The following is a 67590-nucleotide window of genomic DNA, read 5'->3' on the forward strand; positions in this document are numbered from 1 at the left end:
TGCAGCTTGTCTGTGTATTCAAATGCTGACTTATGTCCTGGCAGAGACGCGAGTACAGGCCGGACTTTGATATTTTATGAAACATCACTGTTCTCAGTGTCTTGTAAATATTTTTTTGAGCAGGGCATGCTGGTGTACACCTTTAATCCTAGTACTCAGGAGGCAGAGGCAGGTGGATGGCTGTGAGTTTGAGGCCAGCCTGGTCTACACAGCGAGTCCAGAACAGGCAAGGATACACAGAGAAACCCTGTCTTGGAAAAACAAAACAAACACAAACATTTTCTCCGCCTGATCGGTGTAAGAGGTGAATGGCAAGGCAGGAGAGGACAGGTGGCACTAACAGCCAGGGACGTGAGAAGCAGAGGTGAGAGATTTGCCAGCTGGACTCGGAGGAAGAAACAGAAAAGCCTCATCGCAGAACTTAGAACAAATGAATCATTCAGTTCTGCGAGCTGGTTGGGTTTAAGTCTAACCCATGACACCTACCTAAGCATTCACACGTAATCAAAGTCCCTGTGTCATTACATAGGCGGCTGGCCGGCTGAGACCGTCCGGCGGTACTTTTCTTTATTACATTTTTATTGTGTGCCCTTGAGTACACGTGGCAAAAATGGGTTGTTTCCACCAAGTGGATCCCAGGGAGCCTTAATTCACCCAATTTCGAGCTTTAGGGCAGAAGCACACTGCGCTGCTAAGCTGAGCTGCGTCTTGACTGCAGATGCGGGAGGAAGTGGAGTGCTGGAGCAGTGAGGTCAGCAGCCCTCCCCCCCCACACACACACACAGAGCACAGACCACGAGGCAGGAGCTCAGTTTGCACCATAAGTTTTATTCCCGATGCGGGACAGATTCTTTCCATGCCCCAAACGTATCAAATGTCGCCCTGGAAAGGCCCAGGTGCTCCCACCATCTCCAGGGAGGGTGAAAGAAAGGTCTGGACTGGGAGCCATCCACAACTCTCTGCTCTTCCTGGGTTCCTTCCCCCTCCAACTGAGGAACCATCGCTCTCATCCATCCAGTTAAAAAGAAAAGTTACTATTAACCAAACACACCGTAAGCATCAGCAGGGTGCCCTGGTCCCCAGCTGGACATCACCTACAGGCCACCCATGGGAGGGGCTGGGGGGGGGACACGCTATCACTGCTTCTGCTGAAGAGCCTCCTTCCTGGCCGCGTCCTGCAGCAGCTGTGTGTCCACCTCGTCAGCTGGCAGCTGCACGTAGCGGACCACGGAGCCCCTGATGAAGCAGTTCTTGACTGACAGCATGTGAGGGTACTTCTCAGGGTCGGTGACGCTGATGTCCGTGAGTTTGATGTTGAGGTACTAAGACAGAGGAGCGCCAACGTCAACCTAGGCTGGAGAGGACACAACAACGCACCCTGTCCATCCCATCGCCTTCCCTTTACCACATCTCACCTGGTCCACAGAGTGGAGGGTTCCACAGATGCTGTCAGGGGCAAAGAGGGAAGAGCCAGATTAATCTACACAGAAGTCAGCACGGAGGGAAGAGCCCAGCTGGGGAGTGTGGGGAGACTCAGGCCCAGAAGCCAGCGGGCAGCGCCAACACGGCCTCTCGGAATAGCTCACCACTCAGCCGAGCCTCCCGCACACCACAGCAACAGCCGACACTCTGCTCAGTATTTCTATTTCCTTTTTTATGACAGGTTCTCACTCGTTGGCCAGGCTGCCTCAAACTTGTGGCAATCCTCCTGCCTCCACTTCTGGAGTTCATGGTCATCTCCTCCTTCCCACCCACGGACTCTGTGCAGCCCTGGCTGTGCTGGAGCTAGCTCTGTAGACCAGGCTGGCCTCACGGAGATCCCATCTGCCACTGCCTCGAGTGCTGGGATTGCAGGGTTAAAGGTGTGCACGGCCATCACCACCCAGCCAGTCACCTTTTAAAAGTAATATAATACAGGGCTTAAGAGAGGTCCTCGGAGCTACCAAAATGGTCAACAAATAAACTAGAATGCCCACCCAGATCTGCACAACGCCCAGGAGCAGCAGCCGTTGTTTCTGATACAGAGCGTGTTACTTGTGTGCATGTCCTACAGAGGCCAGAAGAGAGCACGAGACCCTGGAGCTGGAGTCGTAGGCGGATGTATGCAGCCCAACACACACACTGTGAACCACCTGACGCTGCTGCTGTCCGCTCAACTCTAGTTCTCTGGAAGAGCAGCAAGCTCCTTAAACCACTGAGCTGCCTCTCCAGCTCCACCAAGTGCCATTTTAACATACACTGCTTTGGAGCCAGAGACCTATGCGTAGTGGGAGTTCTGGTTCCCTTAAAAACTCAGTATGAGCCGGACGCCTTTAATCCCAGCAGTCAGGAGGCAGAGGCAGGTGGATCACTGTGAGTTCGGGGTCAGCCTGGTCTACAAAGTGAGTCCAGGACAGCTAAGGCTACACAGAGAAACCCTGTCTCAAGAACACAAACAAAAACTCAGTTATGGAGGTGGGGGCCGGAGAGATAGCTCAGCAGTTAAGAGCACTGTCTGCTCTTCCAGAGGTCCTGAGTTTAATTCCCAGCAGCTACATGGTGGCTCACAGCCATCTATAATGAGATCTGATGCCCTCTTCTGGTATGCAGGTGTACATGCAGATAGAGCACTCACATACATAAAAATAAGTATTTATAAAACAAATAAAATCTTAACAAAACAAAACAAACTCAGTTATCTATGTAAACATGTTTTGTTTTAGTCCCACGTGTGGGGTGTGGGTTGGCTTCAGACTGTCCACAGCAGCAGACTATTAGCCTCGTGTGAACCTCGAAAGGGCTGTGGATAGTTAACTCTGGGGACTCTGAGAGGCTATACATGCAGAGCTCAGGGAGGGGTAGGGCTGGAAAGAAGGCAGCTGCTGCTCCCCCTGCAGTCTGATGAGAAGCTGGAGAGTTCCTGACTATGAAGATCTAACCTGGTCCCAGGAGCCCATGACCCTAGCCAGAAGGAAGTAGCCTGAGAGAGCTACGCCCCTTCTCCCCACTAACCTGCTTTCTCTCCTACTTGATACTGGGGTGTTGGAAAGAATAAGGGTGAAGGGGCAGAGATGTATAAGAACCCAGATAAAATAGATTAAAAAGGGGCTGGAGAGATGGCTCAGAGGTTAAAAGCACTGTCTGTTCTTCCAGAGGTCCTGAGTTCAATTCCCAGCAACCACGTGGTGGCTCACAGCCCTCTATAATGAGGTCTTGTGGACAGTCACACATGCAGGCACAACATTGTATACATAATAAAATAAATAAATTTTTAAAAAAAATTTAGAATAGATAAAACATGAAGGTGGCTACTGTTCCTTTTGCTACACGTGTCCTTAGTGACACTGACAGTTATGCCTCTTTCTTCCCAGCGTCAAGCCCCATGATGAGCAGGGCTATCAAGACCAGGGCTCCCGTGCCATGTCACCCACTTCCCACCTTATTTTCTATTTGCCAACTGTTTTAACAATTTTAACAATCTCAAATGCTGAGTTTTACTTCTTCACTCCACATTCTATGAATTCCCACTGCCCTGCTGAACACCGTGTGACTTGCGTTTTCGTTAGACTACACACATAAGGAAGGTCTCGGCTACGCGCACCTCACTGGCCATAACCATCCTGCTTGTCCACACCATGATCTGTCTTACAATCAAGGTGCTTTTTTTCCACCCCACAAGACAGGGTTTTTCTATGTAGCTCCAGCTGTCCTGGCTTTGTAGACAAGGCTGGCCTCGAACTCATGGCCTGCCTCTGCCTCACAAGTGTTGGGATTAAAGGCGTGTGCCACTACACCCGGCTTCTTTCCTTCTCTTTTTAAAAGATTTATTACATATACAATGCTCTGCTTTCATGTACACCTGCACACCAGAGGAGGGGACCAGATCTCATTATAGATGGCTGTGAACCACCATGTGGTTGTGGGAATTGAACTCAGGACCTCTGGAAGAGCAGTCAGTGCTCTTAACCTCTTAGCCATCTCTCCAGCCTTGTTTACATTTTCTTTAACAAAATGGACATCATGACTCGTACATGATACCTAACTGCTTTCCCTACCACGGCATCTCATCCTATGCTACCAGCTTTCAATAAGAAAGTACTCCCAAGCCGGGCGTGGTGGCACATGCCTTTAATCCCAGCACTCGGGAGGCAGAGGCAGGCGGATCGCTATGAGTTCGAGGCCAGCCTGGTCTACAAAGTGAGTCCAGGATGGCCAAGGCTACCCAGAGAAACCCTGTCTTGAAAAACCAAAAAAAAAAAAAAAAAAAAAAAAAAAAAAAAAAGTACTCCCTACTGCATTGTAACATTTTGATAGCTTAATACTAGATATTTAAATTGTTTAAACTTTTGGCTATTACAAACATCTAGGTATGTTTTTTCTAAGAGTTCAAAAAGACAAAGTTTATTTAGCATGCTTTAGAGTGCACAGTGTGAGCCTGCCTGAACATATTTAACAGATCACTTATTTTATTTTATTGGCTTTTCAAGAACAAGTCTAACAGCCCTGGCTGTCCTAGACTCACTTTGTAGACCAGGCTGGCCTGAAACTCACAGAGATTCACCTGCCTCTGCCTCGCTGAGTGCTGGGAAAACAGGCTTGTACCACCACGCCCAGCTCAGATTCTTTAAAAAAAAAAAATTAAGATTTATTATGTATACAGTGTTCTGCCTGCATGTACACCTGCACACCAGAAGAGGGCACCAGATCTCATTATAGATGGTTGTGAGCCACCATGTGGTTGCTGGGAATTGAACTCAGGACCCCTGGAAGAGCAGGCAGTGCTCCCAGCCATCTCTCCAGCCCCCTCAGACATATTCATCCATATTCTCTCTCATTTTCTCTCTCTCTCTCTCATTCTCTCTCTCTCTCTCTCGCCTGCAGCTGGTCTGGAACTCACTATAACGTCTGTGTTCTCTAACTCATCTCTAATACACAGTGATTGTATTTTCCAAGACACCACACAACCTTAAGATTGTGTGTGTATGTACATATATGTGTGTATACTTACACGTACACACATATAACATATATACGTACACAAACATTACCGTGTGGACCTATGTAGGCCAGGCTGGCCTTGATCTCACAAGGCTCTGCCTACCTCTGCTTCCTGAGTGTTGGGCTTACACGCATGTGCCACAGTGCTAGGCTTAATCTTAAACTAATCCTTACATTTAGGGCACAAGCTAGTTCTTCTGGGTTTTGCCCACCTGCTCTCAAATAACTGCCAAATAAACAAACAAACACACACGGTTCGGGGGCCCCGGCAGCCCCCGCCTTGCTGGGGTAAGCACCTACCACCTACCTCAGGTCGTTCTTCAGTTCCACGACCACATCCTTGCCCACAAGGGACTTGAAAAAGGAGTAGAAGAGCTATTGGAAAAGAGAGAGGGGGCAACCATCACACGAAAGGCGGCGTGGAGGAGGAACCCCGCGCCAGTCCTTTGAAGCACTGGTCTTTGTGGTCCCACCGACTCTGGTCGTTCTCAAAACCTCACAACTGGCAGCGAGTGATCTCACGGAGATTCTGCAGTTCACCGGGCCACGGACGGCGACTGCCCCGGCCCTCACCCGCGACGCCAGAACCCACGCTCTGCACCGACCACCTCCCATAGGGAAAACCTGTTCACTGTCCCCGCTAAATGCCGACCGCTTCCCACCCGCACCCTCAAAAGATGCTCATCTTCAGCACGGAAATGCGAGGCTAGCTTTCCGTTCTCCCGTGGTGCCCCTGGGCTTTCTCTTGGATTTGCTGCAAGTTTCCCCCAAAAAACCATTTGTTCCCAGGAGTCTCCTCAAACTGAGGTGTGGGCAGTGAGGCTGCCGGGGGGACCCCGAAGCGACCAACCGCAGCGCGCCACCCGGCCCCGCACAGTTCGAACCGCCCGCGGCGGGCGGCGGCGCGCCCTTTTGACGTCACGGTACCCACCATGGTGCTGGCGCCACGCGCTGGGGACTGGACCGCGCGGGGAAGGGCCGGGGGCCGCGGGCCGGAGCCTGGCGGGAGACCGGGCGCGAGCCGGCCCGCGCGTGGGGCGGGACAGGATCACGCAGGCGCACGGGGCAGCCGCCAAAGCCGCCGGGCCGAGAGCGTGCGGCCGAGCCGTGTACGGCCGAGCGGAGAAGACCGCCGATCCCGGAGGGGGCGGGTCTTCCGGTCTCCCACTTCCTCCCGAGCAGCCGCTTCCCATGGCGCATGCGTCGGCCGCGCTGCCCATTCGATGCAGTCCCCTTCCCTCCTGATAATTTGTTCGTTTCGACGGTCCTCTGCGCCCTGTGGTTTGCTCGTGCCCTACATCTCCTATTGAGGATTTTTGGAAAGATTGAGAAAATTATAATTTGTGTATTCTTTGATGAGTGAAATACAAAAAGTTGCTAAGAGCCGGGCATCGTCGGTGCCCTCCTGGAATCCTGCAGAGAGTTGAGACTGGAGGATTACGGTTTAGAGGCCAGCTGGAGCTACCCTAGCAAGACCCTGTGTCGGCGAGAGTAAAATACACAACACCCAGTTCTTATGGCGTGCGTGTGTGCGAGAGAGAGAGGGAGAGAGAGAGCAGCATGAAGTCAAATCCTGATTGTCGAAGGTTCCCAATAAATAAATTTATCTCTTTAGCCTTTTGTGGTAGTGGGGGTGCAGGGTTTCCTAGGGCTTGCACCCAGAACTTAACACAGTCTAAGCGAATTCAACGCACAGCAGCGTCCCCAGCTCTAGCAATCTTTTGTTTGTTTTTGAGACAGGGTTTCTCTGTGTAGCCTTGGTTGTCCTGGACTCCCTTCGTAGACCAGGCTGGCCTCAGATTCACAGAGATGTGAATTCACAGGTTTGCCCCACCAACTCGGATTTTTTTTTTTAAACTTTTGCATAACACTTGTCTGTAAAGGACTAAACAGGCTGTAGCTCTGTGGTTTTTTTTTTTTAAGCTTATTTATTTACTTACTTTTAAAGTTTTTTTTTTTCCTGTATTTGCCTGCATGTCTGTGCTACATGAGTGCCTGGTAAGAAGAGGGCTTCAAGCCAGTGTGGCAGCGCACGTCTTTAATCCCAGCATTTCAGAGGTGGAGGCAGGCGTATCTCTGTGAGTTCAAGGCCAGCCTGGTCTACAGAACGAGTTCAAGACAGGGTTACACAGAGAAAACCCTGTCTCAAAAAACCAAACCAGAAGAAAGGAGGAGGAGGCGGCTTCAAATGCCCTGGGTGTGGAGTTAAAGTTGTGAGCCACCTGGTGAGTGCTGGGGATCAAGTCTGGATCCTCTGGAAGGGGAACAAATGCTCTTAACTGCTGACCCATCTCTGCATCTCTGAAATATTTTCAAATAGCTCACCTCCAAATACTACTTTGAATGCTCTGGGAACAGCTTTACCAGTCTTGAAACATTCCAGTTGTGAAGGAGCTCACAGGGGCTGACTGATAGAAGAGACATCACAAGGGCTGGAGAGATGGCTCAGGAGTTAAAGAGCACTGACTACTCCTCCAGAGGTCCTGAGTTCAATTCCCAGCAACCACATGGTGGCTCACAACCATCTATGAGATCTGGTGCCCTCTTCTGGCCAGCAGGTGTATATGCAGATACACAAAATTAATTAATTTTATTTATTTATTTATTTATTTTTTTGGTTGTCCTGGACTCACTCTGTAGACCAGGCTGGCCTCGAACTCACAGCGATCCACCTGCCTCTGCCTCCCGAGTGCTGGGATTAAAGGCGTGCGCCACCACGCCCGGCTGAGCACATTTTTTTAAAGACAGGGTTTCTCTGTGTAACAACCCTGGTTGTCCTGGATTCACTTTGTAGACCAGGCTGGCCTCGAACTCAGAGATCTGCCTGCCAAAGACTAAAGCGTTTGCCACCACACCCGGCTCAGCAGAATCCTTAACACTTGAACCTAAAACAGCCTGGCACTGATTAGAAGCAGTCACTACAGTCACAACTGTTCATGTAGGCCCAGGGTGCTGAGAGTAGACATGTTTTTCCGGGCGGGTGTAATGATCTGGGATTCATCATGCAGGCTGAGACGGCAAAAACAGAAGTACAAGGCACACCTAGGCTGCGTACGTCCCTGGCTCAAAACCAAAAAAAAAAAAAAAAAAAAAAGGCAAAATTATTTTGTTGTAAATGCTGAACTTACACAAATCCAAGTACTTTGCCCTTAACAGGTTAAACATCCACAATGAACTCACAAACAGAAAATGCCTCTGTCCTCTGTGACCTCTCTCTCTCTCTCTCTCTCTCTCTCTCTCTCTCTCTCTCTCTCTCTCGCTTTTGGCTTTTGGAGACAGGGTTTCTCTGTGTAGCCTTGGCTGTCCTGGACTCACTTTGTAGACCAGGCTGGCCTCGAACTCACAGTGATCCGCCTGCCTCTGCCTCCCAAGTGCTGGGATTAAAGGCGTGGGCCACCACGCTCAGCTTCCTCTCTTAATTTTCAAGGAGCACCGACAGCTTAAAGACACCAGGTTAGGGGGAAGGCCAGGTCACTCGGATATAGCAGTTCTAGGCTGAACTGAACTTTGAGAAACCCTCCCTCCAAAAATCAAAAGCTGGGCATAGAGTGTGCCTGTAACCTCAGAAATCAAGTGGCAGAGACAGGAGGATTGCTGCAAGGTAAGGGGTAAGTAGTAAGTGTCAAGTCAGCTAGACTTATACAGTAAGGCCTCAACTAAATTAACAATAACGGAAGTCATTTTCTTTGGGAACTAATTTACTGAGAGGTAAGTAACCATCCACACGGGAAAGCAGTTGGGGGGTGTGTAGCTAATAAATAACAGACATTCTAACTCTTCAAATGGAACACAGAGGGGCCTGGCTTTCCTAAAGGACCATTTCAGGATCAGAGGTGAGAGGGTGGGAGCACGGAAAGACCGAATCCGAGACTTCTCCATCGGAAATCCCGAAGGACACTGACAAGTCCGACCAGTTCAAGAATCCTAATGGCGTTTGAAGGTGAGTAGCACCCACCTAGAGGCACCCTAGCCCCCTGAAGTTCCAGAAAAAGACTAATCTACTTCCTCAATGGTAGGGCCTGTGGCAGCCCTGCTGGGTGTGTACCCTGGCGCGCAGGTGGGTCCGGTGCACCCTCCCTGATACAGCTTCGTGATGATGGGGTTGCACATGTTTTCCAGTTCTTTCCGTTTATGATCAAACTCAGCTTTCTCCGCCAGCTGGTTGGCCTCCAGCCAGGAAAGGGCCTCGTTGCACTTCTCCAGTATTTTCTTTTTATCAGACTCGCTTAACTTGTCCTTCAGACCTTCGTCACTCACCGCGCTCTTCATGTTAAAAGCGTAAGATTCTAAGGCATTTTTGGCCGCGATTTTCTCCCTCTGGCCCTCGTCCTCGGCCTTGTACCTCTCGGCCTCCTGCACCATGCGCTCGATCTCCTCCTTGCTCAGGCGGCCCTTGTCGTTGGTGATGGTGATCTTGTTGGCCTTGCCGGTGCTCTTGTCCATGGCTGTGACGTTGAGAATTCCATTGGCGTCGATGTCAAAGGTCACCTCGATCTGCGGCACGCCCCTGGGTGCAGGAGGTATCCCAGTGAGGTCGAAGCGGCCCAGCAGGTTGTTGTCGCGAGTCATGGCCCTCTCGCCCTCGTACACCTGGATCAGCACGCCGGGCTGGTTGTCCGAGTAGGTGGTGAAGATCTGCGTCTGCTTGGTGGGGATGGTGGAGTTGCGCTTGATCAGAACGGTCATCACGCCGCCCGCCGTCTCCAGGCCCAGAGACAGGGGAGCTACGTCCAACAAAAGCAAGTCCTGTACTTTCTCCGACTTGTCACCCATTAAAATAGCTGCCTGGACTGCAGCTCCGTAGGCCACCGCCTCGTCGGGATTGATGCTCTTGTTGAGATCCCGTCCATTAAAGTAGTCCTGCAGCAGCTTCTGCACCTTGGGGATGCGCGTGGAGCCGCCCACCAGGACAATGTCATGGATTTTAGCCTTGTCCATCTTGGCGTCCCGAAGAGACTTCTCCACGGGCTCCAGCGTGCCTCTAAATAGGTCTGCGCACAGCTCCTCGAAGCGCGCGCGCGTGATGGACGTGTAGAAGTCGATGCCCTCGAAGAGCGAGTCGATCTCCAGGTTGGCCTGCGTGCTGGACGACAGGGTGCGCTTGGCGCGCTCGCACGCCGTGCGCAGGCGCCGCACCGCGCGCTTGTTCTGGCTGATGTCCTTCTTGTGCTTCCGCTTGAACTCCTCCACGAAGTGGCTCACCAGCCGGTTGTCGAAGTCCTCGCCGCCCAGGTGCGTGTCGCCCGCCGTGGCCTTCACCTCGAAGATGCCGTCGTCGATGGTCAGGATGGACACGTCGAACGTGCCGCCCCCCAGGTCGAAGATGAGCACGTGCCGCTCTCCGTGACTCCCTTTATCCAAGCCGTAGGCGATGGCGGCCGCCGTGGGCTCGTTGATGATGCGCAGCACGTTGAGTCCCGCGATGACACCTGCATCTTTGGTGGCCTGCCGCTGGGAGTCGTTGAAGTAGGCAGGCACGGTGATCACGGCGTTGGTGACATTGTGGCCTAGAAAGGCCTCTGCAGTCTCCTTCATCTTTGTCAGCACCATGGACGAGATCTCCTCGGGGTAGAAGGCTTTCTGTTCTCCCTTGTAGGACACCAGCACCTTGGGCTTGCCGCCCTCATTGATGACTTGAAACGGCCAAAGCTTCATGTCCGACTGCACAACAGGATCGTTGAACTTCCTGCCGATCAGACGCTTCGCGTCGAACACGGTGTTCTGCGGGTTCATGGCCACCTGGTTCTTGGCGGCGTCGCCGATGAGCCGCTCGGTGTCGGTGAAGGCCACGTAGCTGGGGGTCGTGCGGTTGCCTTGGTCGTTGGCGATGATCTCCACCTTGCCGTGCTGGAACACGCCCACGCACGAGTAGGTGGTGCCCAGGTCGATGCCAATCGCCGTTCCTTTGTTAGCAGCCATAGTTTTCCGAGGCCTGTGAAGAAATGAGGTTTAAAATCATTATTTTGGAGCCGGGCGTGGTGGCGCACGCCTTTAATCCCAGCACTCGGGAGGCAGAGGCAGGCGGATCGCTGTGAGTTCGAGGCCAGCCTGGTCTACAAAGTGAGTCCAGGACAGCCAAGGCTACACAGAGAGACTCTGTCTCGAAAAACCAAACAAACAAACAAAAAAAAAAAACAAAAAAAAAAAACCCTGTCTCAAAAAACCAAAAAAAAAAAAAAAATCATTCATTTGGGTAGTGATTAAAAAAAAATTCAAGTTGTTTATCGATATAGGTTTTTCTCTTTCAAGATTTATTTTATTATTTTTAATTTTAAGAATTTTACATTTTAGCTCAGAGCTTGTAAATGTTGCTGTTGTTTTGGGGTAAGGTGTGTGTGCATGTGTGTATGTGTGTGTGTGTGTGTGTGTATGAACATGTGGATTCAAGGGGTCAAGCCTGGGCATCATTCACCTGCCAATCACCTTGTTGAGATGGGACCCTTTTCCTCAGCCTGCAAGCCAGGCCACTTAGGTTAGGCTGGCTGGCTGTCCGGTGAGGCCAGCGATCCGTCACTCTTGTGATGCATGCCGCCATGCTCACTTTGTTCTGTCATGCTCGCTGGGCCAACATTTTACCCACTGAGCTATCTCCCACCTCTCAGTAGGTTGTTTTGGGTTGTTTTTTTTTTCCCCAGACAGGGTTTCTCTGTGTAGCCTTGTCTGTACTGGACTCACTTTGTAGACCAGGCTGGCCTCGAACTCACAGCGATTCACCTGCCTCTGCCTCCCGAGTGTTGGGATTAAAGGGGTGCGGCACCACGCCAGCTTTTTTTTTTTTTTTTGCCAAGAAGTTGTCCTGGAAGCCACCATGTATCCCAGGCTAGCCCCAAACATGCAGCTATTCTCTTCTCTCAGCCTTCCAACTGCTGACCTCACAAGCACAAGTCACTACGTCAGGCTCTCTCTTTTCTTTTTTCTTTTTTTTTTCTTTTTGGTTTTTTTTCGAGACAGGGTTTCTCTGTGTAGCCTTGGCCATCCTGGACTCACTTTGTAGACCAGGCTGGCCTTGAACTCACAGCGATCCGCCTGCCTCTGCCTCCCGAGTGCTGGGATTAAAGGCGTGCGCCACCACGCCCGGCTTCTCTTTTCTTTTTAAAAAAGATTTATTTATTGTGCACACAGTGCTCTGCCTGAATGTGTGCCTACACACAAGAGGGCATTAGCTCTCATTACAGATGGTTGGGAGCCACCATGTAGTTGCTGGGAATTGAACTCAAAACCTCTGGAAGAGCAGCCAGTGCTCTTAACCTCTGAGCCATCTCTCCCGCCCCAGGCTGGTTTTCTTTACAACTCAGCTGCATCCTACATTCCCATGCTTTCTCTTGTCTTGTAGGAAATAGGGAACAAACTGGAGAAAGTTGTTAGAATATCTCAACTTTAAAGGTGTCTGGTGCTGATAGTTTGGGGTTTGTATCTCTGAAAAAAAGAACAAATAAACATTGCCAAAATGCCTGTCCTGCTTACCTTTCACTGTCCCTTATTCTTTGACGTTATCTTTGGGGTTGGTTCTGGGCTTTGTCTCTGTGTACAGGGGTGGAGCCCAGGGTCTTGGGGATGCTAGGAAGGGCTGCATCAGCGAGCTGCACCCCAGTGGGCGTGTTCTCTCTGTACTTTTGTCTCAGAGCACAGACCCTAAGACCCTTGGGCAGCCCCCACGGCTCTCAAATGTCTGTTTCAGACCATCTACGGCTTCTTCAGTGTTTCATGTCAACAGGCTGGTCAGACAGCAGGACACAGGAGGCACACTCAGGCCACTTTCCACTGCCAACCTCGCTCCCTATTTGGCTAAGTAGACTTGGCTAAAATCTCTAAGTCAATAATGAGCCTTTGCCCATATTCATTTTGAAACAGACTCAGAACAGGAATAGTTGGGAGTGGGGCCCACGCTAACCGTGCTGCACTCACCATGCTGTGCCTTTTCACCATGAGTGGAGTGTGTCCTGGACTTTTGTGTCTGTGGAGGCATCTCACTGTCCTAGGCTATTGGAGCCTATACAGCGGGAATTACATAGCATTTGTCCATTTGCGGCCGGCCTTATTCCACTCAGCATAACTGTCCTTAATTATCATCCACAAGCTTGCATATTTTAGTACTTCCAACACTGAACAACGTCCTTTCCTCACAGGGCATCTCTTCCCTGGACGCTGGGTGACATCTGGGTGACATCAGCTTCTTGGCTACCGTGAATACTGCTCCCTCACATTGACTCTCATACACATCCAGACCTGGCTTTCATGGCGGAGTAGAGAACAGTGCTCTCAGCTTTGGGGTACACCTTGGAGTACCAAGGGAGGGAGGATCTTATAGGGCCTAAGTCAACTGTACTGTTCCTGTGACAGTGACAGTGGTGTACGGTATAGTGGTGTGTTGTACTGTGGGACCACACCTGTCTCCTAATGTTGTGCTCTGAAATCCTTAAGGAGATAATAGGGGGCCTAAGATATAGCAGTTAAGAGAGCTTCCTGTGGGGCTGGAGAGATGGCTCAGTGGTTAAGAACACTGGATGCTCTTCCAGAGGACCAGGGTTCAATTCCCAGCACCAGCATGACAGCTCCAGGGGACAAGAGACAGGGTCTCACTGTGTAGCCTTGACTGTCCTGGACTCACTTTGTAGACTAGGCAGGCCTCGAACTCAAAGTGATCTGCCTGTCTCTGCCTCCCGAGGCGTGTGCCACTACTGCCTGGCACAAACCTGGCACTAGCCTCCATCCAGATGTGGTTGGCTACCTTAGCGACCTATGGTTGAGTAATTTAGTTCACTCTGAGGATGGCTGCTGGGGAAATCTCCAAGCTCTGCCCCTCCACCCACTCTTCCTTTTTTTAAAGACTTGGTCTCCTGCCAGGCAGACAGCATTCAGGGAGGCAGAGGCAGCTGGTCTACAAAGTGAGTCCAGATGTACAGCTAAAGCTACACAGTGAAACTCTGTCTCGAAACAAACAAAGCAAACAAGACAGGGGGCTCACTATGTAGCTCAGGCAATCCCCTGCCTCCGTTCCTGAGAGTTAGGATTACAGGCTTGAGCCACCAATCGGCCCCAATCAACTTTTCGGAGAAGGCAGGACACTTTTCCATTTGAGGATAAAGTCCGTCACTGCTGTGGTTCTCCTCCGCCCCTCCCCACCTCCCGTGACAATCCTGTCTCTGCATCCCTACACCCAGTTTCTATACTCCCCTCCCCCACCCTCTCTCTCTCTCTTTCGGTTTTTTTTTTTCCCAAACAGGAATTCTCTGTGTAGCCTTGGCTGTCCCGGACGCGTTTTGTAGACCAGGCTGTCCTAGACCTCACGGGGTCCGCCGACCTCTGCCTCCCGAGTACTGGAACTTAAGGCTTGTGCCACCACGCCCGACTCTCTATCCTACTCTTGATTTTAACTCTGTCTTCTGGTACCAAAAACATATTTTAAAAGGTTTTAAGGTGTCTGCTCCCAACTGCGAGCTCTGACTAATCCCAGACACACCCCTTTCCTAGTTGTCAACGCCCACCCCCAGAATTAAAACAACTGGGGTCTGTGTGTCGACGGCCACATACTACCACAGTCCTCAGGACGCCGAGGCCGACGGATGGCAGGTGCCAAGAGACCCTGTCTGTAAATAACACCTTAAAAAACACCTTGGCCCTACAAATAAGTCCCAACGGGGACCCCCAGCCTTCTCCGCGTTACCCTCAGAGCCTTCACAGCTCACCTGGAATCTCTTCGCCTTCGCTCCAGTTTGGAAACTTGAGGTTGCTGAGCCCCTTTGAGTGGGGAGCTCCAGGAACATCCAAACTGTACAGCTGGGGTTCCCCCCACCCCCCACCCCGACCCTCCCGGCGACTTTGAGCCAGTTCTGGGACAGAGCCAGTGATTCTTAAATTAGTCCATGAGGTCAGAGGCAGCATGGCCATTGTAACGCGACCGCAGGGGATCACGTCACCAGACACGCCCCTAGGCCTCTGCGGGGGTCACCCGAGCGGCAGAGGGGGAGTTACAGCCCCATAAACGGACCTCTGCCGGTCCGCGAAGCACCCACGACATTGCCCAAATCACAGTGAACTGTCCACAACATCGAGATGGCAGTGACCTTTCCGGTCAATTCCACACGGGCAGCGATAATGCGTCGCCTTGGAAACAGTGGCAACAGCTCAGCAAGCCGCCCTCCCCCTCAGGAATCCGTCCTCTCCAGCGAACCCATGAACTGTCTGGAGAGTTCTGGACACGGGAGGCGCCTTCCACACCGATTACTCAGAGGAGGCGGGGAGGCTCCGCTAGACCCGAAACTGCTGGAAGATTCCCGGTCCCCACGGCCTCCTCCGGATCGCTGATTGGCCCAGGGGAGGGCGGGCGGGGCCGGAGAACCTTCCATAAAGGCGCAGGGCTGAGCGCAGGCACCAGACGCGGTCAGCGACCCACACACGAGTGTCCAGAGCCCATCGGAGCGAAGAGAGGCTCCCGTCCGACCGAAGAGAAGACAGGGAAAAGCGGAGAGACGCGTTCCCGACCCTCGGCCAGCACCAGCCTTCCTCCCCGAGCATCCGCGCCGCGGAGCGCAGCCCTGCAGAAGAAGCTGAGCGCCCACTGCCCGCAGCAGAGAGCGACGACATGGCCAAGAACACGGCGATCGGCATCGACCTGGGCACCACCTACTCGTGCGTGGGCGTGTTCCAGCACGGCAAGGTGGAGATCATCGCCAACGACCAGGGCAACCGCACGACCCCCAGCTACGTGGCCTTCACCGACACCGAGCGGCTCATTGGCGACGCCGCCAAGAACCAGGTGGCCATGAACCCGCAGAACACCGTGTTCGACGCGAAGCGTCTGATCGGCCGCAAGTTCGGCGACCCGGTGGTGCAGGCGGACATGAAGCACTGGCCCTTCCGGGTGGTGAACGACGGCGACAAGCCCAAGGTGCAGGTGAGCTACAAGGGCGAGAGCCGCGCGTTCTACCCCGAGGAGATCTCGTCCATGGTGCTGACGAAGATGAAGGAGATCGCCGAGGCGTACCTGGGCCACCCGGTGACCAACGCGGTGATCACCGTGCCCGCCTACTTCAACGACTCCCAGCGGCAGGCCACCAAGGACGCGGGCGTGATCGCGGGACTCAACGTGCTGCGCATCATCAACGAGCCCACGGCGGCCGCCATCGCCTACGGGCTGGACCGCTCTGGCAAGGGGGAGCGCAACGTGCTCATCTTCGACCTGGGGGGCGGCACGTTCGACGTGTCCATCCTGACCATCGACGACGGCATCTTCGAGGTGAAGGCCACGGCGGGCGACACGCACCTGGGCGGCGAGGACTTCGACAACCGGCTGGTGAGCCACTTCGTGGAGGAGTTCAAGCGGAAGCACAAGAAGGACATCAGCCAGAACAAGCGCGCGGTGCGGCGCCTGCGCACGGCGTGCGAGCGCGCCAAGCGCACCCTGTCGTCCAGCACGCAGGCCAGCCTGGAGATCGACTCGCTCTTCGAGGGCATCGACTTCTACACGTCCATCACGCGCGCGCGCTTCGAGGAGCTGTGCTCCGACCTGTTCCGCGGCACGCTGGAGCCCGTGGAGAAGGCGCTGCGCGACGCCAAGATGGACAAGGCGCAGATCCACGACCTGGTGCTGGTGGGCGGCTCCACGCGCATCCCCAAGGTGCAGAAGCTGCTGCAGGACTTTTTCAACGGGCGCGAGCTGAACAAGAGCATCAACCCGGACGAGGCGGTGGCCTACGGGGCGGCGGTGCAGGCGGCCATCCTGATGGGGGACAAGTCGGAGAACGTGCAGGACCTGCTGCTGCTGGACGTGGCGCCGCTGTCGCTGGGCCTGGAGACGGCGGGCGGCGTGATGACGGCGCTCATCAAGCGCAACTCCACCATCCCCACCAAGCAGACGCAGACCTTCACCACCTACTCGGACAACCAGCCCGGCGTGCTGATCCAGGTGTACGAGGGCGAGAGGGCCATGACGCGCGACAACAACCTGCTGGGCCGCTTCGAGCTGAGCGGCATCCCGCCGGCGCCCAGGGGCGTGCCGCAGATCGAGGTGACCTTTGACATCGACGCCAACGGCATCCTGAACGTCACGGCCACCGACAAGAGCACCGGCAAGGCCAACAAGATCACCATCACCAACGACAAGGGCCGCCTGAGCAAGGAGGAGATCGAGCGCATGGTGCAGGAGGCCGAGAGGTACAAGGCCGAGGATGAGGCGCAGCGCGACAGGGTGGCGGCCAAGAACGCGCTCGAGTCCTACGCCTTCAACATGAAGAGCTCCGTGGAGGACGAGGGCCTGCGGGGCAAGCTCAGCGAGGCGGACAGGAAGACGGTGCTGGACAAGTGCCAGGAGGTCATCTCCTGGCTGGACGCCAACACGCTGGCCGACAAGGAGGAGTTCGTGCACAAGCGGGAGGAGCTGGAGCGGGTGTGCAGCCCCATCATCAGCGGGCTGTACCGGGGAGCGGGGGCTCCCGGGGCCGGGGGCTTCGGGGCCCAGGCGCCCAAGGGAGGCTCCGGCTCGGGTCCCACCATCGAGGAGGTGGATTAGAAGTCCCTCCTTGCTCTCCCAGAGTCCCCTGGGACACAGACTGGTGGCGCTTGAGGACTGGGATGCACCGGGTTTTGTCAGGTTTAGTCCCTGGATCCTGAGTTCATTCTGCAGTTTAGACCTCGCCTTAGGGAAACTATCCTTTATCTGTTTTGTAGTAACTGGTGTTCTTTACAAATTAGTGTCTCCCCAGCCCCTCATTCAGCACTGCCACCCTTGTGTGTGATTTGTTTGGCAAAACTGTAAATTTGAAAGGGCTTTTTAGTCACTTAATAGTATGTTTATCTAATTTTGGCTTTCAATAAGGAAAAGTCAGAGCAGCTTTGTGTGTGTGTGTGTGTGTGTCTTAAAAGGAAATATGTTGCTAGCCATGGCTCACACCTTGTGTCTGTGGGCTCCAGGCAGATCTATATGATGATTTCCAGGCCAGTCAGGGCTGTGTAGAGATTCTATATTAGAAGACAAAGTGAATGCAATATGTTAGGAGAACACCTGGAGATGGTTTGGGCTTCTTTTGTCTTGGGACTCTGCCCTTGGGGACACTGCTGGGGCACACTCTGCGGTTCCTTCACAGGGCCAGGCACCCTGCTGCTCCTCCTTGTGTCTACACCCTCCTGGCCTTGTTTCCCAGCTGTTGAACAGGGAGGTGAATTTCTACTGCCGGCCTTTGTCCATTTTATTTTTTATACATCCACACTGAACTCAGGCCATTTTTTTTTACTGGTCACTTGAAAATAAACTTCAAAATCACTCACCATGCCTTACGCGCCTGTTGTATTTTGAGTCAGAGGAGTAGCTGCATGTTTCATCTCTCACAGTTTCAACTACAATTGACTGACATTTTACGTCAAGACAGGGGCTTGGAGACCAGAGCAGACCTTGCGTTGTGATCTGTTTGAGGAAAATGAAAGAAGTCAGAGCAAATAAAAGGCCTCTGTGGCTGAGGCCTGGCCCAGTGCAGGGTTTTCTGGGGTAAATTCTCATGGAAGTGGGAGAGGGTAGTGGGGTAATGGAGGCTTGGGGCTGGGGGTCCAGAAGATTCAGGCACCTGGCGGGGTGGCAAGGATGCGGAGATAAGGATGACCTCAGAAGAGATGGTGGGAGCGCACTTAGTGTACACACTACAGTAATAAAAAGGGGGCAGGGAAAAGTCATAAAGGGGGGTGGGTGATGTGAGACCTGGCACAGCAGATTAAGGGCACATCCCTAGCTCTCATCTTTTACTTAATACATTTTTACCCCTCTATGCATGCACACACCAGGGCACACAGGCAGGGGTGAGGGGACCTCGTCTTGGGCATGCACACACCGGGGCACACAGGCAGGGGTGAGGGGACCTCGTGTGGGGCATGCACACACCGGGGCACACAGGCAGCGGTGAGGGGACCTCGTATGGGGCATGCACACACCAGGGCACACAGGCAGCGGTGAGGGGACCTCGTGTGGGGCATGCACACAGGGGCACACAGGCAGGGGTGAGGGGACCTCCTGTGGGGCATGCACTCACCAGGGCACACAGGCAGGGGTGAGGGGACCTCGTGCGGGGCATGCACACACCAGGGCACACAGGCAGCGGTGAGGGGACCTCGTGTGGGGCATGCACACAGGGGCACACAGGCAGGGGTGAGGGGACCTTGTGCGGGGCATGCACACACCAGGGCACACAGGCAGGGGTGAGGGGACTTTGTGCGGGGCATGCACACACCGGGGCACACAGGCAGGGGTGAGGGGACCTCGTGCGGGGCATGCACACAGGGGCACACAGGCAGGGGTGAGGGGACCTCTTGCGGGGCATGCACACACCAGGGCACACAGGCAGGGGTGAGGGGACCTCCTGCGGGGCATGCACACAGGGGCACACAGGCAGGGGTGAGGGGACCTCCTGCGGGGCATGCACACACCAGGGCACACAGGCAGGGGTGAGGGGACCTCCTGCGGGGCATGCACTCACCAGGGCACACAGGCAGGGGTGAGGGGACCTCCTGCGGGGCATGCACTCACCAGGGCACACAGGCAGGGGTGAGGGGACCTCGTGTGGGGCATGCACACACCAGGGCACACAGGCAGGGGTGAGGGGACCTCGTGTAGGGCATGCACACACCAGGGCACACAGGCAGGGGTGAGGGGACCTCCTGCGGGGCATGCACACACCGGGGCACACAGGCAGGGGTGAGGGGACCTCCTGCGGGGCATGCACTCACCAGGGCACACAGGCAGGGGTGAGGGGACCTCCTGCGGGGCATGCACTCACCAGGGCACACAGGCAGGGGTGAGGGGACCTCGTCTTGGGCATGCACACACCAGGGCACACAGGCAGGGGTGAGGGGACCTCCTGCGGGGCATGCACTCACCAGGGCACACAGGCAGGGGTGAGGGGACCTCCTGTGGGGCATGCACTCACCAGGGCACACAGGCAGGGGTGAGGGGACCTCGTCTTGGGCATGCACACACCAGGGCACACAGGCAGGGGTGAGGGGACCTCGTGCGGGGCATGCACTCACCAGGGCACACAGGCAGGGGTGAGGGGACCTCGTCTTGGGCATGCACACACCAGGGCACACAGGCAGGGGTGAGGGGACCTCCTGCGGGGCATGCACACACCGGGGCACACAGGCAGGGGTGAGGGGACCTCCTGCGGGGCATGCACTCACCAGGGCACACAGGCAGGGGTGAGGGGACCTCGTGTGGGGCATGCACTCACCAGGGCACACAGGCAGGGGTGAGGGGACCTCCTGCGGGGCATGCACTCACCAGGGCACACAGGCAGGGGTGAGGGGACCTCGTCTTGGGCATGCACACACCAGGGCACACAGGCAGGGGTGAGGGGACCTCGTGTGGGGCATGCACACACCGGGGCACACAGGCAGGGGTGAGGGGACCTCGTATGGGGCATGCACACACCAGGGCACACAGGCAGGGGTGAGGGGACCTCGTGCGGGGCATGCACACACCGGGGCACACAGGCAGGGTTGAGGGGACCTCGTCCGGGGCATGCACACACCAGGGCACACAGGCAGGGGTGAGGGGACCTCCTGCGGGGCATGCACTCACCGGGGCACACAGGCAGGGGTGAGGGGACCTCGTGTGGGGCATGCACACAGGGGCACACAGGCAGGGGTGAGGGGACCTCGTGTGGGGCATGCACACAGGGGCACACAGGCAGGGGTGAGGGGACCTCCTGCGGGGCATGCACTCACGGGGCACACAGGCAGGGGTGAGGGGACCTCGTGTGGGGCATGCACACAGGGGCACACAGGCAGGGGTAAGGGGACCTCGTGTGGGGCATGCACACAGGGGCACACAGGCAGGGGTGAGGGGACCTCGTGTGGGGCATGCACACACCGGGGCACACAGGCAGGGGTGAGGGGACCTCGTGTGGGGCATGCACACACCAGGGCACACAGGCAGGGGTGAGGGGACCTCGTGTGGGGCATGCACACACCAGGGACACAGGCAGAGGTGAGATGACCTTGTATGAGGCATGCACACAGCAGGGCACACTGCGGGGGTCAGAGAACACTGTGAAAGGAAGTTCTCTCTTTTCACCCTCTGGGTAGGTCCTGGGGAAGAGACTCAGTTCTGCAGGCTTGGCAGCAAGCCCTGGACCTGCAGAAGCATCTCACTATCCCTTGTGGTCCGCTTCTGACGTTTTGAGGTTGAGACTGCTCTAATCAGCTAGGCCGCACCAGATTAAGGCCACTCAGATTACATTTAAGATTTTGTTTTACTTATTTATTTATTTTTGAGACAGGGTTTCTCTGTGTAGCCTTGGCTGTCCTGGACTTGATTTCTAAACCAGCCTGTCCTGAACTCACAGAGATCCACCTGCCTCTGCCTTCCTGAGTGCTGGGGATTATAGGCGTGCACTTTCTGTAGCCCAGGTTGACATAGTCACTTCTGGACCCGAATTTGGGAGTCTTCCTGCCTCAGCCTCGCAAGTGTTGCATTACAGGGATGGATTAGTATACCGTGCCTACTTTATAACTTTTTGTTTGGTTAGTTGGTTTCTTGCTTTAATGTGGTAAGGGATTTGAGGCCAGCTCTACCACTGATCACTGCAATTTTATTTTACTTTATTTCTTGAGCAGGGAACCAAGCCTAGAGCTTGCAGAGGCTGAGCAACTGTCTCACTGATATAGGTCGGAAGGCCAGGTTCCTAGGCTTCTTTGTTGGCTGTTTTGTTTTGTGAGATGGGTTCTCCTATGGCCTAGGCTGGACCACCTTGCTGCCCCCTCCTCTGAATTCTTTTAAAGTGGGAGTGGCAAGGATGGAGACGTCCCTGGAGCGCCTTGTTTACTGACCAGCCCTGGTTCTGTCCTCAGCACCAGAGAGGGAAGAATGGAGCAGTTAGGCTAATACTTTGGTTAATATTTATTTCTGGAAGGATTCTGGAACAGAAACCACACATTTGGTGTTAAAAAAAAAATGTATGTCTGTGTGTGTCTGTGTGTGTGTGTGTGTGTGTGTGTGTGTGTCTGTGTGTGTGTGTCTGTATGTGTGTGTGTCTGTGTGTGTGTGTGTGTATGTGTGTGTGTCTGTGTGTGTGTGTCTATGTGTGTCTGTGTGTGTGTGTGTCTATGTGTGTCTGTGTGTGTGTCTGTGTGTGTGTGTGTATGTGTGTGTGTCTGTGTGTGTCTGTGTGTCTATGTGTGTCTCTGTGTGTGTCTGTGTGTGTGTGTCTGTGTGTGTATGTCTGTGTGTGTGTCTGTGTGTGTGTCTGTGTGTGTGTGTCTGTATGTGTGTGTCTGTGTGTGTGTGTGTGTATGTGTGTGTGTCTGTGTGTGTGTGTGTGTGTCTGTGTGTGTGTCTGTGTGTGTGTGTGTCTGTGTGTGTGTCTGTGTGTGTGTGTGTCTGTGTGTGTGTCTGTGTGTGTGTCTGTGTGTGTGTCTGTGTGTGTGTGTGTGTGTGTCTGTGTGTGTGTCTGTGTGTGTGTCTGTGTGTGTGTGTGTGCCGACAATATAATGCCTCCGTATTAGAAGGACCTGTGCAACACTAGCGCACAGTAACAGAGTGGATGCTGTGCTGGGGCCTTTTGTGTGTGGCTTTGCTAATCCTTACTGTGCTGGGTAGTTTGAGGGAACTTGACACAGGCTGGAGTAGTCTGAAAGAGAGAGTTCCTCCATTGGATCTGGCTGGAGGGCATTTTCTTAATTAGGTGGATGAGGGCCCAGCCCATTGTGGGTGGTGCTGTCAAGGGCTGGCTGTCCTGGGTCCTACAAGAAAGCAGGCTGAGCAAGGCACGGGGAACAAGCCAGTGAGCAGCAGCCTCCATGGCCTCCGTGTCAGCTTCTGCCTCCAGGCTCCTGCCCTGTTTGAGTTCCTGCCCTGACTTCCTTTGATGTCGGCTATGGTGTTGGAGTGTAAGCCAAATAAACCCTTTTCTTCCCAACCTGCTTTTGTCATGGTGTTTCATCGCATTGGACCCTCCTAGGGCAGTCACCTTCTCTAAACAGCTCCCAACGCCCTCTGAGGAACAGCCAGTGGAGTGGGTGCAGAGGGGAGGGGGGCCAGGTGGGAGGGGCAGCTACTCAGAGCCTCAGGTACTTTCATCTCTGGGGACTGTTTTCTCACCTCTTGCCACACAATTTTTTTTGTCTCAGTATCATAAAGATCACAAATTTTCCATTGTTTCTGTCTGATGGGTTAGAGCTGGGTGTGGTACATGCCTGTATGGTCCAGGAAAGCGGAGGCAGGAGGATCCCTGTTCAAGCCTAGCTTGGGCTGGGCTGGAGAGATGGCTCAGAGGTTAAGGGCACTGGCTGCTATTCTGAAGGTCCTGAGTTCAAATCTCAGCATGGTGGCTCAGAACCATCTATGATGTGATCTGATGCCCTCTTCTGGCCTGCAGGTGTACATGCAGACAGAACATGCTTATAATCCCAGCACTTGCAAGGCTAAGGCAGGAGGATAGCTGGGAGTTTAAGGCTCACGTGGCCTGCAGCATAAAAGACCCTGTCTAAAAAAATAAGCAAAACCAGAAGCAACTTTAAGGAACAAGGGAAGGGGCCACAGAGACAGCTTAGCACCCAGAAGACCCAGGTTCAATTCCCAGCACCCAAACGGTGGCTTACTAACATCTGGCCTCTGCAGGGACCAGGTTCACCGGTTTTACAGAGACACACATGCAGAGCATTCATACACATACATTTTAACTGAAAATCCCTTATTGCTCTATTTTACCAAGAAAGACTCAGGAGCCAGATAGATGCTGTGCTGGAAAAAAAGAAAAACATACTAGCTCAGAGAGGCAGAGAAAGCACCCGCTGAATGTCCTACTCAGCTCACGTGCAGATGGAAAAGGTCCAAAAGGTTCACTAGCTTAGCTGACAGCCCAAGAGGAAAAGGCCAAAAACCCCAAGGCCAAAGGTTTGCTAGTTCACAGCCCAAAAAGCCAAAAGGCAAGGAGCTAAGGAGCTCAAGAGCTAGAGGGCTAAGAGCCACGCTAAACCCCCAAGCTAAAGAAGTGCCAAAGATGGGCTGGAGAGATGGCTCAGTGGTTAAGAGCACTGACTGCTCTTCCAGAGGTCCTGAGTTCAATTCCCAGCTACCACGTTGTGGCTCACAGCCATCTATAATGAGATCTGGTGCCCTCTTCTGGCCTGCAGGCAAACACTGTATATATGATAAATAAATTTAAAAAAAAAATAAAAAAGCCTGGCATGGTGGTGCTTGCCTTTAATCCCAGCACTCGGGAGGCAGAGGCAGGCGGATCGCTGTGAGTTCGAGGCCAGCCTGGTCTACAAAGCGAGTCCAGGACAGTCAAGGCTACACAGAGAGACCCTGTCTCGAAAAACCAAAAAAAAAAAAAAAAAAAAAAAAAAGAAAGAAAGAAAGAAAGAAAAATCAAATAAACAAATAAACAGACAGAAGCACCAAAGACCCCTTCTACTTCTCCACTCTGCCTTAATTACCTCTCAACTCAAAGTCCTTCTCTTTTATTTTTTTTAAATATTCACTTATTTATTTGAGTGTTCTATTTGCATGTATGACATAAGAGGGCATCAAATCCCACTATAGATGGTTGTGAGCCACCATGCGGTTCCTGGGAGTTGAACTCAGGACCTCTGGAAGAGCAGATGGTGCTCTTAGCCACTGAGCCATCTCTCCAGCCCACCTCCTACTCTTTAATCCCTGTCATCTGGTTTCTTGCTCCACCTCTTGACCTAGGATTAAATCCTGTGTACAGATAGCTCTCTGATTAAAGGTGTATGTACCACTGGCTGAATCACGCCTTAATCACCTGTTTACAATGAACAGAAAGTTCTTGAATTAAAGGTGTGTTAGGGTTCAACCGTAAGAAACAGGGATTTACAGTTCAATCTCAGGGGTCACACTGAAATCATATATCCTGAAACACATATAAAATAAAAACTTTAAATTAGAGCGGGAGAGATGGCTCAGAGGTTAAGAGCATTGTCTTCTCTTACAAAGGTCTTGAGTTCAATTTCCAGCAACCATATGGTGGCTCACAACATCTATAATGAGATCTGGTGCCCTCTTCTGGGGCAGGAGGATTGCCAAGAATGGGGTGCTATAGAGTAACTTCCAGACAAGCCTAGGCTACAGAGTAATACTCTGCTAGGAAAAAAAAAATCCCAGGTGTAGTGGCACATGCCTTTATTCCCAGCACTTGAGATGCAGAGGCAGATTGCTGTGAGCTCGAGGCCAGTCTGGTCTACAAAGCCAGTCTAGGACAGCCAAGGCTACACAGAGAAACCCTGGGGAGGTTGGGGGGGGGGGAGACCAGCAAGGAGCAGGGGGTGGGGGTGGTGCACACCTGTAATCCCAGCACTCAGGGGACAGAGGCAGGTGGAGTTGGAGGCCAGCCTGTTTTGCATAATGAGTTCCAGGACAGCCAGGGATACACAAAGAAACCCTGTCTCCAAATACCAAAAGAATAAAAAAACTGCAAGGGAAAAGGGGGTGGGGGAGGCGGGGCCCCACCTTTCCTGTCTGGCTTTGGCATCTGGCCTCTCAGTGCTGACTGTGGGGGAGGAACTGTTCGGCCTGGAAGGACTTGCGTGCTCTGTCATTATTCTCAGGAACGGCTCAACAAACAAACTGTTCCCCTGGGCCCCCACTCCCAGCCCTGCTCTGAACCTTCAAGCCTAGCCAGACTCTTTGTCGGATATCCAGAAGATTCCGTGCATTGCCCCTGCCCACCTCTCTCTCCTGTTTCCTGCAGACAAAGAGAAGGTGGAAGTGTGGTCCCACAGAGGCTTAGGGGCAGGGCCGTGGGAGGGTGGGGCGGGAGGGGACTTCCCTGGTGGTCACTTAATCACCTGGGCCTGAAGCTGACGGAGTTCTGACCTTCAACCCGCTGCCTTGGTGTGAGTCCACACTGTCACCGAGTGGAGAGGCAGTCTCAGGAAACAGCTGCATAACAGCAAGAAGGCAGATGTAGAAAGAGGATGTGCTCTGGACTTTCAGCTACTGCCTTCTCCCAGCCTTAATCTTTCATGGGGTTCTAAAAAAAAAAAAAAAAGAGTCTCCTGTGCAACGTGGTTAATATGCACCTTATCATGGTTGTTCGGGCCGGGGACCAGGGCCGGCAGTGTTTATGCTATTGATTAAATTGACACATGTCTGCCACTCCTCTGAGAGAAGTCCACACCCACGCTCTCAGGTGTGTCTCCCTTTACTCTCAAGCGCCTCTCTGTCCTAACCCTTGCTCTCAAAATCTATGTTTAAAATGTCTTTTAAGGGGCTGAAGATATGGCTTAGCGCTTAAGGACACTGACTGCTATTCCAAAAGACTGAGGTTCAAATCCCAGCATCCACATGGCAGCTCACAACTGTCTGTAACCCCAAGATCTGACACTCTTACATAGACATATGTGCAGGCAAAACACCGATGCACATAAAATAAAGATAAACAAAAAATGTCTTTTAATAAGCTCCAACTCAGCCAGGTGGTGACAGTGTCACTTTAATCCCAGCACTCAAGATGCAGAGGCGGGTGGACCTCTGAGTTCAAGGCCAGCCAGGTCTACAGTTCCAGGGCAGCCAGACAAACCAAAGCAAACAAACAACCTCCAACTTGGGGCTGGAGAGGTGACGGCTCCATAGTGAAGCAGTCCGGTGCTAACTGCTGTTCAGAGGACTTACATTTGGTTCCAAGGACCCATGTTTGGAGACATAAAACCACATATGACTCCGGTTCCAGGGGACCCCATGCGTGAGTAGCTGGACCTCAGTGTGTGGGGCTGCCAGGGAAAAAAGGGAAAAACTCCCGAGCACACACACTAACAGATATGGAAGCGTTAGTCAATTAACTCTTGATGCCACCGTGCTTGAAATAGATATTTGTTTTGTTTGTCAGAGTTTTGGGGGTGTCTATTTCCTGAGACAGGGCCTCTGATACTCCAGGCTGTCTTCAAGCCCCTTGTGTGGCCATGGGAAGCCTCAGATTCCTCATCCTCCTGCCTCTACCTCCCCATTGATGATGTCAGAGGCGTGTGATACCAGGTCTGGTTTCTGTGGCTGGCAGCAGGGGTTTAACCCTGGGTGATGTGCGTACCAGGCAAGCACAGCACTGGCTGAGCTACAGGCCCAGCGGATCTGCTTCTTGGGGCAGCGTTTCTTCACGTGGCACAAGTTGGTCACGGTCTCAGAGCATCCTCCTGCCTCAGCCTCCCCGTGCTGGACTTACAGCAGCCCACCATCACACCGCCTGAAGTAGATGTCATTAATTCTACTTTGGAGACGATCATATAGAAACTGGGTAATTTAGCCATTGTTAAAAAACGAGACAACCCACCCTTGACCACGGGGTAGGTTCCAGGCACAAACACAGGTCTTGACCCACCCAGAGTGTTTTTCCATTTTACTGGAAATCTCCGGAGCTCTCCTGTCACTAAAGCCTTAGCAGTTGGCTTAAGAATGCCGGCCTCAGCAGGGTGCAGTGCTTACACCTGTTACACCAGCCCTGGAGAAGCCGAGGCAGGAGAACCAGTGTGACTTCCAGCCAGCGTGGAGTGTGTGGTGGGATTGTCTCAAAAATAAACAAAAAGCCTCCGAGACTCACATCACTTCTTCATTTCCACTTCCTCTGGATGGCTTAGAATTCTATCATCTTTCCAAAACAACAGGACTGAGGAGAAAACAGGACTGTTTTGAGAAACTGTAATAAAGAGAGAAAAAAGATGCTGGCGCCTCAGGCTGAGGAAGGTCCTCCCCTCGAGTGTTCTTGGCCTGCTCTCCTGCCCCTGGCGCGCCCCACCCCTTAAAAGTCCTTCACAGCCCTTCTGCCTCAGAGCCCTGAAGTCTGTGACTTCCAAATATGGAGCTCAGTAAAAACCTAATTCCAATATGACCCAAAGTTCTCTTAGTATGTGTGTGTGTGTGCGCGTGTGTGTGTATGTGCATGTGTGTGTGTGAGCATGTGTGTGTATGTGCGTGTGTGTGTGTGTGCCTGTATGTGTTCTACACATGTATGTGTGTGCATGTGTGCCTCTGTGTGTGTGCTCGAGCCCATATGTGTGTGTGTGCATGTGTGTGCGGGTGTGCAAGCACACACTCGCGCTGAGAATGAAATCCAGAGACCGACAGCAGCTTGGGGCTACTTCAGACCCTTCAGCCTCCTCCTAGCATAAGCCTTATCACCCTGTTTCTGTCTCAGAACCTACACAGAAGTCCCCGGGCTAAAAGGACAAAATTTCAAATATCTTCTCCTGGAGAAATGGATGTGGGCTGAGGGCATGGTGGCTGCTTCTGTTAATCCTAGGACTTGAGTGGGGGAAACAAGAGGCTCATTCTGAGTTCAAGGCCAGGCTTCCTGGCTTGTCCTCCCAGACCCATCCTTTGCTACAAAATGAGACCCTGACTCAAGGTTTTTTCTATTGTTGTTGTTGTTTTAGAGTATGCTGATTAACAGGACTAACCGCAGGGCTATTAGTGGCCCCTGGTGGTGGCGGCAGGCCTCCGAGGGGTGTCTGGAAGAGACCACACAGCTAACATGGAGGGATCCCCAGCCACTGCACAGAGTGATGGAAAAATCCCTGAAGCTTAACCAGTTTGACTAAGTCAGGTGACTCATCAGAACTGCATTCATTAGGTCTGAGCAGGCTGCAGCCGGCTCACCCTCCCCACACAAACAGAGGCTCTCTGCAGCAGCATTGGCAACACGGTGGCTGAGATCCACAAACTCCAGCACAATTAAGTGCCGCTGGCCACAGCTCCCTCCAGAAACTGCCTCCTCCACTTTACACTCAGGGACCCGGGGGCAGCCTGTAGTACACTTGTGCACGTCTGGATTACAGCACTTGAGAGTCAGTCTGCAGGAGCAAGAGTTCAAGGCCAATTAGGGCTACAGAGATACCATCAAACAAACAAACAAACTAATAAACAAAAAACAAAAGAAAGAAAAACAACAACAAAATGTGTATAACACTAGTCTCTCCCTGCTGTGGATTGTTACCTCAGAACTAAAGCTCTAATGCACCCTCATTTTTTTTTCTTTTGGAAAACAAACTCTAATGTAGCCCAGGCTGGCCTCAAACGTTTCCTGCTCCTCCTGCTCCCCCTGCCTGCACCTCCAAAGCGTAGGGATTAGGCAACGGCCGCTGCCTCCTACACGGGAGGAGGAAGAGGGACAGGGAGAAAGAAAAGGAGGTTGCGTTTATAATCAAAACGTGAGCGTTATCCCGCCTCCTTGGGGAAACTTTCTAAGTCCCCCATCCTGGAGAGGTTTGTGGACCTTAACCTCCCTCCCTGGTCTGAGTCCCACAAGCCTCTCACCGCCCAGCACCGCCAGGAACTGGCTCTTCCTAGCTTCATCCTTAAGTCCCCCTAGGGTGCGTCGTCATGGCAACAGTGTCAACCGCCCGGCCCTCCCACTAACACTGCACTTTCCGGAATCCAACTTGGGGTCTTTATTTCCTACAAGGCAGGAGGAAGAAAAAGAGGTTCGCTGACGACTGGATGCATTTATAATCAAATCGGGAGCTAGATGAGGCCCCGAAAGTGATGTGTTCCACACAGAGCTAACCGGGGAGGTTATTAGCCGGGTCCCAACGCCTCTGCCTTAGGGTCTCACCCAACAGTTCACTCTAAGTGCACTCAGAGGGCGGAACGACCCACCTCTCCATCTAAGAGAGGAACTGCTGAGGGGCGGAGGGGCGGCAGGCACGGACGGAGCAGCCAATGGACTCCAAATTAACCCTAACCTTACTTTAGACATCAGGGCCAGGAACTGAGCAGAAAATAGAGCGCTGCCTGGCAAGGCGCTGTGGGAATGAAAAGCCAAGCTGGCATTCTACACGTTCTTTTACAATTTAATGTGTTGCGACAGGCTCTCCCTCTGTAACCCAGTCTGGTCTTGGACTCGCTGCCGTCCCCCTGCCTCAGCCACCACACCCCGCCAACTTCTATGGAAAGTTTTTTTGGTTAGTAATGCCAGGCTGAAGCCGGAGGCAAAGGGAGCGGCTGCAGCCTGGCACGCTCGGTTGAGCCCTGCCCTCCTCTTCCTGGCACACTTTCCTTACTTGGGTCACAGGTATTGCAACCGTGAGAAGCAAGTGTTTACACATTGATTTTTCTTTTGAGAACTCCGCAAGGCGATCTACTGCATACTTGTGCGTTAACCGTGACGTAAAAACAGCGAGGCAAATAGACTATAATGTACGATCTCACCTCTTTCCCTTTCTAAACCTAAGATGGGAAAAAACGGAGAGTCAAGCATTCCTCAGGCGGCCCCACGCGGTCACTCACCGCCAGCACCCAATCACAGTCTTTGGCCAAGCGTTATCCCGCCTCCTTCGGGAAACTTTCTAAGTCCCCATCCTGTAGAGAATTGTGGACCTTAAACTCCCTCCTTGGTCTGAATCCCAGAAGCCCAACATCTCCTGGAGCTGACCTTTCCCAGATTCACCCTAATGTCCCCCTACGGTGCGTCGCCATGGCAACAGTGTCAAACGCCCGGCCCGCGGCCCTCCCCCTCAGGAATCCGTCCTCTCCAGCGAACCCATGAACTGTCTGGAGAGTTCTGGACACGGGAGGCGCCTTCCACACCGATTACTCAGAGGAGGCGGGGAAGCTCCGCTAGACCCGAAACTGCTGGAAGATTCCCGGTCCCCACGGCCTCCTCCGCATCGCTGATTGGCCTAGGGGAGGGCGGGCGGGGCCGGAGAACCTTCCATAAAGGCGCAGGGCTGAGCGCAGGGCACCAGACGCGGTCAGCGACCCACACACGAGTGTCCAGAGCCCATCGGAGCGAAGAGAGGCTCCCGTCCGACCGAAGAGAAGACAGGGAAAAGCGGAGAGACGCGTTCCCGACCCTCGGCCAGCACCAGCCTTCCTCCCCGAGCATCCGCGCCGCGGAGCGCAGCCCTGCAGAAGAAGCTGAGCGCCCACCGCCCGCAGCAGAGAGCGACGACATGGCCAAGAACACGGCGATCGGCATCGACCTGGGCACCACCTACTCGTGCGTGGGCGTGTTCCAGCACGGCAAGGTGGAGATCATCGCCAACGACCAGGGCAACCGCACGACCCCCAGCTACGTGGCCTTCACCGACACCGAGCGGCTCATCGGCGACGCCGCCAAGAACCAGGTGGCCATGAACCCGCAGAACACCGTGTTCGACGCGAAGCGTCTGATCGGCCGCAAGTTCGGCGACCCGGTGGTGCAGGCGGACATGAAGCACTGGCCCTTCCGGGTGGTGAACGACGGCGACAAGCCCAAGGTGCAGGTGAGCTACAAGGGCGAGAGCCGCGCGTTCTACCCTGAGGAGATCTCGTCCATGGTGCTGACGAAGATGAAGGAGATCGCCGAGGCGTACCTGGGCCACCCGGTGACCAACGCGGTGATCACCGTGCCCGCCTACTTCAACGACTCCCAGCGGCAGGCCACCAAGGACGCGGGCGTGATCGCGGGACTCAACGTGCTGCGCATCATCAACGAGCCCACGGCGGCCGCCATCGCCTACGGGCTGGACCGCTCTGGCAAGGGGGAGCGCAACGTGCTCATCTTCGACCTGGGGGGCGGCACGTTCGACGTGTCCATCCTGACCATCGACGACGGCATCTTCGAGGTGAAGGCCACGGCGGGCGACACGCACCTGGGCGGCGAGGACTTCGACAACCGGCTGGTGAGCCACTTCGTGGAGGAGTTCAAGAGGAAGCACAGGAAGGACATCAGCCAGAACAAGCGCGCGGTGCGGCGCCTGCGCACGGCGTGCGAGCGCGCCAAGCGCACCCTGTCGTCCAGCACGCAGGCCAGCCTGGAGATCGACTCGCTCTTCGAGGGCATCGACTTCTACACGTCCATCACGCGCGCGCGCTTCGAGGAGCTGTGCTCCGACCTGTTCCGCGGCACGCTGGAGCCCGTGGAGAAGGCGCTGCGCGACGCCAAGATGGACAAGGCGCAGATCCACGACCTGGTGCTGGTGGGCGGCTCCACGCGCATCCCCAAGGTGCAGAAGCTGCTGCAGGACTTCTTCAACGGGCGCGAGCTGAACAAGAGCATCAACCCGGACGAGGCGGTGGCCTACGGGGCGGCGGTGCAGGCGGCCATCCTGATGGGGGACAAGTCGGAGAACGTGCAGGACCTGCTGCTGCTGGACGTGGCGCCGCTGTCGCTGGGCCTGGAGACGGCGGGCGGCGTGATGACGGCGCTCATCAAGCGCAACTCCACCATCCCCACCAAGCAGACGCAGACCTTCACCACTTACTCGGACAACCAGCCCGGCGTGCTGATCCAGGTGTACGAGGGCGAGAGGGCCATGACGCGCGACAACAACCTGCTGGGCCGCTTCGAGCTGAGCGGCATCCCGCCGGCACCCAGGGGCGTGCCGCAGATCGAGGTGACCTTTGACATCGACGCCAACGGCATCCTGAACGTCACGGCCACCGACAAGAGCACCGGCAAGGCCAACAAGATCACCATCACCAACGACAAGGGCCGCCTGAGCAAGGAGGAGATCGAGCGCATGGTGCAGGAGGCCGAGAGGTACAAGGCCGAGGATGAGGCGCAGCGCGACAGGGTGGCGGCCAAGAACGCGCTCGAGTCCTACGCCTTCAACATGAAGAGCTCCGTGGAGGACGAGGGCCTGCGGGGCAAGCTCAGCGAGGCGGACAGGAAGACGGTGCTGGACAAGTGCCAGGAGGTCATCTCCTGGCTGGACGCCAACACGCTGGCCGACAAGGAGGAGTTCGTGCACAAGCGGGAGGAGCTGGAGCGGGTGTGCAGCCCCATCATCAGCGGGCTGTACCGGGGAGCGGGGACTCCCGGGGCCGGGGGCTTCGGGGCCCAGGCGCCCAAGGGAGGCTCCGGTTCGGGTCCCACCATCGAGGAGGTGGATTAGAAGTCCCTCCTTGCTCTCCTAGAGTCCCCTGGGACACAGACTGGTGGCGCTTGAGAACTGGGATGCACTGGGTTTTGTCAAGTTTAGTTTCCTACTCCTGAGTTCATTTTCAAGTTACAGTCTTTCACAAGGTAATTGAATTCCTTTTGTTAGAATTTGTATCTTTGTGTTCTTTATATCCAAATTAAGGTTGCGGGTTTCTCTGTGTACAGTGCAAGGGGATTTCTACCTAGTGATGGGTAAAGTCTAAAGGATTTTTGAGCTTTTGTGTTCAGAGGCCTTGGAGTCCACTGGACTTGTTGCAGGGACCTTGAGAGTGTCAGTCTGGTCTCACCACAGAGCAGCCGGGAGGAGGAACGATAGTCTCTTCCCCTTAACTACAGTCGTCTTGGAGACAAACTGTCGTTCAGAAATTTCTTTGCACTATGTATTACCTGACTTTAGTCTTCTATGCTGAAAACATTAGTTATCTGCTTGTCCATATTTATAGTTTTGTGATATAAGCCATATGTTCTTTGCGATTAGTCTAAGAACTGTAGAGAAGGCATTTTCCTGCCAGCAAAAAAGTCAACACTGCCACCCTGTGTAGAATTTTTTTCTTTGCAGCACTACAAAGTTTAAAAATAAAATTTTTTATAACTTAAAATTTCAGAAATAAAATGTTACAACTGTTTTTTATGAGTTTGGATGTTGGGAAGGATACCGGCTTCTGGGTTTGTGTGGGTTCTGGGGTTTTTGGTTTTTCTGATGACCAGAAAAGGAATTTAGGAATTGTTGTTAGAATTTAAGTCTGGGTTTTCAATGTGTTAGAAGACCAACCTTGCAGGTCCTCACTTTGATGAGGGTAGAGCTCATCAGTGGGAAAAATATGGTGGCGTTGTCAGTGGAGGAGGGCAGCATGGGCTGTGACGTCAGCTCTCCCCCACCCTCCCAGGGCCTGAATCCAGCAGTTCCCAGCTGTGGGTCATGACTCCTCTTGGAGTCTGATGACCTTTCAAAGGGGTTGCTCAAGAAGGTGGAAAACAGCTGTTTATATTATGTTTCTTTTTGTTTTGTTGTTTTTGTTTTTGGAGACATTGTTTCTCTATGTAATATCCCTGGCTGTCCTAGACTCACTCTGTAGACCAGGCTGGCCTAGAACTCGTATCTACCTGTCTGCCTCTGCCTCCCGTGTGCTGGGGTTAAAGGATTGCACCATCACTGCCTGGCTATAATTACAGTTATGAAGTAGCAACAAAAATAAAATTATGGTCGCAGTCATCACAGTGTGAGGAGTTGTATTAAGGGGTCGCAGCCTTAGGAAGGTCCAGAGTCTGCTCCAGAGCGCCCTGCAAGCTCCACCAGGCCTTCATCCCTGGGCTACACAGCCCTCTCTTCACGTTTTCCTGAGACAAGCGCCTCACTATGTAGCACCTGCGAGCCTCAAACTCTGGTCCATCTGGGTCTCCCACACCTGGCTCCTTAGTGGTTGTTAAGATCTCTTACAGAGTTGTCTGGGCAATCCTTACACTTCCTGGCCCTGAACTTGCCATTTTTAATACCCACTCCTGAGAGCTGCGATCAAACACTTGTGCCATCAGGCACCAGGTCTGGCGCTCTCCCTCCCTCCCTCCCCCCCCCCCTCTCTCAGTGTGTGTGGGTGAAGGGGGGTGTCTTCCTATTAATACTGGGATTGTGGACAGTGTGATCACACTCACTCACTCTCTTGGTGATATGACAGACAGGTGAATAACCAGGCAGGAAGCAGGGGAAATAAATGGGATCATTTAGAGCCTTTTGATCCATGGATCTCCATTCTCCCGGGGGAATGCCGTCTTCTTCTCAAAGCTGTGGAGTGTAGCCAATGACAGAGAGCTAGTTTAGCATGTGTGAGGCCCTGGATTTAATCCCCAGCTCCACTGAGAGGTGTCAACTGCCTGCAGCCCCAGCGGGGAGTCCTGGGGTAAGGAAGCCTTCAGTGACAGTTTAATAGGCCGAGGAGTAATTCCTGCAGCCAGGGCAGTCTTGTTCCTGGGTTTCACATCAGAGAAGTGGTTTATTACTAAAGCTGCCTCAGCCTGTTAGACGTCGTTGCTGGCCTGTATGAGCACGCACCTGGAAGTGAAATTTCTCCTCCTGCGTGACTCCCAGGAGGAGCCTGGGCCTCTAGGAACTGAGAAAGACCCAATAAATAAATACTATAGGAGTCTTAGATACTTCTTCTTAAATTTCTATTATGGGTTTGTTTTTTTTTTTTTTTTTTTTTTTTTTTTTGGTTTTTCGAGACAGGGTCTCTCTGTGTAGCCTTGGCTGCCCTGGACTCACTTTGTAGACCAGGCTGGCCTCGAACTCACAGCGATCCATTTGCCTCTGCCTCCCGAGTGCTGGGATTAAAGGCGTGCACCACCATGCCCGGCTTCTATTATGTTTTAAGGCAGGGTCTCACTGTGTAGCCCAGGCTGGCCACAACCTCACAGAGACTGTCAGCTTCTGGATTAAAGGTGTGTGCTACTCTGTACACACACACACACACACACACACACACACACACACCATGTATTTATTATACATTGTTAAGTGTTCAAACAGACCTAATTTAAAAAACGAGTAAAACAAAAATATCAGCACAGCTTAGAAGGGAGGGACAAACTATCTAAGACCAAAGACAGCGGCACAGTGGAGTAGCTGAACAGCCTCCATCACGGCTCCTGACTGCAGAGAGACCTGCTTTGTATAGGTTTCTCGCGGGTACTTCTTAAATGCTGTGGGTTTTTTCCAGAGTTCAGCAGCACGTGCGTTCAAAGGGCTTTGGGTGTTGGGTTCTCCTAGCAGGCTCTGCCCAGAGAGCAAGATGGTTCTGACATCATACAGCGCAGATCGCTTGTCCTTGAGGATGTGCAGGCACATGCTGCCCTGGGTGTCCACACTGGGGTGGTGGCAGCGTGTGAGGAAATCCACCTGCCTCTGCCTCCCAAGTGCTGGGATTAAAGGCGAGCGCCACCACTGCCCGACAATGCTCCAGCTTTTATTTTTATTTTTATTTTTTATTTATTTATTTATTTTTTTGGTTTTTCGAGACAGGGTTTCTCTGTGTAGCCTTGGCCATCCTGATCTCACTTTGTAGACCAGGCTGGCCTCGAACTCTCAGCGATCCGCCTGCCTCTGCCTCCCGAGTGCTGGGATTAAAGGCGTGCGCCACCACACCCGGCTCCAGCTTTTATTTTTAAGTTTACGTTTATGGCCGGGTGTGGTGGTGCACACCTTTAATCCCAGCACTTGGGAGGCAGAGGCAGGCGGATCGCCGTGAGTTCGAGGCCAGCCTGGTCTACAAAGCGAGTCCAGGACAGCCAGGGCTACACAGAGAAACCCTGTCTCGAAAAACCAAAAAAAAAAAAAAAAAAAAAAAGTTTACGTTTATGGTTGTTTTGCCTGCATGTATGTATGTATGTATGCGGATCACATATAATTGGACCTTCAAAACAGGTGTGAGCCACCATGTGGGTGCTGGGGATTGAACCCGGGTCCTCTGGAAGAGCAGCCAGTGTTTGAAACCACTGAGCTGTCTTTCTAGCCCCAGCAGCTCAAATTTCATTTTCAGTGTTCCTGAAAAAGGAAACTAACTTTGAGCCAAACGGCGTAACACACCTTTAATCCCAGCACTCGGGAAGCAGAGGCAGGCAGCTCTCTTGAGTTGGAGGCCAGCCTGGTTTACAGAGCAAGTTCCAGAACAGCCAGGGAGAAACCCTGTCTCGACCTTCCCCTGGTTTTAAAAAAAAATGCTTTTTAATGATAAAGGTGTCCGTCCGGGCGTGGTGGTGGAGCATGCCTGTAAATCGAGGCATGGTTGGAAGCCATTTTAAACTACACGGTGAGCTCCAGATGAGCCAGGAATAGAGTTGGGTGTTGAGGGCGAAAAGTTCATTACTCAATAAAGTTTTGTTTTGTTTTAATTAACAAAACAAAACAAAACAAGAAAAAGGAATGGAGCACAGAGGCTGAGATGCAAATTCAGATTTTTCTGGCTGGCGGAAGAGACCTGCATCCTTTGGTATAAACCGAACCCCTGCAGCCACAAGCCTGCCTAAGGTTAGAGACCGCACCTACCCTGCAGGCTCTGCAGGGTCCTTATCCCAACGTAGCCGTCCAGGCCGCCTGTTTCCTTTTTTTTTTTTTTGTTTCGTTTTTGTTTCCCTTTTCTTCGGTTTGGTAGTTTATCAAAATTCACGCGTCACCCACGCTTCTCCGCGCAGAAGAAGGAGAGGCACAATCCCACTTCCCCCCCCCCCCGTTTGCCAGCGCCATCAGGCAGGTGAGGAGACACCTATGCCAGTCAGGACCCCCGGGGTAGCGCGGCTATAAAAGGCGGAGGCGGAGCTGCGGGAGCCCTCTTTGTGCGTTCTCCCGCGCGTGTGGTGCCGCGGTTCGTGGCTTCGGAGTCTGGAGGACACGGCCGTGCCGGCCTCGCGCAGCAGGTACCCCGGGGCCCTGCGGGGTGGAGGGGGACGGCGCGGCGATGCGGGGCCGGGCAGGATGACCCACACTTACAGACTAGAGTTTCTGACGTCTCCGTGACGCCAACGCTTCCGCTGACCCAGCCCGGGGCGCGGGGGGCCCGGCCGGAGCCCCTCGGACCCGCGCTCACCCGCTGCTCTCCCCCCCCCCCCAGGTTCCGTCCTGATGGCCGCCGCCAGGACCCAGCCGCACAAGGTAAGCGAGCGGCGGGCGGGCCAGGTCGGGCGGGTTCCGGGGAGCGGACGGTAATGATGACCCCTGGTGATTCTGAGTGTCTCGCTGACGCCGTCACCGCAGCGCGCTGACCATCCCGGAGTCCACCGTCCGCGGTGGCGTGGGTGCCGGGCTTCCCCGGCCCGGGCTTCCTAATGGTTTCCTTCCGTGTCTCCCTGCTAGCGGCCTGTGGACACGCGCGGGGCTCCTGTGCAGGATGGAAGGTCAGTATTGGGCGCCAAAAGCCGCTTTAAGTTCCTCTGACGAGGGCTCATGGGTACTAACGCGTTTTTCCTGTTGACTGTTGCGCTTTGGGGACGGGGTTTTTCCATATGGCTCTGCCTGGTCCTCAACGGGCATCAGATGCATGGTCCGCCGCAGCTTGCTTGAGTCTTAAGATGGACCCCGACCATAGGGCTGTTTCCGTTGTTCACAACTGGTTTTGCTATGGCTATCTGCTACATGAAAGGGTCGTCCGCAGCTCTGCGTCATGCGTGCTGGTCACGGGGTGTTGTTTTTGAGACGGGATCTCAATTCGGGATGGTTCTGTCCTGCCTCCACCCCCAGAGCCTGAGGGTGTAAATGTGGCCCACTACAGCCCGTTTTGTCTCCGACTCACGTTCCCTGCGCTGACTGCCCTCGCTGCTGCCTCTGATTCGGGTCTCCCTAAGTTGGGAGTGATGATTTCACAGACTAGAGTCTCTGACGCTGTTCCTGATGTCAGCTATGAATCTGACTCAGTTAGGGGACCTGACTTCTTACGCTGCGCCCTGTCCCCTCCCTGGGAACACAGCCTGTTCCTTTTGTCGTTGACTGTCACATCTTCACTCTAGAATGAGCTCTGAGGACTACATGGGCCTCTGTCCCCTCACCTGACTGAGGGCGTGAAGAGCCAGCCTACGGTGGAAGTGGACCTCATGGTGTGATTGTACCTGCCCAGTGAGCCTTGGTGTCTAGTGAGAGCAAGCTCCTGTCTGTGGTGAGTGGAGTTAATCCACTTTTCCTGTAATAAAACGTGACTAACCTGGAGGAGATCAGGGAACTGGGGGGGGGGGCATTGCTGTGATCCTGGTGTTCCTGTGCCCACTTGTTTAACCTGTGACCACCAGTGCCTATTGGTCAGGAGACCGCCCCATAGACATGCCTAACACCCAGGCTTGAGCTCCACGGTGCCTCCAGAGGGCAATAGTGACTTCACTGGACTAGCCTGAAGTTTTCTGAATTTTAAAAGCACCTCCCACCAGTGTTATGACTGCTGGTCCTGCATGGTTCTAAAACAGTCTTTTTCTGAATTTTCAGGGTTTTCTTGCTACAGGAGCTGAGGCTGGATGGCTTTTCACTGTGTTGTCACAGCTGTCAGCCAGCCTGCTCCACCTGGACATGGCTGCAGTGCACCAGAGCGCTTGAACACACAGGCAGTGTGACAGGCTTGGCCCTCCCCTAAAATATTTACACAGCACTGTAGCTTGGAAGTGCCTCGTTTTCTCTGGAAATTTAATAAAGTACTTCAAAAACCTTTATGTTGACTGTTGTCTGTGTGGGGTGGTGGGAAGATTTACAGAGGTGCCTTTGGGTACGGTGCTGTTTTTCTTATTAAATATGCATTGCTGTATTGCCTGCATCTACCTCTGTGAGGGTGTCAGATACTTGGGGTTGCAGTTGTAGGCTGGGAGAGCTCAACTGCTGAGCCGGCTCCAGCTCCTGTGCTGTTTTAGGGCACAGCAGTGATTCAGTAGAAGTTCCATATAAGAACAGTACATGGCGCCTTTAATCACAGGCCAGCCTGGTCTACACTGCAAGTCCAGGACAGCCAAGGCTGGGGTCAGGCTGACCTCAGTTGAGGGTCAAGAGCTCCTAGTTGCACCTGCTAGGAGTAAGTTTGCCTCCCTTCCCCCACTAAGGGTAGAGCACCGCAAGGCTGGGCATTTGGGGCCTGCTTGTAAGGTATCTTCCCCGGGTGTGCCTGCTGGGAAGTGGGCCTGAGAATCCAGTGGCTGGTTTAAAGGTTCCTCAGGGAGGGTGCCAGAAGCTAACCACAGCATGGCTCAGACCTGCAACCCGGCCCTTGAGCTGGAGGCCAAAGGGTCTGATATCAAGGTGGCCCACTGTACAGCAGGGGGAGCCCCAGCAGTCTGAGCTATTTAAAGGCCACACACCTATTGAGTTAAAGAGCAAGAGTGGGTGTGGTCACTGGGATATATATATACACATCTGTGATGGTGTTGGACATGCAGCCACGGGTCCCCGGCCTCCCAGCTCACCTGGAGAGTGTCTCAGGGAGCTGACTTTAAGGACAGCCTGAACCACAGAGTGTACAGTTGTTTCAAAAATCTGGGGGGCTGGAGAGATGGCTCAGTGGTTAAGAGCGCCACCTGCTCTTCCAAAGGTTAAATTCCCAGCAAATGTGTGGGGCTGGGTGTGGTGACACACACCATTAATCCCAGCACTCGGGGAGGCAGAGGCAGGAGGATCACTGTGAGTTCGAGGCCAGCCTGGTCTACAAAGCGAGTCCAGGACAGCCAAGGCTACACAGAGAAACCCTGTCTCGAAAAACAAAAAAAAAAGTTGGTGTTGGGCTTGGTGGCCAGCATCAGGTCAGACAGGCATGGTGATGTACATTTGTGAAGTGGAGGCAGGGGGCGCTCAGGGTGCTCCTCAGCTACATGCTTTGAAGGCAGCATGGAACACAAGATACCCTATCTCAGAAAACAACAAAAAGCAGGCCCCACGTACTTCTGGACGTGGCAGCCACTGCACCCATGAATTAACAGAAGCTGTGCTTGGCAGCACAAGACTTGGCCTGAAGTGAGGGGAGCTCAGGAGGCCCCAGTGTTCCCTGGAGAGCTGCTGGCAATTAGTGGCCACTGGGGGGAATTTATGTATATTTTTTGTTTATGTTTTTTGAGACAGGGTTTCTCTGTGTAGCCTTGGCTGTCCAGGACTCACTTTGTAGACCAGGCTGGCCTCAAACTCACATCAATTCTGCCTCTGCCTCCAAGTGCTGGGACCACACCTGGCTTCTTTTTTAAAAAATTGAAATTCAGTTTTCTGTGTATGGGTGTTGTGCTGCCATGTATGTCCGTGCACCGCTCTTCTGACCCCCGAGGGCACCGGACATATATGTGCAGGTGTACATGCAGGCAAAACACCCGTTTGCATAAAATAAATCTAAAAGCGTTTTGGGTTTTTGTTTTAAGGTTTTTCGAGAAAAGGTTTCTCTGTGTAACAATCCTGACTGTCCTGGACTCTGTTTTGTAGACCAGGCTGGCCTTGAAGTCACAGTGATCCACCTGCCTCTGTCTCCGGAGTGCTGGGATTAAAGGCGTGTGCCACCACGCTCCGCCCTAAAACCATTTTTTGTTGTTGTTGTTTTGGGGGGGTTGTTTTTGTTTATTGTAAGTTTTAGACCAGGCTACTTAGGCACAGGTGAGTATGGACAAAGGGCGGTAGACCATGGAACACTTAGCACTGTGTCCCTCCCCCAATGGGAAAGTTGTTTTTCCCAACCTTCATTTTCTTTAATCACTTGATTTGCTTTTTCTCCTTAAAATTGCCCCATCTCTAACTAAGATTGGGGAACCTGGTAAGGTGATGGGGTGAGCATAAGCACAGTAAAGGCTGGTGGTGTGGCTCTGCCACCAGGCCTCCCCTCCTGCCCCGGGACCCCCTGGTACACGTCATCTGCTGACCTCCGCGCACCCATACACACCAAAAAATTTTAAATCACTCAACTTTAAAAGAATGTTTTAGCCAGCTGAGGAGGCGCACGCAGTCAGAACTGTATAGTGGGATTCTGTCTCAAAAAACAAAAGTCAAGAAAAATGTTTTTATATGCATGGATGACTTGCCTGCAGGTAGACACATGCATGCAAACTCCATAGAAGCCAGAAGAGGGCGTCAGATACCACGGAACTGGATTCATAGATGCAAGTAGGTGCGTTAAAGCTGGGTCATCAGAACAACAGCCAGGGCATGCTCCGGCGCTCGCAATCTCAATCTCAATCTCAATCTCAATCTCAATCTCAATCTCAATCTCAATCTCAATCTCAATCTCTCTCTCTCTCTCTCTCTCTCTCTCTCTCTCTCTCTCTCCCTCCCTCCCTCCCTCTCCCTCCCCCTCCCTCCCTCTCTCCCTCTCTCTCAAGACAGCACTCTGTAAATTGGGTGTAGTCTCACTTTTTTTTGTTGTTTTTTGTTTTTTGAGACAGGGTTTCTCTGTGTAGCCTTGGCTGTCCTGGACTTGCTTTGTAGACCAGGCTGGCCTCCAACTCACAGTGATCCGCCTGCCTCTGCCTCTCGAGTGCTGGGATTAAAGGCGTGCGCCACCACCGCCCGGCTGGCTCACTTTTCTTTTTTCTTTTTCTTTTTTCTTTCTTTTTTTTTTTTTTTTTGTTGTTGTTTTTCAATACAGGGTTTCTCTGTGTAGCCTTGGCTGGCCTGGACCCGCTTTGTAGGCCAGGCTGGCCTCGAACTCACAGCCATCCACCTGCCTCTGCCTCCCGAGTGCTGGGATTAAAGGCGTGCGCCACCACCGCCCGGCTGGCTCACTTTTAACAAACATATTTTATTACGAACTTATTAACCAAGAGTACCTCACTTATAACCTGACTAACCTGAACAATAGGAAAAGGAGATTAAAGAATACAATGGTGAAACTGTAAGGATATCAGTTCCGAGGAGCGATTTTCCTGGTGTAATCAGCGGGATTTCTTCTGCTGGAACCTGGAGTAAACAGAACCCAGAACCTCAGCAGGAGCCGGAGCCCTGAAGTCTTCCCTTGAGCGGTTCTCTCTAGGAGCGTCTCTAAGTGGAGCCATGAGCAGCTAAAACTATCCCAAGTCTCCAAAGGCCCCACCTCCTGTTTTTGGCTCACACTTATACCTCCTCTCAGAATTTGTTCAAGGATGTTTTTCAGCTGGTTAACAGCCAATCTCCCCCACATGGTGGGCCGACTTCTAAGGGGATAAACATCACCTGCTCTCTCACAAGTCTTTTTCTCATCTGTTTGTGATCTAAACAAACAGACAAAAAAAAATGTTTATCTCTCCTTCAGCTGGGCTAAACGAACTGGAAGTTTCAGGTAAAGAAAAGCTTAGGTCCAGCCGTATGGTACACACCCTTAATCCCAAACAATGGAAGTAAAGTTAATTTGTAGAAGGAAGCACCCATGTTTGAAAGTCTAATTTAGTGGCAGTAAAAAAAAGTGATGAATCAGAGAAGATTTGACAGAATAGGATACGCCCAACTCTCATGAGGGCAGAGAGGGAAGCTACTTAAGAGGAGTACAGGACAGTCAAGGCTACACAGAGAAACCCTGTCTCAAAAAAGCAAAACAAAACAAAAAGGCAACGCAGACAGAGAGGGGAGGCAGGTTTACCCGTAAAGTTTTGGTTTTGTTTTGTTTTTTTAAGATTTCTTTAAGAGACAATTGAGCTGGGTGTTGTGGTGCACGCCTTTAATCCCAGGACTCAGGAGGCAGAGGCAGGCGGATCGTTGTGAGTTTGAGGCCAGACTGGTCTACAAAGTGAGTCCAAGATACCAAGACTACGCAGAGAAACACGTCTTGGGGGTGGGTGGGGGTGGGAACAAGAAACAATTGAAAGAGGCGAATAGAAATTCCATTTACAAGTACGTCCTCTGCCCTTCCCTGAGTGTTGACATCTCTTCCTAAATGGTCAATCATTCTTGCAAAGGGTCAATCATTAATTTATCCAAAGGTCTCTTCTGCATCCCTTCCTTCCAAGGTCCAAACTGTCCCAACTCCGGGGTGGTCAGACCTTTCTGGAGCCAGTTCAGGTTTAAGACCTAAGATTCAACCACCGCCAGGGTGAGCGCAGTCCCTCGGGGCTTGGGATGGAGCTCGGTGGGTGGAGTCCTCGCCTGGCATGCACAAAGCCCTGGGCCAGCGCTGTATTAACCCAAGGGCACGCCTGCAGTCTCAGCACTTGGGTGGTACAGGGGCAGGATCAGAGTTCAAGGTTATCTTCAGCCTCATAGTTCTGTGCTCTGTAAACTCTTGTCAGAAACACAATAACAACAACAACAACAGCAACACAACCAAAAACAAACAGCTGGGCCTGGTGGCGCACGCCCTTGATCCAGCGCTCAGGAGGCAGGGGCAGGCCGATCTCTGTGAGTTCAAGGGCAGCCTGGTCTGCAAAGGGAGTTCCAGCACAGCCAGAGCTACACAGCTGTTCTGTAGAGAAATCCTATCTCAAAAACAAAACAAAACACAAACAAACAAAAGATTTGTACTCCAATACACCACCTTCAAGCACCCATTAGTAAGTATCTCCCTGCGCACCAGAAGTTGGGCAACCGCACAAGCTCCGGTCCGTCCACACCGCCGTCCCCTCAGGGGTAATCTGCCGGAGCAGACACTGAGCTTCCCCAGCCTTCATCCCTGGAGTTCTCACACTGCCCAGTGTCTCCACATGGTGCCTCCACAGGGCTGGAAACCGTGTGCCATCATCGCCAGCCTAGATAGTAATTGCCTTTACATACAGTTAAAATCTTCAAAATCAGGCTGGAGAGATAGCTCAGTGGTTAAGAGCACTGACTGCTCTTCCAGGGGTCCTGAGTTCAATTCCCAGCAACCACATGGTGGCTCACAGCCATCTGTAATGAGATCTGACGCCCTCTTCTGGCCTGCAGGTGTACATGCAGGCAGAGCACTATACATAATAAATTAATTATTTTTTTTAAATCTTCAAAATCACTTAATGAATATAACAGTTTTACATGCTTACCTCAAGCACATTTGGTGCTCATCTTCCTGTGAGTAATCAAAGACTGTGCAGAACGTCTGACTCCATAAACCACACACATGGGACTTTGGCTGCCTGGAGCAAAAGAACAGTTCAGTCAGCTAGCAGCCAGAACACCCACTGCCTGCACCGGACCCTGAAGGCATGTCCCCAGCCTGGGCTGTTTGAAACAGTTTCCACCACCACCACCACCACCCCCCTTTTTTTTTTCAAGACATGGTCTCTCTGTGTAGCCTTGGCTGTCCTGGACTCACTTTGTAGACCAGGCTGGCCTCGAACTCACAGTGATCCGCCTGCCTCTGCCTCCCGAGTGCTGGGATTAAAGGCGTGCGCCACCACGCCCGGCCTAGTTTGCACCACTTTTTAAAAAAATATTTTATTTATTATTATGTATACAGTGCTCTGCCTGCATGTACATCTGCAGGCCAGAAGAGGGCATCAGATCACATTATAGATGGCTGTGAGCCACCATGCGGTTGCTGGGAGTTGAACTCAGGACCTCTGGAAGAGCAGACAGCGCTCTTATCCACTGAGCCATCTCTCCAGCCCTGCACCACTTTTTAAAACGTTATGTGCGTGGGTGTTTGGGCTGCATCTATGTCTGGCACCGTGCCTGCGGAGCCCAGGAGAAGGTGACGGATCCTCTGGGGTTACAGATGGCTGTGAACTGCCATGTGGGCGCTAGCAATCAAAGCCTTGGAAGAGCGGCTCACGGGGCCATCTCTCCAACCCCCTGTACCAGAGTTGTTGCGTTTGCAAGCTGCAGGAGGGGGCATCTCCCTGGGTGACCCAGCAAGGGGCTGCTCTGATGCTATCAGGGAGGCGAGGCTGGGTCTCAGGCGCTTCAGGCTTTTGGTGAGTGGGCTGGGAGAAACGCCTGTGTTGCCTCCCTTGGGGCTTCATCGGAGCTGATCCCCGCTTCTCTCCGGTGGGCAAGATGGCTTAGCGGTTGAGGCCCTTGCTGCCAAGCCTGACAACTTGTTTGATTCCCTGGGGTCTGCGTGGTGGGAGAAGAGAATTGACTCCTCAGGTGGTCCTCTGGCCATCTCACACACACACGCACACACACACACACACACACACACACACGCACGCATGCACGCGCACGCACGCACGCACACACACACACGCATGCACACACACGCACGCACGCGCACACACACACACACACGCATGCACGCGCACGCGCACGCACGCACACACACGCGCACGCGCACGCGCACGCACGCACGCACATACACACACACATGCACGCGCACACACGCACACACACATACAAGATAAACAGAGCTGGGTGGTGGTAGTACGGGTCCTTAATCCCAGCACTTGGGAGGCAGAGGCAGGTGGATCGCTGTGAGTTCGAGGCCAGCCTGGTCTACAAAGCAAGTCCAGGACAGCCAGGACTAAACAGAGAAACCCTGTCTCAAAAAATTAAATTAAAATTAAAAAAAAAGAAAGCAGAGACAATAGAGTAGCCATGGGGGCAGGGAATAAGTAGGGCAGCTATAGGAGGAGGGAGAGAGAGGTGAGGCTGAAGGAGGCTAGAGCCAGCGAGGAGCCAAGGAAGGGGCATTGCAGACCCTGGAGGGCGGGGAGTTCCAGCGCACTGCCAAGTCCAGAGCTAAGGCTGTCAGGCACTCCGGACACGGGCTGTACCACCCACCGGCTCCCTCAGGATCTGCGGATAGCTAGCCCTGCTGAGAAGCTGCGGTGCCAGCCCCAGCCGAGCACTGAGGAAGATTCCAGGCCGTTAGGTTCGCTGCACTAGCGCTGCCGCAGGACGAAGGGTGTCTGCCGAGGCCTGCTGCTGCGCGACGGTGCCATTAGAGGGCGCCACGCACTGCTCCGCCTGCCCTCTGTTCGTTAGGCTCTCGGTGTCCGAGCCCAGCGCCAGGAGACAGCTCGCCAACTCAAGATTTTCATCTGTGCGGAGCCAAAGGGCCAGACCCAGCGGCACCAGGGGACAAGCCTCCTGCAGGCCGCAATGACCCCTAGATAAGGGTATAGGAACAGAAAAAGAGCCCAGAGAAGCTGAGGTGGGGCCAAAACGAACACCCCAAACTAAGACCCTTAGAGAGGCCCATGCTGTGCAGTTTTAGTCTGAACATGACTTAAAATTCCCCAAAAGACAGACAGCACGAAACGGGGCCCATATACCTCTATGGTGCAAAGAGGACATGGGACTGTGATGGCTGTGCTTGTGGTTGTCAACCTGACCACATCTCGTTGTTTCTTTTTGTTGTTGTTGTTGTTGTTTTGTTTTGTTTTGTTTTTTGTTTTTTGTTTCTCGAGACAGGGTTTCTCTGTGTAGCCTTGGCTGTCCTGGACTCACTTTGTAGACCAGCCTGGCCTCGAACTCACAGTGATCCGCCTGCCTCTGCCTCCCGAGTGCTGAGATTAAAGGCGTGTGCCACCACACCCGGCTTCACATCTCGTATTAGCTAAAATGCACATGGTTTTTCAATTTCCCACACCTGAAGGCACCGAAGCCCCTCCAGGAAGCTTGGAAAGCACCGGAAGTCCCTGGTATGAAGTGTTAGGAGGCAAACACGTTGGATCGCCCCGGTTCACCACATGTGAGAGGCGGTAAACTTGGTGACTGTGTATATTTTTTTTGGCTGGGCGGTGCTAGTGCACATCTTTAATCCCAGCATTCAGGAGGCAGAGACAGGTTGTTGTTGTTGAGACAGGGTCTCTCTGTGTAGCCCTGGCTGTCCTGGACTCCCTTTGTAGTCCAGGCTGGCCTCGAACTCACAGCGATCCGCCTGCCTCTGTCTCCCGAGTGCTGGGATTAAAGGCGTGCGCTATCACGCCTGATCATTGGACTGTCTGAGCCACAGCCTGCAAGTCATTCGCGTAGATCCTCATTACGTATATATTACATACGTGCATACATACGTGCATACATACATATATGCATACATTTTATAATTCCTTAAATTCTGTTCCTCTAGAGAACCCTGACTAGGCCAGGCGTGGTGGCGCTTTGGTCTACAAAGCGAGTCCAAGACAGCCAGGACTATATTCGTGGCTACTCTGGTCTACAGAGTGAGTCCAGGACAGCCAAGATTACACAGAGAAACCCTGTCTCAAGAAACCAAAAAGAAAAAAACATTTGGCACTGGTGTGAGCTGTTCCTTTCTGGGTACTGACCAGCTCTGATTGAGCAAACTTCCTACAGGATCTTGTTTGAGTATACTGTTTGTTGTCCAGATGAATTAATCCCTGATTATGGAATTTCTTGATTTGATTCAAATCGTTTCAAAAGTTAAAGTTAGTTTATGGCTGCAATAAATACCTTTGTGGACCTCCAGATGTCTTGAAGCAGGTTTGTGGCTTCAGATAAGCCTCCACGCCAGATGGCACCAGGAATCCTGGTATTTACTGTAAATATAGGCAAATTAGCTTAAACGTCCCATGAATCCAAGTTGGAATGAAGCTACCTACAGATGTCTGAATTTACTGTTTACTCAGATAAAATTATTGTCCTGAATTCATTATGAACTAAGAGCTAGTTGGGCTGGAGAGATGGCTCAGAGGTTAAGAGCATTGCCTGCTCTTCCAAAGGTCCTGAGTTCAATTCCCAGCAACCACATGGTGGCCCTCAACCATTTACAATGAGATCTGGTGCCCTCTTCTGTCATGCAGGCAAAACACTGTATACTTAATAAATAAATAAATAAATAAATAAATGAACTAAGAGCTAGCTGGATAATGTATAGTTAGGTTGTCCTAATTGATAAGTTGTATACTCTTGTAACTTTTGGGCCTTGTCACTCTGAACTCACTGTGAACTTATGTAATGGATACTTAGATAAGCAATGTTTAGATTTAAAACATGTAACCTGTTGTATTTTAGAATTCATCTGCTTTTGTGATTAATGGACTGTGAGGTAATACCCTTTTCTCAGAAGTGTGAGTATTGGTCAACTACAATAAATGGTGTTGAGATTGGGACGCTTCTGAAGTGAAGATGCCTGACCTCACCCACCTTTTCTCTTGAACGTAGGTGTGGAGTAGTTAAGGGTTGTCATTATCTCCACAGTGACTCTGAGTCCAGCCTGGGCTATGTGAGAGTCCAGTCTGGGCTACGTGAGACCCGGTGTTCCCCAGCTCCCTTTTAAAATCAAACTATTCCGGGCCGGGTGTGATGGCACACGCCGTTAATCCCAGCATTTGAGAGGCAGAGGCAGGTGGATCTCTGTGAGTTCCAGGCCAGCCTGGTCTACAAAGCGAGTCCAGGACAGCCAGGGCTAACACAGAGAAACCCTGTCTCCAAACAAACAAAGCAAAACAAACAAAAAATAAATAAATAAAATCAAACCATTCCAAGAGGACTACAGACAGCCATTGGCCATGTGGGAAGGAATTGGAGTCTCCAGCCCTGTCAGGAAGCACAGTCCATGGGAAAACCCGCTAACACCCCTCCCAGACCTCACAACAAACGCCCCTACCTCCTCGATGTGAGCCTAACAGGCAAATGTGAGCCCCACTTCCTCTTCCTGCGGCTCTGGGCGTCTCTGCTCTCTCGCTTTGGCTGGGTTGGCAGTTCTCTGTGTTTCCCTCTTGGCAGGTCTCCATTCAGCCAGTTGTCCCAGGTCACCTTCCTGTTCCTGGCTGGACCGTTGCTCTGTGTTGCTGGACTCACATCCGGTGTATGATGGAGACATCCATAGTGAAACTTCAGCTCTGAGGGAAGCCTGGGTCCTCAGCAGTACCATTTGTCTTGTTCTGTAGCTGGGCAGGGGCTGGGGGTGGGGGCAGACAGGCTTTGTCACATGACCTCATCTCTTACCTGCCTGTCATGCCCTGGTCTGAGGGCACCAGCGAGCCTGTGGGTGTAGTTTTCTTTTTTCTTTTTCTTTTTAAAGACTTATTTACTTATTATTATGTGTACAGTGCTTTGCCTGCATGTACATCTTCAAACCAGAGTAGGGCATCAGATCACATCATAGATGGTTGTGAGCCACCATGTGGTTGCTGGGAATTGAACTCAGGACCTCTGGAAAAGCAGTCAGTGCTCTTAACCTCTGAGCCATCTCTCCAGCCCAGTTTTTTTGTTTGTCTGTTTGTTTTTATTATGTTTATGGTATTCTGCCTGCATGTACACCTGCACACCAGAAGAGGGCACCAGATCTCATTATAGACGGTTGTGAGTCATCGTGTGGTTGCTGGGAATTGAACTCAGGACCTTTAGAAGAGCAGACAGTGCTCTTAACCTCTGAGCCGTCTCTCCAGCCCGGGTGTAGTTTTTGCACCATTTCATCTGGGTTGTGAAGAGACCCTGGTGCCATGACATTAAGGCTGTTCTGGATGCTGTCTGTGGGACTGTAACTCCACACAGCCCTGTAGAAGACACCTTTGAACAAGCCGCTGGTGATGTGCTCCAGGTGAACTTGAGGTGCTAAGTCCTGGCCTTGTGATGGGGGTGGGGGGAGGGGGGAAAGGAGGCAGGGGGGGTGGTGGTGACGGACTAAGCCAGGTATGGGCTCCACGTTCATCTTCATGTTTTCTATGTCTGACACTGTTTTTAAACGTTCATCTTTTTATGCACACCACACAAGTGCAGGCCTGAGGAGGCAGAAGAGGGTGTCAGATCCCCTGCACCTGGGTTTACAGGTGCGTGGGTGATGGGACCGGACCCCAGGTCCTCCGCGAGAGCAGCTGTGGCTCATGGAGCTGTCTCTTCAGCCCCTTGTTTGTTTTTTTTACACAGTCTCTGCGCCCAGGTTGGCCTGAGCCTCGCTGTGAGTCAAGGCACACTGTCCTCACATTCCTGGCCCTTCGCGTGAAGAGTGCTGGGTCTTCAGGCAGAGGCCTCCTTGCTCTCTTTAAAACAATGCTCTGGCCCCTGAGTCTCAAAGGAATGCGGTCTTGGAAAACAACTGTCTGATCTGAGCGAGGGCACAGCACCCTGGGGAGCCTGTCTCAGGGGTGCTGGCTCAATAACAGATGGCTTCACAGCTAAGAAACACACTACAGCCAGGTATGGTGGCCCCTGGCATGGTGGCCCCTGGCATGGTGACCCCTGGCATGGTGGCCCCTGGCATGTTAGCATGCAATCCCTGCACTTGGGAGACTAGGAGGCTTGTCTGTATTCAAGGCTAGCCTAGGCTACATGACAAGTTCTATGCCAGACTTAAGTACAGGAGGCTTTTTCCTTTTCTTTTCTTTTTTTCTTTTTCTTTTTTCCGAGACAGGGTTTCTCTGTGTAGCCCTGGCTGTCCTGGACTCACTCTGTAGACCAGGCTGGCCTCGAACTCACAGCAATCCACCAGCCTCTGCCTCCCAAGTGCTGGGATTAAAGGCGTGCGCCATCATGCCCAGCTAGGAGACTTTTTTTTCCCCAGAGCTGAGGACCAAACCCAGGGCCTTGGGCTTGCTAGGCAATCACTCCACCACTGAGCTAAATCCCCAGCCCCTAGGAGACCTTTCCTTAAAGAATGATTTGATGCCTCTGAACTCACTTGTACACACCCATTGCATGTGTGCATGTGTGTGCGCACACACACACACACATACTCTCTCTGTCTCTCTTTCTCTCTTGAGACAGGGGTGTAGCTTAGAGGTTAGCATGTGGGAGGTCCTGGGCTCAACCCCAGCACTAGGGGTTTGTGGGGGGATAGGAAAATTAATAGAAAGTCTAGGATAAAAAAAACACCCAGGGCAATAGCACACAAGACCCCAGACCCAGCTGAGGAGGTATCAGTAGCTGAAGGCTGCTAGGGTATGGTCAGGTCAGGCCTAAAACTGTGTGTGTGTGTGTGTGTGTGTGTGTGTGTGTGTGTGTGTGTGTGTGTGTGTGTCTGTGGGTGTGTATATCTGTGTGGGTGTGTATATCTGTGTGGGTGTGTATCTGTGCAAGTATGTGTGTCTGTGTGTGTGTATATCTCTGTGTGTGTGTATCTGTGTAAGTGTGTGTGTCTGTGGGTGTGTATATCTGTGTGGGTGTGTATCTGTGCAAGTATGTGTGTCTGTGTGAGTGTGTGTCTATGTGTGTGTGTGTGTCTGTGTGTGTGTATATCTCTGTGTGTGTGTATCTGTGTAAGTGTGTGTGTCTGTGGGTGTGTATATCTGTGTGGGTGTGTATCTGTGTAAGTCTGTGTGTCTGTGTGTGTGTGTGTCTGTGGGTGTGTATATCTGTGTGGGTGTGTATCTGTGTAAGCATGTGTGTCTGTGTGAGTGTGTGTCTATGTGTGTGTGTGTGTCTGTGGGTGTGTATATCTGTGTGGGTGTGTATCTGTGTAAGTGTGTGTGTCTGTGTGAGTGTGTGTCTGTGTGAGTGTGTGTGTGTGTGTGTGTGTGTGTGTGTCTGTGGGTGTGTATATCTGTGTGGGTGTGTATCTGTGTAAGTGTGTGTGTCTGTGTGTGTGTGTCTATGTGTGTGTGTGTGTCTGTGGGTGTGTATATCTGTGTATCTGTGTAAGTATGTGTGTCTGTGTGAGTGTGTGTCTATGTGTGTGTGTGTGTGTGTCTGTGGGTGTGTATATCTGTGTGGGTGTGTATCTGTGTAAGTGTGTGTGTCTGTGTGAGTGTGTGTCTGTGTGTGTGTGTGTCTGTGGGTGTGTATATCTGTGTGGGTGTGTATCTGTGTAAGTGTGTGTGTCTGTGTGAGTGTGTGTCTATGTGTGTGTGTGTGTCTGTGGGTGTGTATATCTGTGTGGGTGTGTATCTGTGTAAGTGTGTGTCTGTGTGAGTGTGTGTCTATATGTGTGTGTATGTGTCTGTGGGTGTGTATATCTGTGTGGGTGTGTATCTGTGTAAGTATGTGTCTGTGTGAGTGTGTCTATGTGTGTGTGTGTGTATCTGTGGTGTGTGTGTCTATGTGTCTATGTGTCTGTGTGTGTGTATATCTGTGTGGGTGTGTATCTGTGTAAGTGTGTGTGTCTGTGTGAGTGTGTATCTATGTGGGTATGTCTGTGTGGGTGTGTATCTGTGTGTGTGTGTGAGTGTGTGTTCATATGGGTACTTGTGGAAGCCAGAAGACAAGTTAGTAGTCAGCTGTCATCTCCCATCATGTAGGTCCTGGGATTGAGCTCAGGTCCCAGTCGTGGAGGCAAAAGTGCCCTCGCCAGCTAGGCTGCCTCATCCTCCCCGGGAGGTGCTGCCCCGTAGGCTCTCCTTGTTCAAGAGGGTGACCGTGCAGACGCAGGTGTGGAGGGTGACCGTGCAGACACAGGTGTGGAGGGTGACCGTGCAGACGCAGGTGTGGAGGGTGACTGTGCAGACGCAGGTGTGGAGGATGACCGTGCAGACACAGGTGTGGAGGGTGACCGTGCAGACGCAGGTGTGGAGGATGGCCCCCACAGACGCAGGTGTCTGGGCAGCACTGATGGGACACACTGGCTTATAAGAAAGGGGCAGGTGGAGAGATGTTTCGGTGGCTGTGCACACTCGCTGCTCTTCATGAGGCCCCGGGTCCCACTCCAAGCACCCGCATGGTGACTCACCACTGTCACTTCATTCTCTGGTGAGGGCACCAGACATGCACGTGGTCCACAAACCAGACAAAACAGCTGCACACATTAAATAAATACATAAGATGGGCTGGAGAGATGGCTCAGTGGTTAAGAGCACTGTCTGCTCTTCCAGAGGTCCTGAGTTCAATTCCCAGCAACCACATGGTGGCTCACAACCATCTATAATGTGATCTGATGCCTTCTTCTGACCTGCAGGTGTACATGCAGCCAGAGCACTGTATATGTAATAATAAATAAATTTTTAAAAATACATAAGAGGGAGAAGTGAAGTAGAAGGAAGATGTGGGGGACCGGGAAGGCTACAAAGAGAAACCTTGTCTCAGAAAACAAAAAACCACCCACACAGACACAATGAACAGAGCAGCTGGAAGGCTACCCTGAACTCCACATTAGTGACCTAGAAAGGAAATCATCCTCAAACAGCGAGCAGAGCATGGTGACCTCAAGGTCCTTGGGGTCCTGCCAATTCCCGGTGTGTTGGCAGCTGCCCTGGCATTTCAGGTTTATCATAACACTGCCACAGGCAAGAGACGGGTAGCACCTCTCAGCAGGCCACGATTGTCTATGCCGCTGTTGTGGGTTTTGGTTTAGCGGAGGCCAGTCTCCAGCTGGCCCATGAGGGCCCCTGCCTCCCCCAGTGCTGCCTTTTGATTGCTCTGTTATTTTCCAAGGAATGAGGAAATGAATTATTCCAAGTTGGTCCAAAGTACATGCTGACTCTTAAAGTTTGTCCGATGTCATTGTCCCTTGTCAGGTGACCCTCAAGTGGAAATGATCGTATTCTATTGCCTATCATAAAAACATTAAAATCTAAAAATATACCCAAGGTTAGAGATGTTTTCCAACACTCCCCAGTTAAAGCTCGGGGGTGGGGGGGGTGGGGGGGGTGACAGAGCTCCAGAGGGCCTTGTGATGGTAGATCCTGGGCGGTGTGAGCCATCTTCCAGGACCATCCAGGGAAGAAACCCTACTCAGCTGGTTTGATTTTTTTATTTTTATTTTTTTCTGAGAGAACCAAATATCTATAAAAAGAAGACTGTAAACATCTCTCTGTGTGTTGAGGTTGAATCCAGAGCCTTGAGTGTGGCACTGAGTCACACCCCAGCCCTTTTTATGATGGACAGTATATGGATATGGAACGCTAAACAGTACAAACACGTAGTCCCTGAAGGCTTGGGACTGCCCACCCAGCTATTCGAGAGGCCTGTGGTATTGCAAACGAATGGCCAGCCTGGTCTACAGAGCATGGCCAAAGCTTGGGAAACTTACTTAGATCCTGTCTCTAAATAAATAAATAAGTCCTGAGGCGCTCCCCTCTAATCTTCAGAACAGGGCAGGGGCCGGCCGGGGTGGGGAAGGGAGCTGTGGTACTCCCTAGGGGTAGGAGTGTCTGAGCAGCAGTTTAATGGGCAGTGGCTTCTGCATAAGGATCTGAGACTTGAAGCCTGAGGCTAGGTTTCAGGTTCAGATCCTATCTAAAATGTTTTCTCAACCCCAGGTTCCTTTGCAAGCGCTGGTCGTGGGATGGGAGAGAGGCAAGCTTGGGCCCTGAGGTGAGATTGCCTGAACTTCCCCGCCAAGGGGCATGCCGAGGAAGGGGCTGTCCTTGAGCTTTGGTGATGCTCCTGGCCCTGTCTTCTGAGCAATGGGATTACAGACAGGCACAGCCTTGGCTGACTCACTTCTACTACCTCTTTTTAATTAGTTTACATTTATTTATTTTGTGTGTGGGAAATGTACATGCATGCCATAAGAACACCTTGCCAGGGCTGGAGAGTTGGCTCAGAGGTTAAGAGCACTGGCTGTTCTTCCCAGGGTCCTGAGTTCAATTCCCAGCAACCACGTGTTGGCTCACAACCATCTGTAATGTGATCTGTTTCTCTCTTTTGGCCTGCAGGTGTACATGCAGACAGAACACTGTAAACACAATAAATAAATGTAAAAAAAAACAAAAACAAAACAAAGTATTATTTTTGGTTTTTCGAGACAGGGTTTCTCTGTGTAGCCTTGGCTGTCCTGGACTCACTTTGTAGACCAGGCTGGCCTCGAACTCACAGAGATCTGCCTGCTTCTGCCTCCCGAGTGCTGGGATTAAAGGCGTGCACCACCACCAAACAAAACAAAACAAAACCAAAAAACGCCATGCCAGAGCCTGTTCTCCCTTGTCACCTCGTGGGCCCAGAGCTCCTAATTCAGGTTATCAGCCTTGATAGCAAGGACCAGCTGAGCCCGGCTGCCACCTTTTCTACTGTTGGAATCCTCCCCGCCTGTGATCTCAGCACTCACACCGCTGAGCAGGAAGACTGCCTGAGTTCCCGCCACCGAACAAGGCCTGGGCCAAAAGCAAAAGACAAGCCGCCGTACTCTGCGCAGGTTTTGGCGGTAATGGGCATCGGGCTGGTGTGGTCGCTGTGCCCGTTCCTCCTCGCCTCACGTGTCTGTTTACTCATGTAGGTGAGTGGCGGCCACCCCAGGTCCTGGGCCCGCCTCATGCGTGGTAAGCAAGCACTACAGAGCTGTCAATCATCTCTCCTCAGGCCCTCCCTCTGCTTCTGCAGCAAGCCCGTGTGTCCTGTGGAGCAACATTGTGGTTTACTGACTAGGGCAGCTGGTTACGTCAACTCACTCACAACTGCTCATTTAAGGGCGAGGGAGCCCACACCCTGTGGGGCCTGTGCTGACCACGCACCAGGGAACAAACAGCCCAGCCGAGGGAAGGTGCACACTCTCTCTCTTTCCTTTTTCTTTTTTGGGGGTTTTTCCAGTCATGATTTCTCTGTGTAGACTTTGCTGTCCTGGACTCACTTTGTAGACCAGGCTGGCCTGGAACTCACAGCGATCCACCTGCCTCTGCCTCCCCAGTGCTGGGATTAAAGGTGTGTGCCACCACACCCGGCCTTTTTTTTTTTTTTTGCTTTTTGTTCATTTTTAAAGATTTATTAATTTTTTTATCTAGTATTCTGGCTTAGGTGTTTCTGCAGGCCAGAAGAGATTTCATTATAGATGGTCATGAGCCGCCATGTGGTTGCTGGGAATTGAACTCAGGACATTTGGAAGAGCAGCCAGTGCTCTTAACCTCTGAGCCATTTCTCCAGCCCTCTTTCTCTTTCTTAAAGTGTTTTTTTTTTTAAAAAGATTTATTTCAGTTTATGTATGAGTGTTTTGCCTGAATGTATGTATATGCCAGGTGCCCACAGAGATGAGACGGGAGCATCAGACCCCCTGGGACTGAAGTCATAGATGGTTGTGAGCCACCTTGTGGGTGCTGGGCGGCAAACACACAGGTCTTCTACCACAGGGCAGCGTCCTTAACACTGAGACACCTCTCCAGTCTGGGAAAGCTTTTCTTTCTTTCTCTTCAAGACATGGTTTCTCCGTGTAGTTCTGGCTGTCCTGGACTCACTCTGTAGACGGCACTGGCCTCAAACTCACAGAGATCCACCTGCCTCTGCCTCCTGAGTGCTGGGATTAAAGGCGTGCGCCACCACACCTGGCTGAGAAAGCCCCTATTTTACTGAAGAATTGCAGGTAATAAATGAGGAAGAACTAAGAAAAAAGTTAAAATCATCCATTTGATTTGCCGCTCCATGAGATAAGGGTAGCAGACAACACATCCCAGGATGGAACCGTTGCTTGGAAGGCTCGTTGGTGAAACTTACAAAAGATGGCTGTGTCACCTCCGCCCTGTGCTGAGTGTCCACTCAGAGGGAGAAGAAGGTAGGGGACGGGTGGGGGAACAGTAGGCAGCATGCCAAAGACATGGGGGACCCTCCCACAGAGGGATCCGAATCCAGCCAACCCTTCGGAGGTTTCACAGCTGGGAAAACACGGAGGTGTTAACATGACACCAAGAACACGGAGAGAAAAGTCCACAGAGGGCCACCCCACAGGACAGCCTGCCGCATCTGCCTAGATGGCACCAACCCAAGCAACCAACTAAGCAAACAGAGGGGTTAAGTTACCGCAGATGAAAAGAGCTGCAGAGATGCCGGGTGTGGTGGCGCACGCCTTTAATCCCAGCACTCGGGAGGCAGAGGCAGGCGGATCGCTGTGAGTTCGAGGCCAGGCTGGTCTACAAAGTGAGTCCAGGACAGCCAGGGCTACACAGAGAGACCCTGTCTCTAAAACCCAAACCATAACAACAACAACAAAACCAAAAAGTAAACAGGACTTTCGCTAATAACAAAATGATTTAAAGACAACATGCCTATAGTTTTTTAGAAAACCTAAACATTTGTGTTTGTGTGTCAGTGCGTGTGTATCTGCACCCATGTGCATGCACCGAGCTGAGACCTCGTGTGTGCTGAGGTGCCAGTAGCCCTGAGGACAGACACATCACAGACTCTGGACAGGACGCACAGAATCCCGCACACCTGATGTAGCGGAAGCAGCGCTAACCCCGGTAGTCGCCCTCTCACATCTACAGTACAACGCGCACCTTCCTCTCAACGATCACCCCCCCACACCAGGGTCTGAACCCAGAGTCTTAGGCATTCCAGGCGCCAGCTGTACTGTGGAGCAACGCCTTCAGGCCAGCAGGGGAGGAACTGCAGGAGCCCAACACCCTGCGCATCCTCTTTCCACATGGAGAAGCTCAGCTCTCCCTGCACCTTTGGTTTCTGCCTGAGGGGAAGGCGCTACTTCCCCACAGAGCCTCCTCCCAGGCTGGGCTGACCTGGCCGCGCACCTGGCTTTACACAACCTGTTCCCTATTTCACGTGCCACCCCATCCTAGAAATACCAAGTATCCCAAACAGCTCCTCCTTGGCATTTGTGGAAAGTGCCAGCAAGGACTGTCAACGGTGCGATTTGATTTACCAGGTTCTGTTTCCCAAGCAGTAACTTGCCCCCCCCCTCCTCTCCTAACCTCAGTCCGGTTCACCGTGTCTGTGAGGCAATCCAGAGGGTGTGAGTGGACAGAAACACAGACTCCACAAATGATTTTTCTTCTTCATTAAAAGTTTTAAGTTACAAATATTTCACTTCATAAATAATCAAGGGTGTGTGTGTGTGTGTGTCCCAAAGCACATTCTGCCCTGGGGGCTCCCAGCAATCTCTTCAGACCCCCCTCCACCCCCTAGGAGGACACCCCGCCTTCCCAGCTCCCTGAGTTTATATTTGTTCAACTCTCCAGGGGGGCCCATCCCCCACCGTTCCTGCCCCAGAAAGGACCGGCTCCATAGTCCTGGGAGAGAGCGGGACAGGGGCTATCTCCAGCATTCTAGGGGGGGAAAAAGTGCTCCTGGTGAGGGAGGGACTTCCTGTCTGGGTGAGGAAGCTGGGAGTTAAGTCATAACGGAGTGACTTCCCTGTCACAGAAGTTGCTTCTGCAAATGCCAGCTGTGTTTCAGGCGCCCTCTGCAAAAGTCAGCGTCCAGGACCCTGCGTCCCCAGGCTCAGAGCAAGCCGTAGACGCTGATTTTGACCATGGAGATGCTCTCGGTGTAGTGGCTCAGGCCTTTCTCGTACAGGACGAACAGCTGCGGCGGCTGCTTCTCTCCGTCCGTGCTGTTTTCCAGGGCTGTCAGGGACGAGTAGCCGCTGGGCCCTGGCCACACCTGGACTCGCTCTTTCTGCCAGGATGTACCGTTGCTGAAGCTCCAGCGCAGGGTCAGGTTCACCCCTGGGAGAGCAGGAGTTGGAGGTGGTGGAGGAGGAGGAGGAGGAGGAGGGGGAGGAGGGAGGAGGGAGGGGGAGGGGGGAGGAGGGAGAGGAGGGGAGGAAGAAGAGGAGGAGGAGAAAAAGGAAGAGGAGGAGGAAGAGGAAGAGAAGGAGTCGGAAGAGGAATAAGAGGAAGGGAAGGAGGAAGAGGAGAGAGAGGAGGAGGAGGGAGAGGAGGCTCCCCGCTCCCCGCACCCAGCCCACCCTCCGGCACTCACGGAACTCTGGGTGGGCTGGGTTGGAGAAGAAGACGATGCCGGAGCTGGTGGCTAAGGCTCCCGCGGCTACCACGGGGTCCACGAGCTCAGAGTCGAAGGTCACATCCCGGGGCCTGAGGGTGTCGCAGGCGTCGTAGCTGCGGAGGACGATCCTGCAGCGGCAGTGGTAGTTGTTCTGGTTCCGGGCGTTGATGATGACGGAGCCATCCGGAAGCTCGTAGGGCTAAAGGGGAGGGAGGAGGAGCTTGGAGAGCCCGGGGAGGCTGGGAGGCCAGGGCCGGGTGTCTGCGTGGTGAGGTGGCACTATGGCGTAGTCCCCGCGCACTCCTGACCTGGCACTCGTCGGGGTTGAAATCGTACTCGTGCTTGGGCTGGCCGAATGGAATGCCGCTCACGCCAGTGCCGTAGTGCCAGGAGGCACCGTGGTCATCGCTGAGGAGACAAAAGACGCCATCGCGCTCCAGCGTCCCGTGTCCACACACGATGAGCCGGCCCTTGTGAGGCTCCCGCTGTTTCTGTGAAGGGAGGATGTTGGGGGGGTCACAGAGCGCTGGCACCCCCACGGGTGAGCACACGCAGCCTCCCTTTTGTTCGCCCACAGACACTGCCCCAGTTAAGAAGGCGGCTTTTTTCATGCCAGGCCTGTGATGCCAGCCACTCAGGAGGCTGAGGCCTGAGACGGTTGCCTGCGCCACAGAGTCATGTCAAGGCTGGCCTGGGGGAAACTTAGTGAGAGCCTGTCTCAAAATAAAAAGTAAAAGGGGGCGAGGAACATAGCTCAGCTCAGTGGTGGAGTTCTTGCCTAGCATGCACAAGACCCTAGGCTAATGACATCCCCCCCCAAAAAACCCTCACCCTCTCTAAATTAGGGGTATTTATTTATCATCGATAGGGTGCCATGTGCTCCCCAAGTGCAAAGCCTGACTCAACTCCTGACTTTCCTAATTCTACTGCCTGATGCTAGAATTACAGGCAAGCTTCCCCACTCCCTCCCCAGACAGGGTTTCTCTGTGTGGCTGGCTGTCCTGAACTCACAGAGATCCTCCTGCCTCTGCCTCCCGAGTGCTGGGAGTAAAGGCGTGCCTGCGCCACCACGAGGTTATTTGTTTTTAAATAAATTTATGGTTAGCATGCAAATTTGGTTAGCACAGTGAACCGGATTTCACTGTGGCATTTTACACACACACACACACACACACACACACACACACACACACACACACACACACACGTCACCCTTGACTTTACACACTCCCCGCCACCCTTCCCTCGAAGTTCCCCTAGGACACACAGAATTCACCACTGGGCATGCGCACAAGTGCCCACCCACCCTTGGGAGCTCACCGACCCTGCTGGGCACTATGCTGTGGGTATGTGTCTGCCCAATGGCCGCCCAATGCTACCCTGTACCAGCTAAGGTCGGGCACATGCTGACAGCCTCCCCGTGTGAGATGCCAACGGCAGGGTTCCAGCCCCAAGGCGCACAACCCTCTCCTTCCAAGGCGTCCCACCCCGCATCTTGCCCACGTCCTTTCCCCAGGGTGAGACCTGAATGCCAGAGCCGGGTCCAGGGGCAAACATCTCCGTGCCGATCTCCTCGGAGAGATTGCGGGGTGGGCTCCACGAATTGCCGTCATCCTTACTGCATACCAGCATGGTGGAGGCCACCTGGCAGTCGACCTTGTGAGCGCAGAGTGTGTAGATAAGGAACACCGCTCCTGTGTCCACATCGCTCACCACAGCCCCGAGGTTCAGCCCGTCCGAGGTCTCCCCGTCATCTACAATGAAGGCTGTGGAGGACCACGTGCTACCTGGGGGGGGGGGGGAGGGAGAGAGAGAGCACAGTGAAATCGTGCCGTTTCTTATTTACTTCCTGCCTCTCCCCAGGGACCAGAACTCCGTTTCTTCCTTCTCTCACATTATTTCCTGCCCACACCACCTAGCAACATAATTCTCATTTCTCAACACCTTGGTGGTGGCAGTTTGTTTTCCGGGCACTTTCCCTGTCGCGTCTCCCTAACTCGTTAAGGGGCTCAGGACCCCAAGGTTGTACCTTGTGGGCGGTTGGGTTGGCGAAGGGAACCCCGACCCCACCCCCAGCTCCAGTCTCCCATACAACCCAGCACCCGATCCCCTCCCCCACCGCCCCTGCCCCCACCCCCGGGGCACCGCTCTACCCTGGTCCGTGGACCTCCTCATGGCGATGAATTTGGCCCCCTCGTCGGATGAGGATTTCTTCCTGGCCTCAGCGAACGCCAGGAGCGTGCCCCGCGGGGTGGCCGTGATGAGCGGGATGCGGAAAGTGTCCACCGAGCCGATCTGCCTCCCGCTCACCCACAGCAGCTGCTCCAGGGTCACCAGCGGCTGCACCTGCGCGCAAGGGCACCTCAGAGCAGGCGAGCTCGGCGGGCTCAGCCAGGGTTCCCAGTAAAGGGGAGCCCGAGGACGGGCGAGGACCCCCATAACGAGCCGGGGGGTGGGAGGGAGCAAGGAAGGAAAGGGGTCCCCCGCGGACGAGGAGGACGGGGGGGGGGGTTGCCCAGCCGGGCAGCGGCCACCTCTGCAGGTGCAGCATGGCTCACCTGGCTGAAGTCCTCCGCCCTCGCCTCCGATCCCAGCACGGACACCAGGAGCAGGAGGAAGGCTGCTGCGAGCCCCGGGCCCGGACGGCCCGCCCAGCGGCTCAGCGGTCCCCCGAGTCTGCTCGGCTCTGCCCCCACCATTGCTTCCCGCGGTCCCCGTCCACGAGCTGGTCACCGGTGGCCAGCGGTCAGCTGACCTCGGGCCTTTAAGTGCGCACACGTCACTCCGACCCCTCCCCAGCGGGCCACAGCCCGCGCTGCCGCGACTCCAATTAGTCCTTCCAGCTGTCCCCAGGTCAGCGCGTGACGCGGGAGGCGGCCTCAGTCTGTGTGGGACTTTTCATTGGCTCCGATACCGGGGACGCGACGAAGGGGTGGGGCGTGTTTTAAAGCGACCGGCGGCGAGGAAAGGCACTAACTCCTTGTGGAAGACACCTTAGCCTGGCGCCCCGGTGGTGGTGGTGACGCTCGCCTTTAATCCCAGCACTCGGGTTCGAGGCCGGCCTGGTCTACCCAGAGAAACCCTGTCTTGAAAAACCAAAACCAAAACCAAAACCAACCAACAAAGGATACATTAGGGACAGCATGTGACTCAGTTGGTAGACTGACTTCCTAGTTCGTTCGAAGCGCTGAGGTTCAGTCCTCGACACCAAGTGTAATGACGCACATTTGCAGCCCCAAGATTCAGGAGATGGAGGCAGGAGGATCTGAAATCCAATGTATGGAGACTCAAGGCCAGACTGGGCTAGGAGACACACACACACACACACACACACACACATACACCACACACACACACCACACATACACACCACACATACACACACACCACACACACACACACACACCACACACACACCACACACATACACACCACACATATACACACACCACACACATACACACCACACACACACACACACACAGCACAGAGCACAGACAAGCTCACACCAGCCTCTCACAGCTGTCTTGTCAGGTGGGGCATACAGGCCGTCCTTCTTAGCTAGCCTTGGACAGCGCAGTCACACCCAGTCAGTTTCTGGGTGGCTTGGGGTTCTGCTCAGTGGTAGTGCTTGCCTGGGGACCTGCCTGGGGACCGTGTGAAGGGTCACGGCCTCTGGATCCGGAACCTGTAACTATCAAGCTGCGGTGGGGGCATCCGCACAGTTTGCTGGTGCTGGTTATGCCCTGGAGGTCATAGAGGGCCAAGCGGGCCCCCGCAGGGAGGTCTGTCCTGCCATGCAGAGCTGTGCCAGGGCTTGACATGTCCCTCGCCTCCCCAGCTGGGCTTCCCAGGGGGTAACATGTCACCTGACGCTGAAGGCACGGTGGTGAAGAACACTCCCTGCTTTTTGTTTTGTTTTGTTTTGTTTTTTCGAGACAAGGTTTCTCTTGTAGTCCTGGCCTCGCTTTGTAGACCAGGCTGGCCTTGAACTCACAGAGATCCTCCTGTCTCTGCCTCCCGAGTACTGGGATTAAAGGTAAAACATCCCCAAGGCTTCTCGCAACAGTGGGTGACTCCAGTTCTGGTGGCTGTGGTGCCCTCTTGTGGCCTCTGTGGGCACTGCATGCACATGGCGCGCTCCTACACAGACACACAATTGTCATCTGGAAGGGTTTGGGAGGCCCCACTCCTAGCTGAGGGGCTCTCGGCAGCTGAGGGCGGCTCTGGGAGGGAAAGTCACTTTTCTTTAGGAGTGTGGTTACTGGTAGGTTCCCCATCTCCCAGTGAATGACTCCAATACTCCTCAGCACACAAGTAGCACTGATTAGAATCACCAGGCGCTGTTATGGCGCACGCCTGTAATCCCAGCGCTTGGGAGGCAGAGGCAGGCGGATCGCTGTGAGTTCCAGGCCAGCCTGGTCTACAAAGAGAGTTCCAGTTGAGCAGGGGGCTACACAGAGAAACCCTGTCTCAAACAAACAAACAAGGAGCGACTTGAATTCCCAATCCTCCTGCCTCCACCTCCCAGGGGCTGGGATTACAGGCCCTGCTGGAGACAGAATCCAGGGTCTCCTCCTCACTCCCTGAACTAGTTTCCTTTTCCTGGGTATCGAACCCTGTGATAGTAATTTGGGTCTTAATAAAAGAGAAGTGAGCTTGAACCGAAAATAAAGCCATACTTATTAAGAATATAAAATATTAATCTTTAATAACATCTGTTAACTACAAAATTGTGATTCTTTTTTTTTTTCCCTGAGACAGGGTTTCTCTGTGTAGCCTTGGCTGTCCTGGACTCACTTTGTAGACCAGGCTGGCCTCGAACTCACAGTGATCCGCTTGCGTCTGCTTCCCAAGTGCTGGGATTAAAGGCGTGCGCCACCACACCCAGCTGAAATTGTGATTCTTAAGGCATCTAGGGCTAAGCTTCTGCACAGGAGGGCTGCGGTCCTGGCCGGGATCCGTCTCTCACTTCTTCCTCTTCTTTTCCCCAGCGGGTGCCTGGTTTTTCTTGCCCAAGATCTTCAGAAGAGCCTTGGGCATGTAGTAAGGCCGCTCCTGGGAACCGTCGTTTCTCTCCAGGTCTTCCACTGGGCAGCAAAGCAGATCGATCAGGGGCGGATCCTGATAAGCGGCTCCTCATTGCACCCCAGAAATCTGGGATGTGTAGGCCAAACAGCCTGGTTTCCTGTTCGCGCCACTTAAGGTAGCTTTATAGAATCTACCCAGCTGGCTGTATAACCCGTTTCCTCGTGGGAAGAGGAATAAAATAACCGCGTATTTCACAGGGTGACGATGGGGTAAGGAGTAACCGCATGGCGCCTGTAACCCTGGCATTAGGAGGCGGGGACGGGAGAGCGCAGAAGGCAAGGCCGGCCTGAGCGCCACACAGCAAAGCTCTGACTTGGGAATGCCTGCACTTGCCCAGGGCTGGGAGGCAAGCCCCGAAGAAGACTGTTTTTGAGTTGGATGGAGCCTGGTCCATATAGTGAGTAGGAGCCAGCCAGGAGTGCATAGAGAGGAGGCCCTACGTAAATAAATGGAACTTAACCAACCAACAGAACTCATAAAACAACAAGAAAACATTCATGACAATTGCTTGGTGTACGGCTGTGAGGGTAACACAGCGGTGGGACACTGACGCTGCTCGGCAGGCACAAGGCTCCGGCTTCTGGATCACCATCGTCACCAGGACAAATAAAACACCACCATAGGGCTGGAGAGATGGCTCAGAGGTTAAGAGCACTTGACTGCTCTTTCAGAGGTCCTCAGTTCAATTCCCAGCAACCACATGGTGGCTCACAGCCATCTATAATGTGATCTGATGCCCTCTTCTGGCCTGCAGGTGTACATGCAGGCAGAGCACTATATACATAATAATGAATAAATAAATCTTTAAAAAAAATAATTAAAAAAAAAACACCACCATAGTTGCAGCACGTGGGGGCTGAGGCAGGAGCGTCACGAGTTTGGGCTAGCCTTTGCTATAGTGTGAGCCTGTCTCACCTTCCTACATGCCCCCTCCCCCTAAAAAAAAAAGTAAATAAAAACACACACAAGCCCCTAACTATGGCTTTGCGGGGAGGGGGCGGGGGGATGCACTCACGGAAGCAGAGGAAGAGCGTGTCCACACACATGCCGAAAACGCTGAAGAAACCGCTGGCGATGACGTAGGCCCCCATGATGGAGGTCTGCAGGAAAGGAGACCGTTAGGGCCCTGTGCGCCTTAGGGGGTTTGGGCGGGGCCGAGCGAGGTGTCACTCACCATGATGGGCAGCCAATAGTAGTTGAGGTTGGGGTTCTCAAAGTCTTTCCCCAGCCCCTTGATGCGACCGGAGAAGAAGAAGAAGGACAGGACGCCTGTGGGGCAGTCCGGGGGGGGGGGTGTCAATGCTGTTCCTTTAAGGACCCCTCCTCGCTGCACCCCAGGGGGTACCTGACCTACCGACACCTCCGACCACCAGCAGCTTCCCAAAGAAGAGCAGCAGGTCTGTGACTTTATCCAGGACGACCACCCTGCATGGAAGTCAGGGAGGACAGGGGTGAGGGACCGAGGGACCGGGCAGGGCCGGGAGCGGTGTGAGACCGATCTATTCCCGTTTCAAGATAGTGTCTGCCCGGGACCGAGCAAGGGACTTTTCCCACGAGCCCGCCCGCTTTGGGTAGGGGACCTCCCGACTGGGGCGCGGCGGCTTGGCCCACCTGACGATGTTTCTCATGAGCAGCATGAAGGCGTTTTTGGCCGAGACGCAGAAATTCTTCCCATAGATGGCGATCTAGGAGGATCGGGAAAGGTCAGAGCCGCGGCCGGGCGAGCTTGCCCCCCGCGCCCCCGCGCGCGCGCGCATGCGGAGCGCCCGGGCCGAGCGGCACCTGAGCACCACGGTGCTTGAGGCAGTGCTCACCATGATGTACGCGTTGCGGTTGAGAAACTTAATAAACTTCTCCAGACACCAGAGGCAGCACTTGAAGCAGCAGAGGATGCAGCGGGCCAAGGGGTTTTGGGCTCCTGGGGACAAGAGAAGCCGGTGCTTGGCCGTTGGCTTCTGCCTGCTTGACCCTCTTCCCGGCTCCAGCGGCTGGGCGTGCCCCCCCCACTCCCCCACCCCCCCACCCCGCCTCCATCCCCTCACCTCTCAGCTTGTGGTCAATGTATTCCAGAACCACGCGGGCTATCTGCACCAGGGTTAAGATGAGGGCTCCAAACGCCAGTGAGCCGGTGTGGTAACTGCGGGGGGTGGGGTGGGGGACGGTTGAGTAAGTTGAGGCACACCGGCATCCCCCCCCCCACCCCTAGGACTGACATCTCCCTCGGGGCCGCCCACGGCTTACCGGAGCGTGCGGATGAAAGCGGAGCTAAGGGGGAAGGTCGGGATGTCTTGAGGCTTGTGAAAGGCCCAGTAGAAGGAAGCGAAGGCCCCAGCGAGGACGCACTGGCCCAGGGCCAGCACCCAGTTAACAGTCCAGAAGAGCCCCAGAACCCCGTAGATTTGCAGGTTGAAGAGAGAACGCTGGGCTAGGCCCGTGGACGAGTAGCCCTGGAAGACGCACATGAGCCCTGGGCACGAGAAGTTCTTGGATGAGACCTGGAGGTGACAAAGGAGGGACACAGATAGGGCAGGTTCACGACCAGGAGCTGCAGGCAGATCCTTGACTCCCTCCACCCCCCCTCACTCCCCCCCCCCACCCCTGCTGCTAGTGGCCTCCAGACTCAGGCCACCTCAGTCCTGCCATAGTGTGACTAACCAGCTTCCTGGTTTCCAGACTGGCACAAGAGCTATCCAGACCGCCCTGGGCAAGCCCAGTGCGTGGGTGTTTTCAACCTGCAGTGCCCCTTGCTGTCCCAGCAGCCCTGTCCTGAGAGGCCTACGCAACTGCAGCCCAGACACTGTGGGCGCTTAATGACATCAAAGTGATGGTGTGTTGGGTGTGTGCACGCGAGCGTGTGTGTGTGTGTGTGTGTGTGTGTGTGTGTGTGTGTGTGTGTACGTGTGAGATGCATGTGTATGATGTGTGTGCGCACACAGGAGTATATGTGTGGTGTTCACGTGAGGTGCATGTGTATGTGGTGTGTGTGTGTGTGTGCATGTGTGAGATGCATGTGTATGATGTGTGTGTGCGCACACAGGAGTATATGTGTGGTGTTCACGTGAGGTGCATGTGTATGTGGTGTGTGTGTGTGTGTATGTGGTGTGTGTGTGTGTGTATGTGTGTATGTGGTGTGTGTGTGTGTGTGTGTGTGTATGTGGTGTGTGTGTGTGTATGTGTGTATGTGGTGTGTGTGTGTGTGTGTGTATGTGGTGTGTGTGTGTGTGTGTGTGTGTGTGTGTGCACATGTTTTGCCAGGACTGTGCACCAGTCTATACACATCCTACAAATCCCACACACAAAGCTGACTTCCTCCTCCTCCTCCTCCTCCTCCTCCTCCTCCTCCTCTTCCTCCTCCTCCTCCTCCTCCTCCTCCTTTCCCGTCCCTCCTCCCAACCCTCCAACACACACACACCCTTTTGCCCTGTTCCTAGTGGGGAACCTGGGGACGTCAGAAACAAAACACAACTTTTTACGGCTGACCTAGTCCTCAGCCTCTACTTTTTTTAATTTTTTGCTTGTTTGTTTGGTTTTGTTTTTTGAGACAGGGTTTCTCTGTGTAGCCTTGGCTGTCCTGGACTCGCTTTGTGGACCAGGCTGGCCTCGAACTCACAGAGATCCACCTGCCTCTGCTTCTCAAGCGATGAGATTACAGGCGTGCGCCTCTGCCCCAGGCTCTTGGGCTCTGCTTTTTAAGTCATCAGTTGAGGGCTGAGGCAGTTGGTAGCCTGCCTGCCCAGCAGGCACAAAGCCACAACACAAAGCCCTGCATAGGGGCTGGAGAGACGGCTCAGCGGCTAAGAGCACTGGCTGCTCTTCCAGAGGTCCTGAGTTCAAGTCCCAGCACCCACATGGCGGCTC

General features: G+C 53.3%; 6 protein-coding genes and 1 long non-coding RNA gene across 12 annotated transcripts in view; 3 read left to right on the plus strand and 4 right to left on the minus strand.

Moving 5' to 3' along the window:
- Nucleotides 1-808: 808 nt before the first annotated feature.
- Nucleotides 809-6192, minus strand: LSM2 (LSM2 homolog, U6 small nuclear RNA and mRNA degradation associated). Of its 4 annotated transcripts, none has more exons than XM_084755096.1 (4): nucleotides 5909-6147; nucleotides 5285-5352; nucleotides 1416-1446; nucleotides 809-1322 (listed from the first exon to the last, which is right to left on the minus strand). In XM_084755096.1, exons 1-4 carry the CDS (start codon nucleotides 5909-5911, stop codon nucleotides 1137-1139), a joined length of 288 nt encoding a protein of 95 aa, XP_084611222.1. In that variant the 5' UTR covers nucleotides 5912-6147; the 3' UTR covers nucleotides 809-1136. The 4 variants fall into 4 exon arrangements, with proteins under 4 accessions (XP_084611222.1, XP_084611221.1, XP_084611220.1 ...); XM_084755095.1 differs by lacking the exon at nucleotides 5909-6147 and adding an exon at nucleotides 5646-5880; XM_084755094.1 differs by lacking the exon at nucleotides 5909-6147 and adding an exon at nucleotides 5640-5879.
- Nucleotides 6193-8657: 2465 nt separating this feature from the next.
- LOC311582124 (heat shock 70 kDa protein 1-like) lies at nucleotides 8658-30333 on the minus strand. 3 transcript variants are annotated; one of them, XM_084754881.1, is made up of 5 exons: nucleotides 30197-30306; nucleotides 27513-27608; nucleotides 25768-25952; nucleotides 18241-18376; nucleotides 8658-10909 (listed from the first exon to the last, which is right to left on the minus strand). In XM_084754881.1, exon 5 carries the CDS (start codon nucleotides 10894-10896, stop codon nucleotides 8971-8973), a length of 1926 nt encoding a protein of 641 aa, XP_084611007.1. In that variant the 5' UTR covers nucleotides 10897-10909; nucleotides 18241-18376; nucleotides 25768-25952; nucleotides 27513-27608; nucleotides 30197-30306; the 3' UTR covers nucleotides 8658-8970. The 3 variants fall into 3 exon arrangements, with proteins under 3 accessions (XP_084611007.1, XP_084611008.1, XP_084611006.1); XM_084754882.1 differs by lacking the exon at nucleotides 27513-27608 and having other exon boundaries at nucleotides 30197-30333; XM_084754880.1 differs by lacking the exons at nucleotides 18241-18376; nucleotides 25768-25952; nucleotides 27513-27608; nucleotides 30197-30306 and adding an exon at nucleotides 14664-15328.
- On the plus strand, nucleotides 15408-18240 carry HSPA1A (heat shock protein family A (Hsp70) member 1A). Its single transcript, XM_084754883.1, has one exon. It carries the CDS (start codon nucleotides 15560-15562, stop codon nucleotides 17483-17485), a length of 1926 nt encoding a protein of 641 aa, XP_084611009.1. The 5' UTR covers nucleotides 15408-15559; the 3' UTR covers nucleotides 17486-18240.
- A 22-nt stretch (nucleotides 30334-30355) lies between the features above and the next one.
- Nucleotides 30356-33460, plus strand: LOC311582123 (heat shock 70 kDa protein 1A-like). Its single transcript, XM_084754879.1, has one exon. It carries the CDS (start codon nucleotides 30361-30363, stop codon nucleotides 32785-32787), a length of 2427 nt encoding a protein of 808 aa, XP_084611005.1. The 5' UTR covers nucleotides 30356-30360; the 3' UTR covers nucleotides 32788-33460.
- Nucleotides 33461-36837: 3377 nt separating this feature from the next.
- LOC311580634 lies at nucleotides 36838-39009 on the plus strand. Its single transcript, XR_014773530.1, has 6 exons — nucleotides 36838-36852; nucleotides 37063-37238; nucleotides 37433-37473; nucleotides 37675-37715; nucleotides 38325-38470; nucleotides 38791-39009. It is a non-coding gene; the product is annotated as an uncharacterized lncRNA (long non-coding RNA).
- Nucleotides 39010-57676: 18667 nt separating this feature from the next.
- Nucleotides 57677-61494, minus strand: NEU1 (neuraminidase 1). The gene is made up of 6 exons (XM_084754727.1): nucleotides 61200-61494; nucleotides 60795-60987; nucleotides 60166-60428; nucleotides 58950-59132; nucleotides 58618-58840; nucleotides 57677-58361 (listed from the first exon to the last, which is right to left on the minus strand). The coding sequence occupies exons 1-6, from the start codon at nucleotides 61338-61340 to the stop codon at nucleotides 58135-58137; spliced, it is 1230 nt and encodes a 409-aa protein (XP_084610853.1). The 5' UTR covers nucleotides 61341-61494; the 3' UTR covers nucleotides 57677-58134.
- Nucleotides 61495-63323: 1829 nt separating this feature from the next.
- Nucleotides 63324-67590, minus strand: part of SLC44A4 (solute carrier family 44 member 4) — a 15904-nt gene continuing 11637 nt past the window's right edge. Inside the window, exons 14-21 of the mRNA XM_084751814.1 lie at nucleotides 65974-66227; nucleotides 65775-65869; nucleotides 65547-65650; nucleotides 65344-65417; nucleotides 65087-65157; nucleotides 64907-65001; nucleotides 64748-64832; nucleotides 63324-63731 (exon numbers count right to left, since the gene is read on the minus strand). Of these exons, the coding sequence (XP_084607940.1) occupies nucleotides 63610-63731; nucleotides 64748-64832; nucleotides 64907-65001; nucleotides 65087-65157; nucleotides 65344-65417; nucleotides 65547-65650; nucleotides 65775-65869; nucleotides 65974-66227 (900 nt within the window). The 3' untranslated portion in view covers nucleotides 63324-63609. The remainder of the gene's footprint in view (nucleotides 63732-64747; nucleotides 64833-64906; nucleotides 65002-65086; nucleotides 65158-65343; nucleotides 65418-65546; nucleotides 65651-65774; nucleotides 65870-65973; nucleotides 66228-67590) is intronic.

The sequence above is a fragment of the Acomys minous genome (assembly GCF_964271855.1).
Source record: "Acomys minous genome assembly, chromosome: 13".
Taxonomy (NCBI): Eukaryota; Metazoa; Chordata; class Mammalia; order Rodentia; family Muridae; genus Acomys; species Acomys minous.

Bases quoted from the DNA above. Each gene is read 5' to 3' on its own strand.
- NEU1 (XM_084754727.1), bottom strand. From the start codon at position 61,340: ATGGTGGGGGCAGAGCCGAGCAGACTCGGGGGACCGCTGAGCCGCTGG. The intron at 60,988-61,199 runs GTGAGCCATGCT...CCTTGCGCGCAG, and splicing joins GGGCGGAGGACTTCAGCCAG to GTGCAGCCGCTGGTGACCCT. The intron at 59,133-60,165 runs GTCTCACCCTGG...CTCCCTTCACAG, and splicing joins GACCCGGCTCTGGCATTCAG to AAACAGCGGGAGCCTCACAA.
- LOC311582123 (XM_084754879.1), top strand. From the start codon at position 30,361: ATGTCCCCCTACGGTGCGTCGCCATGGCAACAGTGTCAAACGCCCGGC.
- HSPA1A (XM_084754883.1), top strand. From the start codon at position 15,560: ATGGCCAAGAACACGGCGATCGGCATCGACCTGGGCACCACCTACTCG.
- LSM2 (XM_084755093.1), bottom strand. From the start codon at position 6,177: ATGCGCCATGGGAAGCGGCTGCTCGGGAGGAAGTGGGAGACCGGAAGA. The intron at 1,447-5,908 runs GTGGGTACCGTG...TGCCCCTGACAG, and splicing joins CGCGTGGCGCCAGCACCATG to CATCTGTGGAACCCTCCACT. The intron at 1,323-1,415 runs GTGAGATGTGGT...CCTCTGTCTTAG, and splicing joins CCCTCCACTCTGTGGACCAG to TACCTCAACATCAAACTCAC.
- LOC311582124 (XM_084754882.1), bottom strand. From the start codon at position 10,896: ATGGCTGCTAACAAAGGAACGGCGATTGGCATCGACCTGGGCACCACC.